General features: G+C 35.7%; 6 protein-coding genes, 1 non-coding gene and 2 pseudogenes across 11 annotated transcripts; 5 read left to right on the top strand and 4 right to left on the bottom strand.

The window, feature by feature from the left end:
- Positions 1-1,180: 1,180 nt before the first annotated feature.
- Positions 1,181-3,326, bottom strand: LOC146901149 (uncharacterized protein At2g23090). Its single transcript, XM_085734108.1, has 3 exons — positions 3,172-3,326; positions 2,976-3,016; positions 1,181-1,559 (listed from the first exon to the last, which is right to left on the bottom strand). The coding sequence occupies exons 1-3, from the start codon at positions 3,245-3,247 to the stop codon at positions 1,434-1,436; spliced, it is 243 nt and encodes an 80-aa protein (XP_085590234.1). The 5' UTR covers positions 3,248-3,326; the 3' UTR covers positions 1,181-1,433.
- A 1,434-nt stretch (positions 3,327-4,760) lies between these two features.
- Positions 4,761-10,510, bottom strand: LOC146901148 (putative prolyl 4-hydroxylase 9). The gene is made up of 8 exons (XM_085734106.1): positions 10,263-10,510; positions 9,910-10,032; positions 8,874-9,031; positions 8,339-8,441; positions 6,520-6,615; positions 6,107-6,172; positions 5,285-5,404; positions 4,761-5,071 (listed from the first exon to the last, which is right to left on the bottom strand). The coding sequence occupies exons 1-8, from the start codon at positions 10,395-10,397 to the stop codon at positions 4,979-4,981; spliced, it is 894 nt and encodes a 297-aa protein (XP_085590232.1). The 5' UTR covers positions 10,398-10,510; the 3' UTR covers positions 4,761-4,978.
- Positions 10,511-10,522: 12 nt separating this feature from the next.
- On the top strand, positions 10,523-13,936 carry LOC146901147 (zinc finger BED domain-containing protein DAYSLEEPER-like). Of its 4 annotated transcripts, none has more exons than XM_085734104.1 (10): positions 10,523-11,086; positions 11,185-11,217; positions 11,354-11,396; positions 11,862-11,954; positions 12,175-12,825; positions 12,915-13,005; positions 13,094-13,266; positions 13,359-13,448; positions 13,549-13,629; positions 13,732-13,936. In XM_085734104.1, the coding sequence occupies exons 3-6, from the start codon at positions 11,354-11,356 to the stop codon at positions 12,992-12,994; spliced, it is 867 nt and encodes a 288-aa protein (XP_085590230.1). In that variant the 5' UTR covers positions 10,523-11,086; positions 11,185-11,217; the 3' UTR covers positions 12,995-13,005; positions 13,094-13,266; positions 13,359-13,448; positions 13,549-13,629; positions 13,732-13,936. The 4 variants fall into 4 exon arrangements, with proteins under 4 accessions (XP_085590230.1, XP_085590231.1, XP_085590229.1 ...); XM_085734105.1 differs by having other exon boundaries at positions 10,954-11,086; positions 11,169-11,217; XM_085734103.1 differs by lacking the exons at positions 10,523-11,086; positions 11,185-11,217 and having other exon boundaries at positions 11,224-11,396; positions 13,363-13,448.
- Positions 13,937-22,481: 8,545 nt separating this feature from the next.
- Positions 22,482-26,358, top strand: LOC146901146 (uncharacterized). The gene is made up of 10 exons (XM_085734098.1): positions 22,482-22,546; positions 23,810-23,969; positions 24,044-24,778; positions 24,886-25,092; positions 25,175-25,255; positions 25,355-25,441; positions 25,517-25,657; positions 25,738-25,859; positions 25,941-26,019; positions 26,102-26,358. The coding sequence occupies exons 2-10, from the start codon at positions 23,901-23,903 to the stop codon at positions 26,246-26,248; spliced, it is 1,668 nt and encodes a 555-aa protein (XP_085590224.1). The 5' UTR covers positions 22,482-22,546; positions 23,810-23,900; the 3' UTR covers positions 26,249-26,358.
- A 6,207-nt stretch (positions 26,359-32,565) lies between these two features.
- On the bottom strand, positions 32,566-35,190 carry LOC146901145 (protein FAR1-RELATED SEQUENCE 5-like). Its single transcript, XM_085737027.1, has 3 exons — positions 35,092-35,190; positions 32,670-34,964; positions 32,566-32,580 (listed from the first exon to the last, which is right to left on the bottom strand). Exons 1-3 carry the CDS (start codon positions 35,179-35,181, stop codon positions 32,566-32,568), a joined length of 2,400 nt encoding a protein of 799 aa, XP_085593153.1. The 5' UTR covers positions 35,182-35,190.
- Positions 35,191-38,548: 3,358 nt separating this feature from the next.
- Positions 38,549-42,758, top strand: LOC146901144 (uncharacterized; annotated as a pseudogene). Its single transcript, XR_015022193.1, has 5 exons — positions 38,549-38,815; positions 40,468-40,517; positions 41,668-41,823; positions 41,899-42,010; positions 42,086-42,758. The product of XR_015022193.1 is annotated as an uncharacterized LOC146901144 (transcript).
- A 4,393-nt stretch (positions 42,759-47,151) lies between these two features.
- ARA12 (Subtilase family protein) lies at positions 47,152-50,146 on the top strand. Its single transcript, XM_085734096.1, has one exon. The coding sequence runs from the start codon at positions 47,714-47,716 to the stop codon at positions 49,985-49,987; it is 2,274 nt and encodes a 757-aa protein (XP_085590222.1). The 5' UTR covers positions 47,152-47,713; the 3' UTR covers positions 49,988-50,146.
- Positions 50,147-53,899: 3,753 nt separating this feature from the next.
- LOC146901141 (uncharacterized) lies at positions 53,900-67,571 on the top strand (annotated as a pseudogene).
- LOC146901142 (small nucleolar RNA R71) lies at positions 57,065-57,171 on the bottom strand. The gene has a single exon (XR_015024308.1). It is a non-coding gene; the product is annotated as a small nucleolar RNA R71 (small nucleolar RNA).
- Positions 67,572-71,249: the final 3,678 nt, after the last annotated feature.

Raw genomic sequence — 71,249 nt, 5'->3', positions numbered from 1 at the left:
AAATCCTTATGCACCGTGCATAAATCCCAACATAATTGCTTCCTACACCCCAAAAGGAACCAACCAAAACAAAACAAAACAAAACGAACCAAACGCGGAAACAAACTGAATCATCACCGTCGTTCATCATCATCACTACTGGAATCTTCAATCTCATCATCAACACTGTCGTTCATCATCATCACCGTACCGGAATGCCAAAACCATTTTACTGTGGAAATGGTTTCTGCGAGTTGTACTCCAAAACCATTTTGCTGTGGAAATGGTTTCCAGAATCTTCAATCTCATCATCAACACCGTCATTCATCATCATCACTGTACCGGAATGCCAAAACCATTTTGCTGTGGAAATGGTTTCTGCGAGTTGTACTCCAAAACCATTTTGCTGTGGAAATGGTTTCTGTGAGTTGTACTCCAAAACCACCAAAATCAAACCGAAATCAAACAACACAGAACCGAAATAGTAAATTCCAATGGTGAAATCAAACCGAAATTGAATAGTAAATTCATTTTCCAGCAATTCTCAACGGAAATCAAACCGAAATCAAGAGGAACAAGGTTTTCAGCAACAAACAACACAGAACTGGATCGTTCAAGCAAGAAGAAGAAGCTGAGGCCAGATCGTAGTTTCTTTTTCGTCTCTTTGTTTGTTAGATCTAGAACTTGTGAAGCTTTGTTTTGAAAAACTAAGGCCGGATCTGTAATCTACATGAAAAAGGATATCTAAATATGGGAAAAAAATTGGATTCAGAGTTGTTTTGAAACTCCGGCACGGTGGTGCACCACCGGCCACCGTGCCGGAATCGTTTTGCTCGCCGGAGAAGGAGTGGCCAGCGCTGTGTTTTAGTGAGAGAAATGGTGAGAGAAGCAAATGAAGTTTAATTGTGGGGTGTGAGCTTAGAAGGCTAGGATTATTACAAGTGTCCAATAAATCTAATGGTTGTGAAGTCCTTATGCATGGTGCATAAGCAAATGGCTTATGCACCATAACTTTTGCCGTCTTCCCAGACACCAATCATAGTTGTTTCATAGGCATACAATGTCTTCAGCAACTAACAAAAATGAAGCTGAGAAGATAAGTACTCTGCAGAAGGTGGGAGCATGGGACGAAGACAATTTCAACCACCACCAATGAATAATTTACCAGTTTTAGGTTGATTGCGGAGTTACATTATCTATATAAGCTCTGATATAGTCAAGCACTTTATTTAATACCAAGATTTTTAACACAATATTAACACTAATGACCATTAAACAGTTACACTTTGACTAGAGAAAATTAACAGTTTCTCACACTTCAGCAAGGGAAAAACATATACTAATTATCCCCTTCTGTCCTTCCCTAGCCACCAAGAAAAACACATAGGAATTCTTTGATATAAAAGAAACTCATGATCCATATAATATGATATAATGTATCAACATGCTTCCCTTCATGCTTCTGGTTTAAGATGAGGAAAACAAGTGAAGAGATCAGATTTTGGGTGTCTGGCCTCAGCATGCTCCTTGCACTTAACTTCTGATGTGGTGCAGATAAATGTTTGCATGCACACCTTGCACTGCAATCATCAATCACAACATTATAATCAGTAAAGGGCTCCATTCCATACTACAGCAATGCAGTGACAGATTGACTCCTTAAAACCGTTGTAATGATAAATTTTATAATGAAGTCTTCCTATGTGCATATTCAATGACTACATAATACATTTCCAAGACATATTGAATGAAACTTTTTGGGTTATGATGTACTATGCAGTTTACACAGTGGATCAATTGAAACATTTTGACAGTTCTGACTACAAAATACAATTATAAACATATTGAAGAAAACTTTTTGGGTTAACATTATGCATTATGCAGTTTACACGATGGATCAATAGAAACAATCTGACCTCAAAACAGAACTTGTCAAACCAACTACAGTCTGTATGTTGCTAAATGAATATACATTTGATGTCAAATAAAGAGCCAATACTCGTAATGAACTTACAAACTCAGTCAAATAAAGAGCCAGTCACCGAAATGAACTTACATACTGTGTAAAATACACAGATTAATTTCAAAAAATTACCAAGTGCCAAATATCAATATGTTTGGGAAAAAAAACAATAATGAATACTAATGTAAGGATAAAATACATCAATGTGAACTATGTTTTATAAATTTTTAAGGGAAAAAGTTATTTTCAGACGCTGTCCAAAATACGCCAACCAAAGAAGTCAGAATTTCTTAAAAAAAGAATATCTATCCACACAAAATTATCCATTTTTGGGTTTAATATTCAAGTCTCTATTGTTAAGTTTCTACAGAGGCTTTTGGATGAGAAACTATATATCCAAATTAAGTACCATTGATATTATTCAATTTCATAATAGCACTTCATTAGATGTTAGCAAAAGATCAAACTGCAAAAATGTATGGTTAGTCAATCATATTTCTGCTCAACCCTCAAATTCTTTAACTTGTTCGTTTAAAATACAACATAACCCCTTAGATTCCTTTCCCTTTATATTTTCTCCCAACCCAACTCCCTAACATAATGAATTTCAAGTATTTTACATATATGCGACACACACGTGTAATACCTCCGTTAAAATGCTCATAAGCCAAACATCATGGAATCAAAATAACATTAAATAATTTTCCCAAAATGTTTAACCAATGAAAATTTACTTTTCAAGGGTTTAAATTTACACCATCCTTGAAACTTCTGTTAATCTCTATATCAGAGCTCCAATTTTACAATCAAAGTTCTGAACAGAGGAATTGTAAATGCAGTATAAATAACACAGATAATAAAAATAAAACTGAGCCCCAAATTAAGGGGATCCAAACAGAGAACCCTTTGAAACAAAAAAAAAAAAAACAAACAAATTGATGAAATTATTGGTTCAATCTCAGTTAGAACGAAAAAATTATTAGATAATTTTAACCACATATACTTCAGATCTATAAAGCAATCTTGATTATACCTGAATTGACATAGCTTTTTTGTTTTTTTCAAGCTGGCTTCCTGCATGTACAAAACAAAAATTGTTGAAATCAACCAGATCTAACACGTATAATTAAGATTTTTTATTTAATCCCAATTTTTCAACGAAAAAATCAAACCCTAATTTCTAATTTCCATTTTGAAATTGTCGGGAACAGAGAGAGAATGGATTTTACCTTTGCCAGCATTCTTCTGCTTCTCGAGGTTCCTCTCGCGAGCCATCTTAGCTTTTTGACCGTTACCTCCACCCATGGCTGAGAGAGACCCTCAAAACCCTAATTTCTTTATCGGAAGAAGACTGTGTTGTGTGCGCAAAACGAAAATAATGGATGAAAGATAGAAGAAAGATACATCAATTTATATATTCGGAATTTTCTTTATTAGTAATTCTCATTAATTAATAAGACACTAATACTATTTTCATTTTTAGTCAAAAATAAAAAACACTATTCTCTTAAGTCAATCAAATTTATTGCTCTCTTTATATCCTCAACTAACTACTCCAATTTATTGCTGACGTGGATAAGTGGCCACGTAATAGTTACGCGGCAATGTTAGTATTTTGCAGCTGGATACCATTGCCCAATATTCATTATCTTCCTCAAAAAAGAGAAAAATACATTGATTGATATGAGAGCATTATGTAGAGCTCACTAAATGGGTCGGCAATCGAGTTTGATTAGAACTGCCAAAATGGATTAATCTATATAAGTTGATCTACCAAGCTCAATCAAACACAAGACTTAGATCTTTCAATTTCAGCTCGAATTTTGTTAAGAATTTTTAGTTTGGCTTGAAAAAACCAGTGTAAAATATAAGATAGTTCGTATGGACCACGGATAGACTGTAGCACATATATACTAAAATAAACCCCTAAAAATGTTTGTTACGACTTTTTAAAAAAAAAAATCAGAATCTAAAAACAGGTTCAAATGAGAAGTTGTTAAGAGCAGCTTCTCAAAAAATAGATTTTTTTAGAGGAGAGAAAAAATAAGGGTTAAAAGATTGAACTAATTTTGTAACAAAAAAAATCTCTTTTATATAGTTGTATCCAAACAAACTAAATTATTTTAAAAAAAAAAACGTGATTTTTATTGCGGTAAACAAACACAAATAGATTATGATTTTTCATAAAATCTCTAAAAATTAATCTCTAAATTATTTTATGTCAAAATCACTTTTATTTTAATCTGTAACAAACGGGTCATATCTCACATCACAAGTTACATGGTTTAAATATCATGGGTCTATAGTACAAAACGAAAGAGATAAAAAGAAATGTAAATCGATGAATCTTGGATGGTTGAAATTGAGGAGTATCTCAAGTGTTTTACGTGATGCAACAATACCGTTCAAGTTGAAGGAAAATTTTTATCGAACAACGGTAAGATTTGTACGGACAGGGTGTTGGACGGTAAAGAACCACCACTAACGTAAGCTAAACATAACAGAGATGAGGATGTTGTGTTAGATGTTTGGTAAAACTAGACCTGATAAGATTAAAAATGTCAACATTAATGAAATGTCAACATTAATGAGAGCTCCCATTATAATGAAAATACACAAATCTCAAGATAAAATTTAAGTACATTTTAAATTTCTTATCAAGTGTCTTTGTTAGCATTTTTCAATGAGAATGAGTCTTACTAACAAGTGTCATAAGGTTACTTGTTAAGGATTTAAAAATGAAAACAATTGATAACTTTCATGTAGAAAAGGTTACTTATCGATGTTTCAATGTGTTAAATACACAATAAAATTTCCATTTTAAGTCGAAAAGAACAGACCAATGGGGCCGCTCAATTTAATTATCACCCATTAGTACATGCATTCAACAAAAATTTACACTCCTGTTATACATTTTGAACACATCTGATTTGATCAAAATTTCCCTTGATTATTCATCTCATCTGACCATAAATTACACCATGGGAAGATAATAACCCTGTATAAGACAGAATATGAATTCCAGGGGCCAATTATCTAATCATCCTCTTCTTGATCTAGATTCCTTATCCACTTCGTTGCCACCCACTTCTCCCCTTTTATCACAGGGCAGCTCCCATGCAATGATGTCTGCCAAAGAAAGAATACATACAAATAAGTCATAAGTCATAACATAGAACCAGAAGTGCGTTTGCACTTACATGAGTCTATCGCAGCACGCGACTCAACATAATATAATGGTTGAGATTTTAACTTCTGTGCATATATTATATCATAATCTCTGTCGTTGAATCAACGATTATTACTCAGGAATTTAGAAGAAAAACAACACTAACGGCTAACCTGATCGATTGTCCCGTTGGGGAGCAGTGAATAAAACAGAAGTCCATCCCCCTGTCTTGGCTTTACTCTTAAACCAACGCAGTCTTCGTAGCCATAGCTACCATCCATGTTCGAGCCATTCTGCAGAACAATTTTGTGCTAACTATGAAGCCCAAATACTCTTACGGCGAAGTATGAGGATACAGGAAATTCAGATAAAAACCACATATATGACGAGGCCTAAAAATGCTAACACAAATTTACAAAATGAATATATTTTACATAAATACATAATATAAAGATACATTACATTTATCATTAGTATATAACCATATATTACAATTTACAAAAATATACTTGTGATCATAACAAAAGAAACATTAACAGATACAATACTCCTAGCTATTCTACTTCAAATATACTCTTTTCCATGTAAACTATAACATTTTTCATCAATGTTCGAAACAGGCAGCTCGGTTGAAAAACTGAAAAATTCTGAAAAGCTCTAACCAGGAGGTCTAAGGTTCAAATACTGAAAACCAATCTAATCCAATAATTTAGTAGCTTTTGCTAACATACTAAAAAAAATACACTAATAATGGCCTATCAAAACATTATTTACATCAGTGTATTTTTTTTTTCTTTGACCAATGGCAAAATATTGGAGGATAATCCTTGTATATGTACATCGGAGTATCAAATCATGTTTAGTATCAGATACAAATACAAAAATAATACTTGAGCAATTTGAAGTATCTAGCCTTTATAGTGCTCTAACTGCGCAGGAAATCAATGAAATTGAGGAGTGGGTCAAACAAGATGCAGCAACAAACTTGATATTACCTCAAATGGAAACATAGTCTCGCCGCCTTCCTCAACATCAGTTAAATACAGCAAAAATGAAGCCACCTGCATTCTCAATCAAAATCTGTAAGTTAAGAAACGAGCTCATTAACATGTGTTTGGTGTAAGTGATTTTTTGCTTGTATTGTATGGAACCCTACAGTATAATGATACAAGTTTACATCATCTGCAACAAAATCCAACAACTTTTAAGTATAACAATAAAAAAAATGGTCTGCTTCACTCAACAATTGCTTTTATTTCATCCAAGCCCTATCATGTAGTCTCTCGATGAATATCAACTTGTAAAATAAAAAGCCCTCGACGCTATACTCCATCTTAATTACAAATAATCGTAAATTTCATCACTAAAATGACTTAAAAAACAGAACGTGAGTTTAGTTCACACATACCCTTTGGCTTTTTTGGGGCCCATATTCGTCAGGATTGAATGCATCATAATGTGAATTATATCTTTGACCGACTTCATAGCGTAGGATATTAAATGCCTGAAACATGGTAATTCTTCAGACAATTTAAAATCACCCCAAAAATGAGAGGATTACAAATTCAACAAAATCATAAAGCACCTCAGTTGCGGTTAACAAAGTTCAAGGAACCTATATTTCAAATTCAATAGTTTAAGCTTACAAAACAACGGTCTTAGATGCGATTAGAATTGTTTCCCCTTATGTTTAAAAGAACATGACTACAGCTTTTTAAAGATGAGGACAACAGCTCCAAATAATACTTTTAGCCTAGATAAAAGTACGATTTCCTTAAAGGAAAACTTGGTGCCTAAAACTCCTTCCGTAACAGTGTCCAAAGAAGGGTCGTATCCATTGTAGATAATGGAATGCTGATAACAGAAACACAGTGAGACTATTAATGAGATTACAAAAAGTGAGAGCCTAGGCTTTTGCAATGGCCACAACCAGAGCCTCAGTTCCTCTAAGAAAAGTAATTCTCTGCAAAAAAATGACCCAAGTGGCTGAATACCTCACTCAATTCCATCTCCCAATAACTACCCTGCTTCCTCTAACAAAGTTGCCAACTCAATTCTCAAAAAGACGAAAATTAATTCTTCAGACCTTGAGGCTGATATCTGATCCACCTCACTTATTACACGAGGTACTTTCCTTTTGAAACGTTACATGAAGCTCTTTCTCGAGTACTCTACCACTTCCTACACCTGGAAGACCAGCCTTGCCCTCAAAGCTGAGATGAGGAAAATGGCTGAACAAATGCAGTTCATCATCCAAAGTAGCATCCTCAACAGTCAAGCCTTTCTATTGTACTAAATACTTTCGTTTTTCGCCACCAGCGTTACGATCTCCATGCTAGCCAAAACTGTTTCTGATTTAATAATGTCATCAGTTTTGGTCCCCAATTCTGTTGGTGATTCAGCTTCAGCAGTATAATTTCCGCTGTTTTTTTTAGCTTGAATACACGGAATACCGGGTGAAGAATCGAAGTAGGAGGTAACTCTAATAATTCTGTTCTTGAACATTTTATCATTTTTTAAGAGATTATTTTCTATGCACTGACGGCGTAAACTTTTTTACGCATGCATCCAATCAAATCACAACACGATGCCACTTTATCATTTTAGTTCCTAAAATATCTCCACAAATATCTATTTGGTGAAATTTGATTAAATGCATGTGGTAAAAAATTACACTGACGGTTTGAACAAATTTAAGCTTTTTTTAATCAATCAACAAACAAATATTCTTGTAAGGAATTATGTGACTTTGATTCCCATAAGGATGCATAAGACCATTAGCTAAAATTAAAGTCTTGTATGTTTTTCACTTTTTAGAAAAAAGTGCAAGTATTTAAGGTTGCTTATTTTGCATAACTACCAGTAACGGCTTGTGTGTATAATAGGAATGCTATAGGATTAAGTTCATGCCCTGGTGTGAGGATAATTAATCTCTTGAATCTGGTCGAATTTTTCGTTGATAATGTTTTTGTTTTTAAATTTTCTTAGGTTAAATAAAATTTGATGATAACTCTAACTTTTATTTTAACAAGTCACAAGTCGAGATGTGATCCCACCAATTTTGCTAAACAGAGAAAACAATGAGATCATAACAGCCTTTATCATAGCTAGAAATGCAAACAGCAAACAAGTAAAACATAAGAGAAATATCTTTAGCACATTAGATTGTCAAGGTCATACAGGATGCCTTTTCTGCGGAGAGAGGGCGAGCTGAAAAGGGATGTTACCTCTCCATGACTCCTAGGAATCATTGTTGCTCTCGCAATTTTCTCCTCAATGGCCTCTAAAGTCTTTGTTTTATCCCCAGAAGCACTAATAAACACACCAGAGCTGTTTAAACAAAAGATAATACAAAAGTTAATATGAAATTAAAGAAATGTAACATAATGTCGATTTTAGGCAAACTGTACAGAGGAATCAAATTGACTGCACTTTAATTTCTGAAATGCCGAAAATCTCTGTCAGATTCATTATAATATCAACAGAAATATATCATGAACTTTAGACAAGCTAAGAATCTTTCAACTAGTTAGCCTATAATGATACCTCACGTTTTATATAAACTTGCTACTTTGTCCTTCCAAATTCTAATAATATATTCTTTCTAGGAACTTTTAACTTGAACAAACCGTACATACTTTTTTTGTGAAGTTTACGATATAGAGATAAAGTTAACCATTTGATTTTGTCGGGTCTGTGATGAAACCACGCAGTTAACCATTCTTGCATAGTCCAGTTCATAATAACTCACCCACACAATACCTTGTTCTAATTCCCTTGGTATTCTCCGCAGTTTCTCCCTTACGCAAAGCCAATGATGATGGTTTGAGTCCTGCCTTTGCCACAGAAACTATGTTTTCACATTGTTCAGCAGTTGCAAAATTTGGAAAATACAGAGCTCGTGGCTTCCAGCTCAAAACCTAAAAAACACAGACAACATATATTGTTTTATTGAAAGTCAAAAACACAATAGCCAATTTCAAATTTTCGCTCATTAATATCAACATATGTTTCAACCACTTCATCATTCGCCAGAGTTAATTTGAAGCAAACCTCCATTAGAATATACGCTTAACACTGATCTTTAATCAATTAACACAGGTAAATGTTAACAAGCTCCCAAGAACCAAATATAGAAATATTCTTTTGAAAGTGTTGTATTCAATTCCTGAAAGTTTAAAAATAGTTATTTTTAACACAAAACTTCTAATTTTTTTCTTACTTAACAAGTGACTTAAAAGGCACGTATTAGCAAGACCTAATGACAAATTCCGAATTTCATTCACATCAAAATCTACTAAATCAAAATCGTTCTTTTAACACAACTTCTAATTTTTTCTTCCTTAATAAGTAACTTAAAAGGAAAATGTGTTTTTTTTTGTTTGGTAGATGACTTAAAGGCAAATGTTAGCAAGACCAAATAAAAAACTCCAAATTTCCACTAATTCACATTAAAGTCTACTAAATAAATTTTTACCTAAACTCCAAAACAATAATTATACAGGCTAACTTCATAAATATTACAATATTTCAAACATAAAATATGATAAGAAAGATAACACACATAAAATACAGCAATAACATCAATCAATAAAACTCTTCTTTCAAAAAAGTTAGAATTGCTAAATATGGAAGAAAAAAAAATCACCTATTCAGCTAAATACTTAAGTAAACTCTATCTTAAACACAAATCTAAACACAAAATGAATTAATCCAATTTCAACTAAGCCAACAACATTCACAACCAAAACAACATTCAGCAAAAGACTCGAATGTTGGAAGAAACAAAACCACGCACCTGAAAAGGAATCGATGTAATGGAATCATCACCAAACTCTCCAGCAGTCATCAAATTATACTTTGTCTCCTTCGTCGAATCAAGCAGCCTCGTTCTCGGTCTCAATCCATATCCATCACCATCCTGTAAAAACATAACAATCACCCATGAGTTACTTCCTATGAAACACCGACACAGAACACCAAACACGACACTGACACATTAACATATGATCTAGTTGAATCTAATCACATGTGTAGCATACATGTGACATGTCTTGGATCATGTACGTGATACAAGTTAACTTCTATATTTTGAAGCAAAAAATAAATTAAAAATTGCTAAAAATTTAAAGAAAAAAAACTATATTAGACCTGAGAGTGAGAGAAAAGAGATGAACCGAAGAAACCAGCAAGGAAGAAGAAGATGCATATGAGGAAAACGTAAGGGAAAGTGAGCTTGTTCGTTCTTAAGCTCCAATTTGATGATTTAACTGTTTTGATTCTCATTTGGGTTTTGAAGAGTTTTTTTGTGTTTGTTGTTGATGTTTTTCAGTTCCAGATTTCAAAGTCCACGTGTGGTTAATTGAAACAAAACTGTAACTCAACTCAGTCTTCCTTCTAACATTAGTAGCAGTAGCGCTGGACAGAATTCGCCAAACCGACCCAAACCGGCCGAACCGGATGGGCCGAAGTGTGCCGGGTCGGGTCCGTCGGTTAAGCGGTTTGGTCGGTCCATTTCAAATGGGTTGCTGTGACTAAGAGTGGTCGGTTACGGGTTGCAGTTTCCCACCCACCGAAAACCGTAACCGACCGAACCTACTGCCATTCTACTTGACACTTGTGGTTCCCTGCATACTGATACTAGTCCAGCCCAAAATTGTAAGCCCATTTTTAGCAAAGGCCTACATATATATGGTTCACAATAGAAAAAACCCTAAAATTCATTCTACTTACTCCCAGCCGCTGCTCTTCCCAAACGAAACCCTAACTGTTCTCCATTTTCTATCATCCTGTTCATCCTTAACCCTCATCCATTTCCTGAAATCATGAATCCAGATCATCCCTAACCTTCATCCATTTCCGTAAACCATCCGTAACCCTTAAACATTTCCATAAATCATCCATTAAAATTCACTAAACATAACCCATTTCGTCCAAAACCTGCTTTCAACTGTTTCTTTGTAGAAATTTGAAAGGTTTGTCTTCCCTAGTCATGTTTCTTAGCTCATTGAAGTTAAAGGGTTTATATTCAACTTGTGTTTTTGTTGCTAATAACAGTTTCATTCTGGTTCAGGATTTTTTCAAGGATTTTGGCTAAAGATCGACGGTGAGGATTTATTTATGACTATGTTGTTAGTGTTCATTTACTCTGAATGTTATATATATATTTTTTTACTAATTTTTTATTTTTCTTTCACTTGTGTCTGTCTATGTATGTTTGCTTTGACCTAAAAATACTAAAGATGGAGGTTGAGGCAATTAATGATGCAGTAGCTGTGGAAAATTGTGAGTATTTTTGTTTCTCTAACTATGTGTTTATTTTTATTTGAGTTTGCATTTGTCAATAATGATTATATGTATTAGTTTTATTGCTAAACACTTATTATTTGTTAAAACTAGCTTGTGACCTTGTGTGTATCAGTTTGTTTAATACTTTTATTTTGAGTAATCCTTTTATTTTTATTTAGAGTTTATGCATCAGTTTGTTTTTATTGAGTAATACTTTTATTTTTATTGAGTAATACTAGCTTATATGTATGTTACATTTTGCATAACTCTGAATGTTAATACTTTTATTTTGAGTAATGCTTGTATGTATTAGTTTGTTTAATACTAGCTTAGTATTTGATTCTTGATAATTATATGTATGAATCATTATTTTTTATTTGATTCTTATATGTATGAATCATATATTATGATGTAATTGTTCTTCTCCTAAAATCATATATTGTTATGCTTATGCCTTTGAAGCTGCACCTATGGAAGGGATGGCTGGAGCTGCAATAGTGGAGGAGGTTAATGGAGCTGCAGCTGTGAATGTGGTAAATGGAGCTGGTGTCAATCGTAAGTTACAATTTGAGTATTTGAGTATATGTATGATTGTGTGTATTGTAAGCTAAAGTGTATTTCACAAACATATATGCTTATTTGCATTTTGAGTTATGTTCACATGCTTATATGCTTATCTGCATGAGTTGAGTTATGTTCATATGTTAATATCAATATCTGCCTTAGTTGTTTATAGTTGTGTTAAATATGTATGCTGAATATGATTATGGTGCAGCTGCTGTCCACTTGCCAAATGATGCTTGTAGGAAGGCAATCGCTAGATTTGTTATCCTTTCTAAGCTGCCCTTTAGTGTAGTCGACTCTGACAGCTTCAACCGCTTGTGTAAGCATTTGCAGCCCCTATGGATTATACCGTCTAAAAGGACCGTGGCTAGGGATTGTTTTAGAATTTATCGAGATGAAAAATTGAAGCTCAAAGCTTATTTTAAATCCGACTGTAGTAGGCTAGCACTTACTCCCGAAGTATGGACTTCTAGACAAAACTTTAGCTACATTTCCGTGACTGCCCATTTCATTGATAATGAATTGAAATACCAAAAAAGGCTCCTTAGCTTTAGTTTGGTTCCAAACCTCACAAGTGAGACAATAGGTCGGAATGTTGAAGAGTCATTGAGGGGTTGGGGTCTTAGAAATGTGTCTGCAGTCACCATTGACAATGCATCATCCAATGATGTGGCTACAATGGTTAAAGATATTTTGGCCATTCCAACTGCAATATCTTTAGATAACATTTTCAGCAAGAGAGTTAGGATGTTAGACACTTATAGAAGTTCCTTGAGTCCGAGAATTGCAGAAGCTTTGATATGCTCCCATAACTGGTTGAAGCCAACAGAAGAGTTTGAGGTCAATGAGGGTGTTGTTGCAGGTGCCTTAAATTTCCTTTTCTATCATTTTTTACTTAATATTTATGTTGATTGGTATATTAATATTTTTTTATATTTGATTTGATAACAGAAGTTAATCAAGGATTGACGATTTGGTGTTGGGAGGCAGTTGTAGGTGGAGCACCGCCTGCAACTATGCCGGCTGTCTAATTGCTTTTATGGTACAGATTTGAATAATTTATTTGCATATCTCATTTTGTTTAATTATTTTAATATACACTGATTTAGTTTTATTTAATTTGCATGCAGCATTCAAGGTTTTTTGGAGTCACATATGACTCGAACTACACAACACAACATATATGTTTGAAGACATTTTGAAATGTAGATGCTTGCTTGCTTGGCTCCATGGTCTCTCACATTGCTGCTTGATTGCTAGCCTATACACTGCTGTTTAAACTATGTTTAATGCTTATGCTAAGGTATGTTAGGCTTACTAAGTGCTGCTTGATAGTGCCTATAGTTATTGTGGTTTTAAATCCCTTATTGTTTGTTTTATTCTTCTTTTTTCAAGTCAGGGATGCAGTTATAAATCTGGAGGTCAGCTCTAGTGATAGTAATGTAGAAGAGTTCACTGTTTTTATCCCCAAAATGTTGCACAAAGGTACAATAATGTAGGATGCATAATATGTTTATTGTTGATGATTTTACTGTGATGAAAAGTGTTGGTAACACATTGCTTTTGATTTCCATTATTCAAGCAGATTATTGATGTTAATTTGGGTGTTGCTACTCTTGTACTTACTGAAATGATGGGCTGTGATATTAATTTGAACTCAATCAAGGTTAGTTTTAGTTTATTTATTGAATTTAGTCTTGATTTGAACTTAATCTATAAAAAATACAAAATTTATATCTTATGTTAGATTGTCTCTCTTGTTGTGCAGCTACTATATTTGTGTGACCATGTTGCAGCATCAGCAACTGCAAGCATCTCCTGCCAATTTATATTATGTACAATTATGGATGATTGTAATTATGGCATTGTAAAGTTTAAGTTGCTGGTTGTGTTGTGCTAGTCTATATGCCTTGCCTAGTGCAATGACAATTATGTTTATGATTTCTATTTGTAAACTACTAAACTTAATTATGCCCATTATGGTTACGAATTACACTAAATGGTGGCCTAAATATTGGCCATTCATCAAGTGTATACAAAAATATTGCATCATTGGCCTTGCTTGAGTCCAAAATGTTTCTTAGATTTTACTATGAACAGCCATGGATGAAAGGCCTAAAGTCAAAAATTATATCAGATTTTTTTTACTTTATCAAAATATGCCAATATCAATTTTGTTTGGAAAATTTAATCGATGAAAATAGTAAAGGCAGTAATTAAATCAAACCAGTTAAACCGATATAACCCGCCCGATCAACCGCCTAATCCGACTAAACCGAAACCGACTAAACCGATCACTAAATTGGTCGGAAATGGGCCTGGCTTTCCCAACCGTGGGTTGCTTTGGTTTCACATATTGGGACCGATTTCCGACCGAAACCGACCGATGTCCACCCCTACCTAGCAGTAGTTAAACTACCTAAATATTCATTCAACTATACAGTTTCTTTTTTTGTTATAAAAGAAACACAGTACGGTTTCTCTTTTCACTTTTTTTTAATGTAAAATTTAATGTATTTTTTATTGTATAAACTAGAAATTTATTTTTTTTAATATTTTTGTCCGTTGAACTAAGATTTATGGACAACCAAATCAATCTTTATTAGTGATTAATTTTATTGTATTAATTATCAAATAAGAATTTTTAAAGGCAATCAAATACTCTAAGAAATATACTACTTACTATGAAGGTGGCATTTAGCCTGGACAAGTCTTAGAGTTTCCCACCATGGGAATGGCCTCTCTAAACAGCCACGTGCCTGTTTTGCCAGTTTTTTATTTTTGATTAAAAAAAACATTAAAATGTGATAATATATATTTTATCTTTGGTATTTTCTGTTTCACCCCCCTTTCATATAACACTGTTAAACACACCTCCATCATATTAGACGATTTGTTTACTAAATTACCCCTCGTTATGATGTGAACTTGAAAAAAATTGGAAGTGTAGAATAAGTTCTGCAGAACCTCATACTCCACTGGTAGAAAACATATAAAACAAACTCTAACATTGAAGAAAGCTATCATTGAAAACAACCATTAAAGCTCGCTGAATCGGTGCATTCTTCCAGATCTGGAACTTGTTTTTTCTTCTTTGTTGTTTGCAACTTGGTGGTTCATCCTTTTTCAGCTGAAGCAAGGTAAGATATTCCATAGATCTGTAATGAATATTTCTTGGAAATTAATTTTGAAAACGAAAGTTGTTGCACTCTAGCTGGATTTCTTCCAACGGATCTATCAGTGGATATAGAGGTTAAATTGCTGCTGGATTTTTAATGAAATTTATAATATCAATTTTTAAAGTTTATATAAGATGTAATTAGTATGAGTTATTTACTTTGGTGTTTTTTTTACCTTTTTTTCTAATTCTAATTGGATGAATTTCAACTTGCAGAATGGATCGGGAAGAATCTATTGGGATTTTCAACTGTCATGGACACCCTGATGGCTGCAATTTTCGGACACTTGCAAAGCATGTTCCATATTTAATCCATGAACCTCGTGAACTACTGGTGCTTGAAGAAGACATCTCGAACCTAACTTCAACCAAAATGAAAAGATGAAGGAGAAGAGATGGTTGTTGATTATGGGTTTGTGAATTGGTATCTAAATGGATTGAATAATTCTAACACACTCATGTTTCTGGTACACGTGTTTAGAAACAAAATAATAGACCTTCAAACATTGTTAATAGAAAATAAAATTGGGCATTGTTAACGAGTGCCCCGGACACTTAAGCATTCCTTATGAAGAAATTATATTTAAAAAAAAAAGAAGTAAAAACTTTAATTTTCAATGCAATAAATGCACAAACTTTCGTAAAAACTTACTGCTTATTTATTTATGTAACCTATTTTGCATAAGCTAAAAATATGCTTAATCCAAATAGCTCCTAAAACCATAATCCAATCATTAAATAAGGGGAAATTATACCCCATACCCCAACACTTTTACCTCTACCCCTACAAACCATTGAATATACCAATTTTGCCCTTTCCTAAATCATCCCCACTCACCCCTCATTCAACTTTTCCAGAACTGACTCTCACGGCTTGATATCTTTCCTCCTTAATCCAAACTCACTTCCCTCATTCAAACGTTTACCTTCACTTCACTCCAGCTTCTATGGGCAATCCGGCACCAAATTATTTTTCAACACATCTCCGGCTTCTGATTAACATAATACCCCAAATAGAATCGTAAATCACATAACACAAAAAATCCAAATCAAGTTTTGAAGGTTAATGATAAACTATCAAATTTTAGCATGGATCACCACCAAGAAAAATTAAGATCAAGTGATGACAGTTCCAGAATTGTTGCCAACGGAAGAACAGTCAATTGAAATGGATTCTTGTTTTTATTTTATTTTTTATTAAAAAATTTGTGCTCTTGATTTTTGAACACAAAAGTTGTGGTTGTTGTTTCATTTAAAACAATTGTGATTTTGTCGCCATCCATTTCTCTGTACGTGATAAAAAAAATTGTAGTTACTTGCCAATTTTTAAAAAACTTTATTCAAGGATAATGGTGTATGAGTAAAATCTGGAAAATTTGAGGGGGTGAGTGGGTGAGAGTCTAGAAAGGGTTAAAATTGGTATTTTACATGATTTGTAAGGGTAGAGGTAGAAGTGTTGGGGTATGAGGTATAATTTCCTAAATAAGGTGATACAAAAGTAAAATAATTTGGGCTTAAAATCAAACTCCAAGATCTTGTAGCTCACGGTCCACACAGGCCCAAACACAATCATTAAAATATTGATATAAGAATAACGTTTGTTTATTATTTGTGTGGGGTCACAATTATTTTCCAAATGTATCACCAATAAGTCACTAAACATTAACCAATAAAGCATCTCTGCCATTGAAATATAAAAGTAATATATCTATGGTGTTAAACTCACTTGGCCATCATGGGAAAGTCTAACACTTTCCCATTCTAAATGCCACCTACTATGAAAGCTGGCATTAAAAAGAAAACCTTTTTGAAAGTAAAAGAATCTTAATGTTCATAAAGGTACTAATTATTGGGGCCAGTTTAGAATGCACAAATACATGTTTTTGTGCACAAAACACAACTTGTGCAGGGGTGCCTGACAGCCATTATGAGCCATTGATATATTAGTATTATATTCCAACGGTTGAGATCTGGAGAGAGAAAGCAACTTGTGACCTGCTGAACCCATTACACGCGGGTCCCACGCGGTCCCACCTGCAGAATATAATGGAATACTTTAATTGCTTTTTTTTGAAAACGTGGGTCCCACCTGCCCAAATGTTTGTATTGGGCTTTAACATGCAAACGCGGGTCCCACCTGTATTGGGCTATTATTGCAAATGAGGCCCATAGGAAAAACGTTTTCTACACTCCACACATCTAGTAATTCAGTTTTTAAGAAAATGTTTTTAAATGAAAACACTTAATATATTTTAAATGAAAATATAATACACTTAATTAACAAAACGTTTTTAAGAATTCAGCACAGCTAGAAGCATGTTTAAAACAGCATTTTAAATGAAAACACTTAATTAACAAAATCTAAAAAAGTTGCAAAACAAAATCTCACAAGTATTGCATTTGTCCATTAAAAAATGCAAAAACTTAAACTTGCTAATGAATAAATGTTTTGCGTATTTTAATGTCCATTTATTGTTTTGCGTATTTTTAATGTTTTGCGTATTTTATTGTTGAATGGGTAAAGGTAAATGGACATTAAAATACGCAAAACATTTATTCATTAGCAAGTTTGAGTTTTTGTATTTTTAAGAATTTGTTCTTGCATTTTTTATTCTTGAGTTTATTTAACTAATGTATTATTGTGTTATTTTCATTTCAATTTGTTTAAAAAATAGTTGTAATTTGTTATGTATATTGAATTTATAAATTAGTTTTATAACAATAACGATAAAATTAATTAAACACAAACCACGTAATGAATATATTGATTAATCAATCAACATTTATCCAAGTACTTTCCGTATAAGATTCTTGTTGTTAGGGTAAGAGTTGTGGGTTTGAATAGTCGTTGTGACCTCTTGATCTAACTATTAGAGCAGTTTAGGTCGAAGACTATTAGTCAGCGAACGCTCATCCAAGTACTTTGACTCCAAGATTCTTTCGGTTAGGGTAAGAGTTGTGAGTTTGATCATTCGTCATGAAACCTTTGTATAAGTTTAGGTCCAAGAATGTTGTCAATAGGGTTATAGTTGCCATTAGGGTTAGAGTTGTAAGTTTGGTTAGTCGATAACATGAGTTTGATTAGTCAGTTAACGTTCATCGAAGTACTTTGACTCAAAAATTCTTTCAGTTAGGGTAGGAGGTGTGAGTTTGATCAGTAGTTTTGAAATCTTTGAAGTAGGTTAGGTCAAAGAATCTTGTCATTGGGGTGAGAGTTGTGAGCTTAATCAGTCAATAAAGAGTTTGAATAATAAGTGAACGTTCATTCAAGTACTTAAGATTCTTTTAGTTAGGGCAAGAGTTGTGAGTTTGATCATTCGAAAGGGGAATATTTGTATTAGGTTAGGTTGAAGAATGTTGTCACTAGGGTTGTGGTTGTAAGCTTGTTTAGTCGATAAAAGAGTTTGATTACTCAGGGAACGTCCATTCAAGTGCTTTGACCCCAAGATTCTTTCAGTTGGGGCAAGAGTTGTGAGTTTGATCAGTCGTGATGAGATTTTTGTATTAGTTTAGTTCAAAGAATGTTGTCATTAGGTTTATAGTCGTCATTAGGGTTGTAGTTTTAAGGTTGTTTAGTCGATAAAAGGGTTTGATTACTCAGGGAACGTCCATTCAAGTGCTTTGACCCCAAGATTCTTTCAGTTAGGGCAAGAGTTGTGAGTTTGATCAGTCGTGATGAGATTTTTGTATTAGTTTAGTTCAAAGAATGTTGTCATTAGGTTTATAGTCGTCATTAGGGTTGTAGTTTTAAGGTTGTTTAGTCGATAAAAGGGTTTGATTACTCAGGGAACGTCCATTCAAGTGCTTTGACCCCAAGATTCTTTCAGTTAGGGCAAGAGTTGTGAATTTGATCAGTCGTGATGAGATTTTTGTATTAGTTTAGTTCAAAGAATGTTGTCATTAGGTTTATAGTCGTCATTAGGGTTGTAGTTTTAAGGTTGTTTAGTCGATAAAAGGGTTTGATTACTCAGGGAACGTCCATTCAAGTGCTTTGACCCCAAGATTCTTTCAGTTAGGGCAAGAGTTGTGAATTTGATCAGTCGTGATGAGATTTTTGTATTAGTTTAGTTCAAAGAATGTTGTCATTAGGTTTATAGTCGTCATTAGGGTTGTAGTTTTAAGGTTGTTTAGTCGATAAAAGGGTTTGATTACTCAGGGAACGTCCATTCAAGTGCTTTGACCCCAAGATTCTTTCAGTTAGGGCAAGAGTTGTGAATTTGATCAGTCGTGATGAGATTTTTGTATTAGTTTAGTTCAAAGAATGTTGTCATTAGGTTTATAGTCGTCATTAGGGTTGTAGTTTTAAGGTTGTTTAGTCGATAAAAGGGTTTGATTACTCAGGGAACGTCCATTCAAGTGCTTTGACCCCAAGATTCTTTCAGTTAGGGCAAGAGTTGTGAATTTGATCAGTCGTGATGAGATTTTTGTATTAGTTTAGTTCAAAGAATGTTGTCATTAGGTTTATAGTCGTCATTAGGGTTGTAGTTTTAAGGTTGTTTAGTCGATAAAAGGGTTTGATTACTCAGGGAACGTCCATTCAAGTGCTTTGACCCCAAGATTCTTTCAGTTAGGGCAAGAGTTGTGAATTTGATCAGTCGTGATGAGATTTTTGTATTAGTTTAGTTCAAAGAATGTTGTCATTAGGTTTATAGTCGTCATTAGGGTTGTAGTTTTAAGGTTGTTTAGTCGATAAAAGGGTTTGATTAGTGGGAATATTAATATTTTTAGTATATAAATATAATTACTTCTATCCAATTTCTATTCAACCAAACAATTTTTATAAACAAACATACCATATAAATCTTATTTCCATCTAACTTTAGGTACTACCAAACAAGTATTTAATGATTTTGTTTCACTCTTTTAGAGAAATTTCTTTCCATTCCTAATGACTTTCCAATCCAAACAGATGAGAAGGGTTGTCATTAGTGGTTGATATAAGAATTGCAGATCTCTCAATCCTTCCATTTCAGTTACGTTTTTGAGCTACCATCTTCCATAAAATTCATCTGGCACGCGAGCTTCACCATCTTCCACGCGAGGTTCACCATCTTCCACGCGAGCTTCACAATTTTCTTCTCTTCATCCAAACTTTTGCTTCACATCGGTATGTTTCCTTATAATTTCGATTTTGATTATGGTCCCTTTGATTAGGATTTTCCCTTTAATTTCCTTTCAATTCCTTTAGGATTTTCAATTCCTTTGATTATGGTTTTGTAATTGGGATTTTCAAACTCTTCGAACTTCTTCTTCACTGTTTCTATCTTCTTCTTCAATTTGTATGTTCTTGTTTTATAATTTGGATTTTGAATTGGGATTTTGACTATTGTGTTGTTTTGTAATGAAGGTGGGGTTTGGGGTCGGTTTGGTCATGAAGTTCTTTAATTTAATTATTTTTTTGAAATTGAATTATTTTTTTGAAATTGTGTTGTTTTATAATTTGTGAAATTGAATTATTTTTTGAGTTGGTAATTAATTTAAGTTGTTTTGAAACCTAAAATTTGGTCATGGGGTTTTGTAATTAATTTAAGTTGTTTTGAAACCTATAAGTTGAAATTGAGTTGGTTTGTTATGCTGATAAGTGATAATGTGATTTTATCAGTGAACCATGAATGTATCAAAGGCCTCATCAAGCAAAAAAGGAGGTTGGATCAGATATGCTAAGAAGTATTGCTTCTGTCACAATGTAGCTGCGATTAAGGTCGCAATGACTGTGGAGAATCCTAATCGGTTGTTTTACCGTTGCAAGCACGAGGAGCCAGAAAAAAGATGTGGATATTGGCAATGGTGTGAACCCATTGGATGTGAAACAGAAACTACACAGCAGTTGGACATTAACATGATGGATTTTGATGATGAATTAGATGGTGCACTAGTTGATCAAGCTTTGAAGTTTGATGCTATGAAGAAAGAGCTTGAAGGTAAGTTGGCTGAGATGAAAAAAGTAATGGAGGAAGAGATAGAGACTGTGAAGAATGAATCTGAGATGGAGATATCAAAGTTGAAAAAAATGATAGAAGCTCAAGTGCAGTTGGTCCAGGAAGGAAACAAAGAAGATGTGGTTGAAGTGAAAAAACATGTGGAAGTGGAAATTTATAATTTTAAGAAGATGGTCATGGAGGAGATGGTTTCAGAAAAAAAAAAGTCGATACGATGAGGTATCTTTGCTGAAGGGAGAGCTAGGAAGGTCAAAAAGCTCATTGTGCAAGGTGAAATGGGTTGTGGTTATGATGATGGTCATGGTTGTTTGGCTGGGTTTCTTGAAGAATTGAGCATTGGCACGGTCGTGCACCATATTCACACGGTCGTGCAATGGAAATAAGAAGAAGATAGGGATGACACCAGTGAAGTTTCACACGGTCGTGTGAAAATGTTACACGATCGTGCGTTCTGATAGAACAAAAAATGCTTGCGTCCAGTGCAGATGTACGCGGTCGTGTCTATAGGATGCACGGTCGTGTTTGATGTTCAGGTCACTATCTTGAATTTTATTTAGAATTTCTTTTAGGCTGTGAGTTAATTAAGTGATTTGCTAATTATTAGTTTAGTATTTGTAGACTGGTAATTGTAAATTAATTATGGAATTAATGAAATATTTTGGTTATGAAATTAATTACATATATTTGATTTTTCCACTGGTTATTGTTTGATTTGGTTATTTGGACTTGTGAAAATTTAAAATGGAAGTGGGAGGGAAGGGTCAAAAATTTCAACAGCTTAAAATTTTTTAGGATTTCAAAATCAAAATTGTAGAGGGAATGGAACAAAATTTCTAGTGGTCAAACATTTATAAGTACAGGAGGAAGTGTTATATCTGCTGGATAATAGCCTTGCATGTGATACTTTGACAGCAACATAGTAGGTAGCTGTGATGTGTCTCAGATTTAGGGAATCAAATGTACTTTTGGTTGGTATTTTGGGCAAATATGACAGAACTTGAGTTTTGGAGGTACATTTTTTTATCAGAAATTGAGATAAAAGCTGTTCAAAAATCTGTAAAAGGAGATAGTGCTGTATAGTTGGGCAAAGGAAAAGCTGTTTTTTTTTTTTGCTTTTCTTATAACATTAAATTTATAACATTAAATTTGACAGATTTTTTGGATAAGAACACAATAATTAATATTTATCAGAATTTGTTGGTTACATATTAATTACTCATTTATGTTACACACCAATAATTTTTTGTAACATTATATATACAAGCACAATCTCACAATTTTGCCTAATGTAAGTCTGAAAAATAGAATTTGCATAACATAATTTCTTGTCAATTCATTTATTTTTTAAAAAAATTAATGTTCTTATCATGATTTGGGTTCAAGGGTTGCTGAAGCTATTGGATATGATCAATAAAAGGAAGCATGGATTTTGAATAATAGGAGTTTGTCATCAACTTGAACAAATGGTATGAAAACTAAATCTTATTTTTTGGATTTCCTATATTAGTTGTTTTTTAGTTATTTATTTGTAATTTATTTAATTCCTTATCTTAGTTTTTTTTTTAGTTTTGAAGATTTATATAAATTTTCGAGCATAATATATTTATTTGAATTCATGAACACACGACATATTTTTTCAAAACACGATAAATTGAAAATAGAGTAATATAACATTAAACGGACGATTACATGAAGTTAAAATTACAATTGCTAAAATTAATTAAAAATACGAAACATTAAGATAGATGACAAGAATCGATAAAAGCTACTAGTCGGATATCTGACTTGTAACATACAAGTACAACGGGTCTCCTCCGTTTGTCCTCCATCGAAACATGTCTTGAACATCAGAGTCGCTTTCAAGACTATCAAAATGATAACTTAATTTTCCATAACATCTACTTTTTGAGTAGCAAAGAGGTTACTACCCAACACAGTCAAGAAACTCAAAAAACTCAAAAACTTGAACCTCCCTACAATGGAAGAAAGTAATCCTGATGTCAACCCTCAACAACCTGAACCTCCTTCTGCATTGAAGTGAGTTACCCTCTTTAGGTTTAATCTTTTGTGCATTCATGAAGTTTCATGTTTCTTGATGATACCCTCTCTACAATAGTTTTTCATTCATCCTATTTAGTTTTTTTTTATGAAGTGGTAGATATTTGAAAAAAAGGAATAAACTTTCATGTCTTGAGTTTTTGGTTGATGTTACCATGTATGAAGTTTGATATAGATTGATTTTTTTTCAACTTTTTAGTATATTGATGAAGTTGAAATAATTTTTCAAGTTTTGAGAGTTTGTTTGATGATGTCATGTATGAAGTTTCATGTTTCTTGATGATTTTTTTCTTTAACTTTTTAGTATTTTTATGAAATGATATATATTTAAAAAAAAGAAATAAACTTTCATGTATTGAGCTAATGGTTGATGTTACCATGTATGAAGTTTGATATAGATTGATTTTTTTTCAACTTTTTAGTATATTGATGAAGTTGAAATAATTTTTCAAGTTTTGAGAGTTTGTTTGATGATGTCATGTATGAAGTTTCATGTTTCTTGATGATTTTTTTCTTTAACTTTTTAGTATTTTTATGAAATGATATATATTTAAAAAAAAGAAATAAACTTTCATGTATTGAGCTAATGGTTGATGTTACCATGTATGAAGTTTGATATAGATTGATTTTTTTTCAACTTTTTAAAATGACAACTATTTCATATTATGTAGTCATGTGCCAATAGAAGTAGATGATGCCACTTCTGGATGTATTGCCAACAAGGAAGTTGTTGGTGATAAAGTACTTAGTCTACAAGATGTAATGCAAGAGATAATCTCCTTGAAAGTCTTGCTCACCGAAGTGTCGAAGAAGCAAGAAACTCTTGAAACGGTATAACATTTTGTTCTTGTAAGTTCCTTTCTTGCGACTGTTACTATAGTCATAACGTATTTACGGTATAACAGGCATTAACCAATGAAGTACACTTATTGCGGAGTAACGTTGCGGCGATTCAAACCTCTATTGAGGTTTTTGAAGTGTTAGCAAATTCTAAATGTGTTTGTAATGGTCACGGTTCATCAACAAGTTCTGACAAGGAAGAATTTAAGGAACCACCTGAGCCAACCGAACAAGACCGTTTTGAGAAGGAGCTAGCTGAGTTAGGGCTGAGTCATGAATCTGATAAAGTTGATGATTCTTTTGGCAAATTTATTCATCAAGGTTTCGTCCGAGAAGATTTTTCCGAGGGAACATCTAAACACAAAGTGTTTAAAGTGTTTAATGGTGGGACTAGTAGTGCTTTTGGTGGACTGGATACATTTGACAATTATGATGTTGATGTCAACGTTGGAAAGACTAATTTTTCAAAAAGTGTTGGAAAAGCTTTCGTACCGAACCATTGGATGGAGGAAGAGTCACCGGCCAAAGGCAGGACGAGTGCTAAACAAAGTACTCTCATGCCAAATAGCGACTACAAAAGAAAGTCTCAACATTGTAGCCAAACTGCACTGAACACGGTCCCTCAGAGTGGTGTGAACAAGAGATTGAAATTTCACACCCCTTCGCCTACACTGAAGCCAACAGAAAGTCGTTCTTCGAAAAAGAGCGCCAAATCTAAGAGATCGCCGAAGAATTTCAAAGGACAGTTGGAAGAAGCTACTCCAAGGACTGTGAGGAAGAAAGGTGGAGTTACAACTAAGGTAAAAATAAATAATATTGAACTAAAGCTTTTGTTGATTATGTAATATGATAACTATATATGACTGGTGTTTCGCATGCATATAACAATCCGAGGTTTACACTGCAGGGAAAGGAAATTGTTGTTGACACGAACAATGTTGCTCTTGACGAAAGAACAAAACAAGCTCTTAGGAATGCCAATGTATGCGCCTTCCTTTTCGACAAATCACCTGAAGTTAATTTGACTAACGAGACACTTGTGTTGACCATGGGTCTAACAGCTAGAAGGTCTGAACTTCAATGTCTCCTCCCTGCTGTACATGTAACTGAATTGGTAAGAACACGGATGACCTTGAATTTGAATTTGGGTTATTTTGGCAAGATTTGGTCAACTTATAAAATGTATACATTGCAAGGTCATTGCATTGGCAGCGGCAAGGGTAACAGGTAGACACACCTTGAGGCAGTCTGTTTGGTGCCTCCCTCCATCATTTGCGGTTTGCATATACTTTCTCTGCTACAATGTTAAATTTTGTATAAGTTATTTAAAAATCAAAGTAGTAGCATAACAGGGGAATTATTTTGTTTATCAATAGTTTGATTTCGAGGAGGGATTAAAGTTACCAGAAATAAGAGCCAAGTACTGTGCAGACTGGATGGTACCTTTCGCTAAAGTGCAGTTTGTAAGTATACAAATCAAAGCTTATAAAAGATTACTCGTTGTGAATCTAATACTTTTGCATCATTTTGTATTACAGATATATATCCCATTGAGGGGTGCGGATGGTCATTGGTTTTTGATGGTGGTACATGTTCCAAGCCGAATCACGTATCACCTTGATTCTAACTGTCCAGCTGGATTAACCGAGCACCAACGACATTACAAGATTAAAAGAATGGTAAATAACATATAAACTATTTTAAATAGATACTTACTATTACTTCTAAAACATTGACATTATAGTCCACTTTATATTAGGGATTGTTGTTACATCGCCTTGTGGATTGTGATGAATACTCCACGCCCTTCCCCAAGAAGTTTAATGAGTTTGAAAAGTTTGAAATTGTGCGGCCTACTGTAATGTCTAATGCCTGTAGTAGGTAAGACATTGTAATTTCCAAAATTAATGAATCAATTATTTTATTTAGCTATGTGATATAATATAGTTGTTATCACTACAGCACCGAAAACTCTGGAGCATGGGTGTTGCACTGGCTAAGTATGGAACATTACTATAGGCCGGAAAATTTTCTTACTACCGTAAGTTTGCTAAAATATAAAAATTAGATATCATTCTTAGGTATAAACTATATAAAAATTATTATTTTTTTTTTAAATGTAGATGAACGAGAAATCTGTGCGGCTGAACACTGCGGCTGAACTGTTGATTGGGGATCAAAATGGCCTCCGATTCGAAGTTGAGAGGAAGACCGATGAATTTCTGAAAGCTAAGAAGGACAAGAAACCCATTGAGCTGGATACCGATTAATGGTTGTGCAGTTAATTTATCTCATCTTCAATCAAACCTTATTTTTTGGAGTCAATTGTGGTTTGATACGAAGATGAGACATGTTAAGAAACAAGATTTTTTTGTTATGGGTGCCATCAATTACTTGTTTAGGCTAAAGGGCCCATAAATTTTGATGTTCTGTATTGTTGTTCAATCAAAACTATGTAATGTGATTGACGAACAAAAATCATGTCACTCATGAATTCAGTTTTACAATGGAAAAATTATTTTCTATTTCATATTTTTATGTCATAGTACTCGCCTCACGTTTAATACACATTTGATTGAAAAATGAAAAAATCAAAACGATCGAACGAAATAGAAGGACATTGGTGCTTAGAGTCGGGCAAAAATGGTATTAGTTGGCTACATTGGACGCACGACCTTGAAAAAATGGTATTTTTAAAATTTTTGACACGACCGTGTGTTTGTTCAGGGCATAGTTTGAGGTTGGTTACAGGGGGTTCGCACACGACCATGTCAACAAATAACACGATCGCGCATATGCATCAGTACATGAAGTAAAATTTCCTGATAACTGAACACGACCGTGTCAATATAAACACACGATCGTGTGTGATTCCTTGCCATTTTTTGTGATAAGTTCCAGGGACTTCACACACGACCGCGTCAAACAAACACACGGTCGTGTGTATGCTTCAGTAAAAATTCTAGTTCCTGATAAATGAACACGACGTGTCAATATAAGCACACGATCGTGTGTGATTACTTGCCATGTTTTGTGATAAGTTCCAGGGACTTCGCACACGACCGCGTCAAACAAACACACGGTCGTGTGTATGCTTCAGTAAAAATTCAAGTTATAAGGCCAGTAGGATTTCACACGACCATGGGAAAATCCACACGACCGTGACTAACTTAAAGCCACAAAATATTAATTCTAACCCACCCATTCACTCATTTTCCATCGGTTACATCTCAAACTTCTCTCAACTTCTCTCAACTTCTCAACTTCTCTCTCAACTTCTCTCAACTTCTCAACTTCTCTTCATCAAAACCACCCAAATCTTTCAAACAAATTAACACCAAATCAATCTAATACAAAAACATAACATTATTGAACCCATCTTCTCTCTTCTTCTCAGGCGTTAACATCGGTCATCACCCTCACCAACTGGAAATCCGGCGAACTCAAGTAAGTTTTCTGTAAACCCTAGTGTGTCTATGACTCTGATTCTTCAAATTAGTTTGTAATGATAGTGCTACCAACTGCAATTGTATTTGTATAGTGTCTATTTCCTATGAATTTGATTTTTATTGTTAATGAAGTAAGTTTTCTACAAACCCTAGTGTGTCTATGACACTGATTCTTCAAATTAGTTTGTAATGATAGTGCTACCAACTGCAATTGTGTTTGTATAGTGCCTCAAATTCATATTGTTTGTATACGAATTAGTTATTTTATTTGGTTTTTAATTAGGACAATAAGGTATAAGGGTGTGTGTTTGTGTAAGCTTTCATGTGAGTATACATTTAAAACATAAGTTATGATAGTGCCTCAAATTGCAATTGTGTTTGTATATGAATTAGTTATTTTATTTGGTTTTCAATTAGGACAATTTACCCATAACCCTAATCAAAAGAGAAAAAAAGAGAAGATGATTTTTTATTTTTGTTACTAATATTGCTATTGTGTTTGTATATGAATTTGTGGGAGTGGTTTGTCTTTATTTGCATAAAATGATTTTTCAATTAGGATAATAAGGTATAAGGGTGTGTGTTTGTGTAAGGTTTCATGTGAGTATACAATTAAGATTGATTAATAACATTTTTTTTTTGTTTGCGATAGAAAATCACAATTTGAAATATGGCTTCCAAGAGAAAGGCAACTGATGTTGGTGGCAGCTCCAACGGCAAGAAGAAGAAGGGTAGCGCTAATGAGCTGGGAATTATCCTGAGCAACAAATCTGAAAGGACGAGGTTTAACAAGCTTGCACACAGAGAAATACTACCAAATAGGTATCTCGATCCAGATGCTTTAAATGCATTAGGTATAGAAGCCGATGTTAGGACACTAATTAATAACATAGGCTGGAATGAATTCGTAGGAGAAACACACTATACCTATGAAACCATCACTCGTGAATTCCTGAGTACCTTAAGTTTTGATCAGGACAGAGACAATGTGACAGACCCGAAACACAAGGTCTCATTTAGTCTGGTTAACGTTGAGTTCAGCATGTCACTAAATGAATTCTGTGACAAAATGGGTTTCGCTGGTGCGGGGCTCATTCATGGTTCTCACAATGAGGCTACTAAGCCTCATAATTATGACCAACGGTCGTTTTGGTTACAGATAAGTGGCCAGGAGAATTATGAATCTAGAAGTGCAAAGGCTAGTATGATACACAACCCCGTTTTTCGCTACGTGCACAGAATTATGTCCTGTAGCATTTTCGGTAGGGCTGAAACGGGAACGGTGAGGGCTGATGAGCTTTTTCTCTTATGGGCTATGGTTAACAAGTGTGCTGTTAACACTGGCTACTATCTTTTGAGCCATATGGCATCTGTGGCGGGGGCACATAAAGGTAAGATAGTGGTCGGGGGGGTGATTAGTTTCATTGCTTACAAATTGGGGTTGCTTTTACCAGATGAAGAAGCATACACTGCGAACTATGAAATTGATATTGATTTTTGTAAGAATATACATATGGTTAGGGATCTAGGGAATAAAGTGAATTTTCAGTTGTTGATATTCGGCAAAGATTCAATTGTACTGCCAGATCCATCGAGAACTGACATCACAAACGTAGAAAATTGGCTTTATCATGATGTAGCACCACAGGTAACACAAGAGCAGCATGCGCAAGATGAACCTGATGAGCATCATGCGCAAGATGAACCTCAAGAGCAGCATCATCAAGATGAAGAAATGGGTGTTGACCACGAAGTACACCAACCGGTCGGAGGCATGGAAGATGAAGCGGATTGGCGTCGAAGGGTGGAGGCAAAGATTGACAACCAAGGAGAAATGCTTCTTGCAATAATGCAACACTTGAACATCAAATCTCCTCAACCTGGTCCAGAATGAACACGTTGTAGCACTTGGTTACTTTAATGTTTTTTATTTTTATTTTTATTTTGAAAATGCTCCTTTTCAGACTTGCGACCCTTGTTGCAATATTATGTGAACAATGAATCCAAGTTCTATTTTGTTGTAATTTATTTAGCTCTAAACTTGTTTGCTAAATTTGTTCCATATTGAAAATTAATTTGTTCTTGGTCTGTACAAGGAATGCATGCACTATTTTATGATGAATGACATTAGTTAATGCATGAAGGAACAAAAATCCTACAGAGGCTAAGATATATAAGCTCAATTGATATTTCATAACCAAGATATATAAGCTCAATTGATATTTCATAACCAAGTGTCTTTCCACACGACCGTGTTATGTATACACACGACCGTGCATATTAAACTACAGAGGCTATTCAGGACAAGTACATTCCCACACGACCGTGTTCGTCATACACACGACCGTGTGTATTAAACTAATATAAAATGGCAGAGTCTTCATACACGACCGTGTTCTAAGTACACACGACCGTGTGCTTTAAATTGACATAAATATTCCATTTAAGCCCCACCATTCACTCATTCTCAACAGTTTCAAAAAACTTCACTCATTCCATTAAAGCAAACACTATTCACGACCTTCTTCTCCAAAAATTCATCATAACCACTTGAATCTTTCAAGACAAAAGCACCAAATCAATCCAAGTCTTCCTTCTTCTCTCATACTTCCTTATCTCTCCAGATCTTACTTGTAAGTGACTATTAGTCTTATTCTTCATCTTTATTTCTACAAATCTTCCATGTTATTTCTACAAATCTTCCTTGTTAAAAAAATAACATGACTCTCAATTCTCATTATTTATATATTTATTTAACTATTGAATGATATGGGTGTATTTGAAAGTTTGGGCAATATAATTGGAATTTATTCTTTTACTCACAAAAGAAAATGATTTGATTTTATACATGCATTTGGTTAAATACTACTATTTGGTGGTTGTATTTGGTTATGAATCTTGTGTTTGTGTTTCTATATAAATTTAATCATAACCCTAACCCTAATCAAAATATAAGGACCCTTTTGATTGTTGTTACTAAATGTGGTAGTGGTAATGTGGTAGTGGTTTCTCTTTAAGATTGATTTATAACTGGTTTTTTACTTTGCGACAGGAACAAAAGTGTTGAAAAATGGCTTCTAAGGGAAAGGGAAAGGGAGTTGATGTTGGTGGCACTTCTTACGGCACCAAGAAAAAGGGTATACGTAATGAGAGAGGAATTATTCTGACCTCCGAATCTGAAAGGGAAAGGTACAACATGCTTTCCAACAGAGAAATCTGTGTGAATAGGTATCCCGATCCACGTGCTTTAGAGGCATTCGGGATAAAATCCAATGTTATGACACTCCTTAATAACATAGGTTGGACTGATTTTGTAGGAGAACCGCATTACACCTTTGTAACATCTACACTTGAATTTATGAGTACCCTCTGTTTTGTTCCGGATAGAGAAAATTCCAAAGTTTCATTTAGCCTCGGTAACGTAGAGTACAACATGTCACTTTCTCAGTTTTGTGACAAAATGGGTTTCGCAAGCGCGGGGCTCATTCATGTCTCTCGTAACCGCGTTAATAGGCCTCAAAATTATGACCAACACGAGTTTTGGTCACAAATAACTGGGCGGGGCCATTTTGAATCTAGAACTGCCAAGGCTAGTATGATCCAAAACCCTGTTTTCCGCTATTTACATAGAGTTATGGCCTGCACCATATTCGGTAGGCCAGAAACGGCAACAGTGAGGGCTGATGAGCTATTCATTCTATGGGCTATGGTTAACAACCGTGCTGTAAACACTGGCTACTACCTTCTTAACCATTTGGCATATGTGGCGGCTCAATCCAAAGGTAAGATGATGGCGGGGGGATTGATTAGTTTCATCGGTTGGAAGTTGGGAGCGAAATTGGCAACTGATGAAATTGGCATTGAGGGGAAATACACCATTGATATTGATTTTTGTAAAACTATACATATGGTTAGGGACATAGATGGTGAAGGCAGGAATTTTAGATTGTTGGTATCCGACGAAGATTCAATTTTGTTGCCGGATCCATTGAGAACTGACACAACAAATCTTGCAAACTGGCTTTATAATGATGTAGATCAACAGGTACCTCCAGGGCAGCCTGCACAAGATGAAGAAATGGGTGAGGGGCAACAACCTATGGAAGGAAGGGAAAATGACGATGATTGGCGTCGAAGGATGGAGGATAAGGCTGACAGGACTTATGAGGAGGTTATACTCATCAGACAAATGCTTGCATCACAAATGCGATATCCTCCAGCCGGTCCACAATAATCGACTTGCACCTATTGTACCTTATTTAGCTCTGAACTTCTTTGAAAAATTATCATGTTGTTGTAATTTGTTGTAACTTATTTAGCTCTTAACTTATTTACCTCGTACACATCCATGATGGATACTCTCGTATGTTGTCTAAATATTTAATTTTAATCATGGTTGGTTCAATTGGATGGATATGTGCACTTGCTAGTCCAAAAAAAGTTCAATACAGACATGCTCAAATACCAGATTGTCACACACGACCGTGCCAAATTCACACACGGTCGTGTGTTTAATGCAGGCACACTACATACTATCAGACTGTCACACACGATCGTGTCAAATGTGTGCGCGGTCGTGCGCACCTGCCATTACATAATTAATGAAACAACCAGTGAGTGTATGCACGACCGTGCCAACTACACACACGGTCGTGTGGGTCCCCATATTAAAAAAAACCCTTTTTTACTTTCTTTTTATGCACCTTTTTCAATTTTTTCCGCACATTTTCCCGATTTTGTTATGCAGATTCTGGTACTGCTTAATTATTATAAGATGATGTTTCATATTTGTAGATTTATAATGCTTAAAAACATCGACATAATATTGACATCGAAGTAATCGTAAAACAAACATTTAATTCAAATTGTTAAGTTTTGGTCTCAGTACATACCAAGCCACATACAGAATATTCATAACTTCAAGATAACTACTTTTGAGTTTCAGGGAACTCAAACAACAAAACACACAACGCATAACTTTAAATTTAATACAAATTCTAAACCTGAAGTCTCAGCACACACAAACCTACAAACACGGTTTTAACAAACTACATAAAACAACCAAATTCTTCGATCCACGAACATCTCCACTTTAACAACATTCTTCAAAGTTCAATCTCCTCCATCACTTATCACACTTAATTCAAGTCCTCCTATATTGTCAAAATATATTTAATTAGTTTAAAACTTTGATAAGAATATGGACATTTCTAAGATAATACAATAACAACTTCATACATACCATAGGAACGTTCCACTCGTCATTGTCATCATAAAATTCCTGTTCATGATCAGTTTCTGAGTCTATAGTTGCTCCGTGACGGAACCGACATGACACGCGGTTGTGACCCTTTCCTCCACATACTCCACATTTAGGCGTGTTCCGTTTTTTGTTCGCATTTGCATTTCGAGTTGAAGAATCGGCTGCTGCTCCGCCTCTTTTCCTACGCCGCTGCGGATTACCTAAACTTCTCCCCGTCGCTGGACCCACACCAAACACCTCATCAACTTGACCCATGTTGAATGATTCCAATGTCTCAGTGTGTTTTTCAACCATTTCAATGGTTTTGTGTATATAATCTGGATTGCCACACTTTAACACGGCGTTTGCCATCCTCTTGCAACGCTCCACAAACATAACATACGTAGTTACAAAAGCAGGATCCCGGTGACTTGAACTATTGGCATTTTGTGCATTGATTGCATCTTTAGCACTTTTGGTCCATCGTTCCATCACAACAGTTTCCGGCAATTTTCTTATGTTCATATGCACTAAAACACCTACGACATGTTCACAAGGAATACCAAATGTCTCCAATCTCTTGCACGAGCATTCAAATTTTAATTGTTCTTGACAATATGAAACTGTCCAATGAATGTCATGTCTCGGGTATTTGAAAACATTATAATTATAAATCGAACCATTGCACACAGTTTCTTCGATCTTACAACGACAAGCTCTCTCCAATACAGGCCTAAAAATCTTGAAAACTGACCTTGTGTAGATTTTTGCAGCCGACTTCTCTAAACATTTAAGTTGAGTTTGCAAAACGATTTCACCAAAGGAAGATGCATAATCCGCCTCTATTTCTCTGTATCTCACATAATTAAGCCACCGGATAAAATGATTTAAAAAATCCACCAGATTTGACAACACACTAACATATTTTCCAAATTCAGAATGAAGACCTTCACATCTTGAGGTTGTTCTAAACCCAGCATAGAATGTACCCCGAATGTGGGCAGTTGACCATTGATTCCGCTTCTCATACAGCTCATGAATCCACTTGTTATTTTCTAACCCAAATTCACCGACCAAATTCTCCCACCTACTTTCAAACTCTTCGATATCAATATCACCGAACATACATCGTTTGAACTTCGGGACAAATTGTGGATTTTTGATATTGCTTGCAGCATTTCTTGCCAAGTGCCAGGCACACAAACGATGACGAGCATTTGGAAATACTGTTCTAATAGCATTTCTCATGGATAAATCTCCGTCAGTTATAACCGACACAGGTGCCTTTCCGTCCATTGCCTCAAGAAATTGTTGCAAGAGCCACACGTAAGTTTCCTCGGTTTCATCACTAACAATTGCACTGCCGAATATTACACTTTGATTGTGATGATTTACTCCAGAAAAAATAACCAACGGTGTGTTATATTTAATTTTTTTATAAGTAGCATCAAAAGCCAAAACATCTCCAAACACTGTGTAGTCCATTCGGCTAACACCATCGCACCAAAATAAATGTTGAAGTGATCCATCTTCCTTAACAGTGTGCTTCCAGTACATCATATCGTCCGTACTAGACAACCCCTTCAGAAATTCAATTGCTTCCTCTGCATCAGAACTCTTCGTCTCCCTATCCTTGAATTGCTCATTGTACATGGTCCTTCTTGAATATCCTAGATGTCTGAATCCACCAGCTTGTGAAGCAAAAAAACCATAGATACGTGACGTAGGAATGCCAGCTTTCCTCATTGCTTTCATTTGGTATTTGTCATAATCACTCATCTTTCTATGTGCAGGTAGCATCCCCTCATACTTATTATCCAAAAATGAGTGATTATGAACATCGTCAAACATTTTTATGTACCACCGTTCACTACCGTAGTCAACGTGAACTTGAATTCTTGCCATACACCCACACCTACTAGCTGGCTTCTGCTCTCTTTTTCTAGACGGATTATTGTCATTCCTTGCATCCCGGAAACCTTCTCTATGACAAACAAAGGTTTGTTGAATGGCATCGCCATGCTTGTTCTTAACAACACGGGATCTTCTACCGGCAAATCCGTGCACACAACCGTACCTATTGTAAAACTTGAATGCAACTAGACGATCCGAAAAATGGTACATCATAAAGTCATCATAACTTAATTCCTTGAAATTAATTTTCTCAAGGTCAGTCATGCAATCAACCGCAAATTCATCATCAAAACTGCACCCATACGTCGAATTGTACGTGTCTTCCATATCATCATCCGAGGAACGCACGACACTTTCCGAAGAAGAGCCACTGTCCAAGTCCTGTAGAATATAACATGCTAAATAGCTCAGTAATTGCAAAACCTACAAGCATAATTACCGTACAGTTTTCGCTAATATATGCAACTTCTATAATATTTTAGACAACAATGTAATCACTTGAACATACCTCTGAACCTTCCACACCTACGATGCCTTCCCCGGTTATGTTGCTCACATTTGAAACTTGAAAAATTTCAAGAATTTCACTCATATCCATTTTGATGTTCCTAATGCATACATAAATTGAATTAGACACAATCACTTTTATAGCCAACGGCAGGAAAACTAGGTTGGGTATAGCAGTAGAAGAAAAAAAAAACTTATTCAATGACATTAACTCACACACGACCGTGCCACAAATCTACACGGTCGTGTGTTTGCTTCAGTACAGATCCTACTAGTTTCCAGTGAGTTTACACACGACCGTGTGTTTAATCCGCACGACCGTGCATTACTGCATAAAAGTAAATCTACAATTCGAAAATGAAGAACACACAAGAACAACAACTTCAATGGTGACCATCTTGTTCAAAATGCATTTCTGGTATAAAAACTAGTACTAGTATACAACAAACATACTTCATCATATCTACCAAGCTTATACATACCTTCAAGTTTAAAGATTTCAAAATTCTACCAACACCTTCAATGAATCCAGATCTACAAACCAAACATATATCCAATCTCCAAACTTCAATGGAAAAATGAACTGATATTGAACAATATTGTTGATGGGTAGGTTGGTTGATGGTGAGTGAAAATTTTATGTTAATGGGTAGGTTGAAGAAATGATGGATACTATGAAGAAATGAAGAACAAGATGAAGGACAAGAGAATCAAGGAACCGTAAAAAAAAACAAATAACAAATGTGAGAAACTAATTTGCTATGTGTTGGTGTGAAATTACTACTCTCAATGTTCAAGTTTTGGGGGTGTATACAGAAAAAACAATAAAACCAATATTTCCTAATATAATATGTTTTTTTTTATTAATTATTTATTTTTAGCAGGTCACCTGATCCCACCAAAACCTGCTGCTGCAGGTAAATGCACAACTTGTGTTGTGTGCACAAGTATTGCATTTGTCCATTCTAAATGGGACCTAATTATTGAAGTAAGGTTACAATAAATAAATTTAAATTTAAATTTTGCAAATAGAAAAGCAAACACAAAAGACATTGATACCGTGGAAGTAACTTTTAGCATAAAGTGAAAATATTCCCTAAACAACATAAGTGAAAAAGAAAAAAAAAATCACGGAAGTGAAAATAATACTCCTTCCGTCCCAGAATATCTGATCTAATTTGGTTTTTCATACAGATTAAGAAAAATGTATAAATAAAGGGAAAAGTGAAATATATTATATTGGGAATGATGAAAATAATATTAATTAGAGTTATATTGTATTGGGAATGATGAAAGTTGTATTGAAAATTGAAATGAGTCAGTTATTTTGGGACACTTTTTTTTTGTAAATGAATCAGATATTCCGGGACGGAGGGAGTATTTGATTTGATACATTTACAAAATATCATGATTGCATTAAAAAAATATTAACTTTTAACTTTAATTTTTGAGAAATGATATTTTGACAACCACTTTTTGACAACTTTTGGACAACTTTCTCTCTCATACTCACATGATGTTGTTATCCCCTCTCTTCGTTTTTCTCTCTCCATTGTTTTTGACCAATAAGAAGTGAGAAAAACAAGGTTGTCAACAAAGTTGTCATCAAATGGATGTCAAAATATCATTCCTCTTATTTTTTTTCCACAAGTGAAAGGTCATAGGTGTAAGGTGCGACTTCCAAACTGCATATTTTATTTTAACAAATATTGTTTTTCTTTTTGAGGTGGGAGGGGCTTTTTTAACAAATATTGTTTAACAAAAAATTATTCACATGAATAATTCTCCAAATTTTATTTGACATATGGTATATGACATTGTACATCTATACAACTATATTTTAATGATAAAATGTTAATAATTAATTGTTAAATTTTCTTCAAAAAAATAATAATTAATTGTTAAATTAATTTTTTTTTTATCAGAATGTAAATCTAAAACCTTTAAATTCGTATCCTTTTAAGTTTAGTTGTCCAACCCCGTATTTTTTAATGTTGTTGTACTGCACCGTCATTGGAGCTAAATCAGTTTGGTTACAACTTGTTGTTTTGGTTACAACGATGTTGAAGCAGCAATAAGACACCTCTCACCTATTGAGTGGAATGTGTTTCTTTTATGAGCAAATTTTCTACTAATGGGAGTACAATGTGTAATTTAACCCATATAGAACAAGATTACAAACCACAAATTTAAATTATGTAATATTAAGTACCCCATATTCTATTTATTAACCACCCTAAGCGAGAATCTTGATTTGAGTTATTAGTTTGATTCGGTCAGCTAATTCACCTTAAAAAAATATTTTCTTTCTCATATCCCACAAAGAACAAGCTATTGTTAACCGTGTTAAGTAATTCGTCTTCTTTGAATTCTTCCCTTTGATAGGGGTCTAAATCTAAATTGTAAAAACTTTGTTGTATGTCATTGGAGGTAGGGGATCCCACTTTGATCCCATCAATGACATTGCTCAACCATAACGCATAGACTTATTGTTTTCTTCTTTCTCTTTCAAAAGATCTTTTTGTTTTATTTTAAAATGAGAAACTCACGTATCACATCGTGGTTTGACAATGTCGTGTGACACTCTCAGAGATCCCACTTGTGTGACATTGTGGCTGGAAATGTCACATAACATTTCTCCACTACAATGTCAATTTAGGGGGCTTTACAAATTTGAGTCTGAACTCGCATCTCAAAGGAGCTTAAAATACTCAAAAGATAATGAGCTCCCTTGGGGAAACCCCCTTTTTCATAAGCTCTAAAGTTGTAAGTTCTACGGATGAAATGAAGGGGGCCTAAAATTGGCCTTCTTTTCCATTATTTTGTTCTTTAATTTTTTTCTCAACAAACACTACTAGAAAAAGCTGAGATACCGACGGAATTTAGAGACGGAATTATTTTTGTCTCTAACAGAGACCGAATTAGAGACGGAAAAAAGCTATGGGAGACGAAAATGATAGGTTATGAATTTGTGACGGATTTAGAGACGGAAAATTCCGTTTCAAATAGTTTCCGTCTCTGTGTCCGTCTCTACATAACTAGCTTTATAATCATTGATAAAAAAAGACATTTAGAGACGGAATTTGAAGACGATTTTTTCCCGTGTCTAAAGTATTCCGTCGATATTTCCGTCTCTAAATGGTCAAGTAGTTATTAAAATAGTCAAACTTTTTGTAGAGACGGAATTTATCCGTCTCTGACTATTTCCGTCTCTATATTCCGTGACTAATGAAATTTTTTTATTTTACAGCCATTCACTTTCATTGCCCGCCCAGATTTGTTTTAAAGAGGCCGCCTAGCTTTTGGTTTACACTTTTCCTTTTTTTCTTTAATAATAATATTTAATATAATATAATTAATTATTTTTTGGTGGTGATATATAATATAATAATATAATAAGAATAACTCCCTAAAAAAAAATTAATATAATAAGAATAATAAGAATAACAAAGCCTTTTGCTCTTTCATTCTCACGTTCTCATCACACAGTCACTTTTTCTTTCACCCGGTTCTGCGTTTTGCTCTTTAATGGTTCTCACCACCATCTTACCTCAATTTACTTCCAACAATCTTATTTCTTCAAAGCCCCAATTCATCATTCTCTTCTGTTACCAACACCACACCTCTATATCTTTTCCTCTAATTCTCAATTCCAAACCCTAATTTCAATTATGGGTTACATTACAAAGACAAATCACTTGGAGATTCTTTGGAAAATTTCTTAGGTAATTTCATGTTTATCAATTTCAATTTCTTTTTCATGTACTTTGTTGCTTAATTTCTTATGTGAAGTTTGTAATTTAGATTTTTTTTTCACCTCCCCAATTTATAAATTAGTAAATACGGGTATGTAAATTAGAGTTAAGAAACCCAATTGATAAATTGGAATTGTGAAAAAAAAGGGTTTTTTTTTGTTACAAAAAAAAAAGGATTTATACATGTTCATGATTTCAGAAGCACAGTTAAACATTCAAAACAACAACAGAGTGAGTAATAACACAAATACACGAACACACAAGGTTTTGTTCTTGTTCCTGCGATTCGTAAAATTCACCTTTGTTTCTCGTGATTCTTAATTTCTCTTCTCAACAAGGTACTCTCTGTCAAAAAAAAAAAAAAAAACAAGGTACTCCTCATTGTTTCTTCAAAACGTTTGATCTAAATGGGATTTCCTCAATATTCATTTAGATGTGTGAAAATTGTTTATTTTTATGTTTCTAAATAAAGAAAATAAGCTTGAGCTTTTTCATGTTTCTTCAACTCAAGCTTTTTTTATTTCAATTAATAATAATTAATTAAATCTTATGTTCATTCATGGATCTGGTTCCTTCAATTAATTAATGCTTTTGATTCTCTTAATACCAACTTTAATTTGTTTACTCGCTTAATTACTATATTTTTTTTGTAGTAACTTGCTTCTACTTAATGTGTATCTCTATTTTTTTATGCTAAGTTTTGTATTTACTCACCTGAAGAAATATTAATTGGATTTATATTGTTTAGTTCATTAGATTCGGTGAGATTCTTCAACATTTTCTTTACCAATTTGATATTTATCTTTTGCAGTTGTTTGTACAAAAGTATAATGTATGTACAAAATCTCAGAATGTTTACATTCAATTGTGTCGTTTTCTCAAACTATTATCGGTGTCAACGTGTTAGTGTTGTATCGTGTCCGTGCTTCACATGGTAATGGTGTTATGGGATCAAGGCTTTTCCCTGTTTCAATGCATGTGTATTATGTCATTTTAGTTTCTTAGATACTCTTTTCTATTTTTTTTTTGTAATGTTTTTTCGATGTGAACTTCAGGTTCTTCATCATTCCTTTACTTTGTGGTAATTTTTACATTAGTAAAGGTCTGTGCTTGCCAGTTTTAATGTGTCTCAGGTTACTCAATATAAGTTTTGAAGCACTAACACAAACATTGAAAACGGACATGGCACCCACACTGAAAATGAATTATTTGAACTTAATGAAATGTATTAGTGTCGTGTTGGTGCGTTGAGTTTGTCTACATCAGTAAAGGTTAGTGCGTTGAGTTCAATAGATACAGTGAGATTCTTCAACATTTTCTTTACCAAATTGATATTTATATTTAGTAGTTGTCTGTACAAAATATCAGAACGATTTCATTCAATTGTGTCATTTTCTCAAATTATTATGGATGTCAACGTGTTTTCTCAAATTATTATCGGTGTCAACGTGTTAGTGTTGTATCATGTCGGTGCTTTACAGGGTAATGGTGTTATGGGACGAAGGCTTCTCCATGTTTCATGTGTTTTGTGTCATTTTAGCTTCTTAGATACTCTTATTTTTTTTTTATGTTTTTCCTATATGAACTTCAGTTTCTTCATCATTTCTTTACTATGTTTTCAGGTGTTTCTGCCGGTGTTCAATCTTTTAGGAGTGATTTCGTAAACCTCTAGGTAATTTCAATTGAATATTATTACATTTCTAAATATTTATCTATATGTATGTGTGTCTATCGTGCATTCTGTTCCTATTATTCGTTAATTATGCATTGTTCTATCTAAGTTTAGTCTAGTTTCATTGCTAAGGTTATTTGACTATAATTTTACTACTTACTTGCTTAGTTATAGTATATGGTCTAACTGTACTATCTCTATGCAAAGCGGCAGTGATTTTTTAATATGACCCAAAGGTGAAAAAGTGTTAAATTTAGCCTGTTCAGCATATTCCCCAAGTGAAAAAGCGTTTAACTTAGTCTTTTTGTGTGCTTGTATTCAAACCTTTTAACTATTTCCATTTAAACCCATGAGAATTCCATTGAATATATGTACTATCAAGTATTGGCCATGAAAATACATTATTTTGTTTTTTATGTGTGATAAATATTTTTATTTGGTCCTGACACTTGGAAGTGGTGATAATACATCTTAACCTTAGACATAACTATTGTTTTATGAAAGCTGGAAATTATTCGGTTCCTATTTACTACTTTTGTTACAGTTTTATGTTTTTGATTTTTGTTATTTACCCATTAATCAAGAAGAAGATCATTGATGGTTATTTGCTACCTATATGTATTATGATTGAATGAATTCAATGTTAGTTAGGGTATCCATATGGTACTGAAATTTCTGGTTGTATCTAACCTTTGGTGATTGGTGGAAAATGATTGCTAGTTAGTTATTTTCAGGTGTCATATTTTGAGATTAGACTCTAGCTATTTACGCAATATCATATTCTAGCTAGTAATATAAACTTGAAATGAGATCCATAACACAAAATAATTCTAGTTTGGGTGCTTAATGTCATATTCAAATAGCGTTTTCAAGATACAAAACAGTCATATAAAAAACAGTCATGGAATTCTGTAATTAGCCTTTTTTTCTAATATACAAAAAAGTTAGATACAGACATTGCATCTGTTGCAATGAATATTGTGTCCTTGTGATGTGGATTTATTTTTAATTCGTACCAATTATTATAATTCATTGCCTATCTTAAAAATCAAACATCTATTTTCCCACAAAAATCTCATATATATTCATATGTTAATGTTGCATTAGGAGTTGAGTTGTTGAACATGATTAATTTTCGGCATTTTTGAAGGATTGGTGTAGACAACTTGAAACAGTTGGAGGTTAAATGGGAAGAAGAGAAATGACAAAAAAATTCTATGACTAATAAACAAAATAGGCAGTCTAAAGTTGGACACAATGTGCATAGTGGAGGATCCATATCTGCTAGAGTGCATAGAAAAAAATGGTTAGTGATTCTTTTTGTTTGAATTACAATGTAAATATGTTCATACTAACTTGTTGTTTGCTGGTTATGTTTTAGAGAGTGGAATTGGATAGGGAACCAACATGGTTTGAGATTTACGATAAACTTCATAGACCAAAAGGGAAACCAGATGGGTGGTTTAATGAAACACAAGCTAAGATAGCTGCATGTATGCACGCGTTTTTTATTTTATTTTTTCTCATATATCTAAATTATATTACTAATAGTAACTCTTTTTTGCAAGAAATATACCAAACTCAAACGTTTGAGAAACACTCTCAAAGTGGTGATATTAGTAGTCAACAACCTACTGAAGAAATTGACAATGATATTTATATGGAAATTGTTGGAGGCATTAACAAGAAGGGGCGCATATTTGGATTAGGATCTCAAGCTGTTGTTGTCAAAGAATCTTTGAGACCATCGCCTTCAATTTCTACCGATGTAGCTTCTTCGAAAAAAGTTGCTTCTATGGAGGCTAAGATTGAAGCATTAACTGCTGAACTTGAAAAGAAAAATCTTGAACAAGAAACGCTAAAACTGAAGATGGAGCGCTTGGAGCAAATGATTGGGAATATTGTGCCTAATATGAACACTTCAATTCAGCCGGAAGGAGAAGGTGATAATGGTAACAACGAGATAGATGACCTTTAGCTTGGTAGCTTTTATTTTGGTATCTTTTGTTAGATCAAACATATCATGGTCTTTTATATTTTAGACAACTCTATGTTGGTAACTACTAAGTAGATTGATGGTAAACTTATCTTGGTAACTACTAGGTGGATTGATGATAATATTTAGTTTGGTTACCTTTAATATTTTGTTTTTATGAGTGTACTTTGTCCCATCTCCTAACTTGATGGGTATCAAAATTATTGACATTCTTGAGTTAGAGTTAAATGTAGCAATATTTTAAACATTGTTTTAGCACTAAACAGGGAGAATATTGAGGCAAATATATTATAAAAAAAATAATACATTTTAGAGACGGAATTTCAGTTGTCTCTGTTGAGACGGAATATTAATTAATAGAGACGGAAATTTTAACCTTTGTGACAACATTTTAGAGACGGATTTTGTATATTGGAGACGGTATTTTCCGTCTCTGCAGAGACGGATTTTTCTTAACGTTCAGCAAAGTTTGGGTGACGGATTCTATTTGTTAGAGACGGTTTTATTCCGTCTCTGATCAGAGACGGAAAATGAAAGTTCGTCTTTAAAGGGTTTAGAGACCACAAAAACAACGACAGACCTAGTTCCGTCTCTGATTCCGTCTCTAACACGTATAGAGACAGATTTTTTTCATTTTAGAGACGGATTTTGCCCGTCTCTATTCTCAATTTTTTTAGTAGTGAAAAAAAATTTAAAAATTTCCAACAAATTTTTTTTCTAAAAAAATTATAGAGTGGGGCCATGAGTTGGCCCTCAATATGATCCATCAATAAACAACAAAAGTGGGTCTAGGGCTAATACAAATTCATTCAAGAGAGGGCAAAAAATATGGAACTTCATACGGCGCCTAATAAAAGTGACTTTTCTAGGACATTTTTTGAGATAATAGATTCCCTCAAATGAAATTTTCTCCATTTTTTAAATTTTTTACATCTACACTAATAAACATGAGATAGAAAAAGAGATATAATATTAAGATATTAAATATGTGATTGAGATGTAACAATTTTTTTTGGTGGTGGCCGGGGTTTGAACCCCGGATTTTTTGGTGGTGGTCGGGGTTTGAACCCCGGACCTTACATATACTATGCATTGTCCATACCAACTGAGCTAAGCCCACGAGGAGATTGAGATGTAACAATTGAAAAAAATGGAAAGAATTCCACTTGGGAGAATTTATTCCCCTTTTTTTACTGCTATAATTGTAGGGAACCATCTCAATCCCCAATCACTGGCCTGGTAAATGTCACAACATACCAAATGAGAAAAAGGGCAGGTTAAAAATAAGTGGTTTATTTCCTCCTCTTCTCCAAAGCAAAACACACATGAAGTTCCAAGATTGGGATTGATAATATCTCTATGTTTCACACCTTTAGACGAGTTGGAAGGCCTCCCATGAACATTCTCCATGCTAAAATCTGCAACTTAAAGGAAACACATGACTTCCACTGCTTCTTAGAAATTTGACTTGGTAGTTGGTACCAAGGGTGCATTAATAGAATCTAACATCACCACCAACCGAATATATTCACCTCATTAGATTATATTTTTCATTCTCTGTCGTGTATCAATATCCACTTATATGTTCTATATGAAAATAGTAACCTGAACCTCCCACAGCAACAACAAAGTTCTTTCATGATCGTATTATCCCATTCAAACATATGTTGCCTTCAATCTAGCGAAATGTTTAAATATGATCCCTCTCATACATGATCACATTAGCAACAACCGTTTCTTTCGCCGTGAATAGATTCTACGTCCATGGGAAAGGTCCTTGAAGGCCTGAGGACCACACCAAGTTTTTTTTTTTTTTTTTGTTAAAACAAGATATATACACCAATTATGTCAATCTTATGTGATAACGAACCAGTAAACCAAAGGGGGGGTGATTATCTCAATTACAATACCGAATCTCGTCACCAAATCATGCAACTATAATTACCGCCCATTTTACTTTGGGAATTGATGGATGCAGCGAAAATAGTAGCAACTATAATCCGCACAATTTTACCAAAGCTTGAAATTGGAAAGAAAGAAAAAAATATGTATCTCTACGTCTCAAATTCTTTTTGTTTTTTTTTAATCTTAAATTCATTTATTAACCAAGTAATTGAGATTATGAATAATACATTAATGAAAGGAGTAATTATTTGTTTTTTTTGGTACAGTTATTTGAGTTTTTTTTAGATAGACGAAATGACAAAGTCATTGTCCTCGTGAGCTTAGCTCAGTTGGTATGGACAATGCATAAAATATGCAAGGTCCGGGGTTCGAACCTCGGCCACCACCAAAAAAAAAAGACAAAGTCATTATAAACTCATACACGTAAGTTGAGATGTCAATTCAAACTGTAATCATAGTGTCAAGTCTAGCAATTTCGGTATTTTTTGCCAGTTGAGCTAGGATTAGTAGACCAAGGTTCGAACCGCAATCATAGTGTCAAGTCTAGCAATTTCGGTATTTTTTGTGAGTTGAGCTAGGATTAGTAGACATCATTTGATTTTTTTTATATGACCAACATTGAAAATTTGCCATGGTCAAAACAATTAAGATTTGTTAGAACATCTCCAATTAAAAATTCTTTATTTAACAAAGACCTCAACCTATCAATGACCCCATTGAAGGAAGAAAAAAAAATAGGGTGCATATTAGCCATTGGCAATTACCTACAATCAAAATAAAAAAGAAAAAATAGATAAAATTTGGTCCCACTATCTCAAATTCCTGTGATTTTTGCCCTCTTTAATTTTTTTTTAATACACACATTAAAATACATATTAGTGGGACATATTTAATGACTCTTTTTTTTTTTTTGAGTCTTTAACATTGGTGTCATTGAGTCTTTAACAAATAATTTCATTAAAAAATTATAAATAAGTGATAAGTACATGTGTGACCCGTATAAAGACTCTTTTTAATTTAATCGGCACTCTAACATTTTATGTTAAAGTTTGAATTTTGGTATTTAGTTGCAATTATATTAAATTTATTGATTATATAGCCAACATTAAGCTTCAATTTATGAATAAAAGTTTGTTTCATTTTTATTATTAATACATTATGTGTTAAAATCATTTTTGTGATTGCACTCTGAGGTGATTTCAAAGAGTTAAGACACGGTTTGTGTGTGTTTAGTTTCGAGGTAACAAATTGATCTTAAATGAATAAATTTTGGTTAAAAAGTGAGTTGAATGTAAAATAATTTATGTTTGGAGTATTATATATTTATGACAAAGTGGATGAACAATAAATTACAACATATATCAAATTAATCGCAGAAGCCAAAAATTACAAAATTTAATTCCAATTACAATCAAACCAACATCATCAGACTAACTTAAGTGGATTTCATTTTTTATTTAAAAGATCAAAACATGTCAAAATCAATTTTACAACTTTACAATCAATTTTAACCCTTCAAATACTATCTCCGTCTCTATTTATAATTGTTATAACACTTTTTACAAAGATTTAGAAATGTTTACAGTTTAAGTGATGTGAATAATTTTTCTATAAATTTTACTAAATCATCATTTATGTAGGGCAAATCAAGAGCCATGTAGCCCTAGTTCCGGATTATATTTTATTTTGAATAAATAATATTAAATGTAGGTAGAAATTTGTTGAGTCTTCTATATATGGATAAACATATGCTTATCTAAAAAAAAATGGATAAATAAATCTTTGAAAAGAGCCTTATAACAGTGACAAATGAAATGCTATGGACCGGACTTTTAAGGCTTGTCTAAACTCAATATCACATCACCGCCTCTCATATTATGATTCATTTTAAACCTAATCTCACCTCAAAAAAATACTAACTTGAACGTCAAAATATTTATAGATACATTCACATTATACATATCAATGATGTGGATTCCGACCAAACAACACTATTCAAGAATGAGTGCGAAATCATTCTAGTCCGTGATTGTATTTTTGCTATAATTAGCATTTCTCTATGATTAGATGTCCCTTGTTTTGAGGCTTGAACTTGCTTACTTCTAACTTTAACTTCTTGAATCTAATCTAAACTTTTGTATTGGCAACAATGACACTCAATGGCGTAATTAGCCATTGATAAAGTTTTTTTATTTCCAAAAATTGAGAGCCGTGGATATGCACTAATACTATGCAGTGTCTTGGATACGCACTGAAGTTAAAATAACTTGTACGCGTAATCTATCGTCAAAGATATGCTACTGATTAAAGGTGAGTATATTTCCAAATTCACATTTCAGTTTCACAACACAAATAAAGTCTGTGTATTTATATAAAAAAGGAAAGTAATAAAGCCCGTGAACATGAATTCTTCATTTTCGTACAATACCAATGACCGTCAGTTTCATATCATAGCTAAATAAGCATAAAAGTTGAAGAAAAAATAGACTCAGTTGGTTGGCATGTACTGAAAAACAAGTAGCTCCAAAATTAAAATCTTTCTCATTTAATAAGGTTAAGAGAGGATTGTCTAATGTCCACTACATATAAATACCCGTGAATCGCAATGCGTATTTTACAATTTTTTTTGCGGCTTCAACCTTATCTCTTTAATTTCTTTAACACGTACACTAAGCATGCACCATTGATAATTTTTAAAATAAAATATCAACAAACAAAGAGACACAGTTGAGACTTGAGAGTTCAACTTTATTCATTCAAGAAAGTAGGTAAAAAATTGGTGTATGAAATAACGTTTGGGGAACGTGATTATGTGACACAACGCCTGTACTAATGTACTATTGTCGTGTTAAAAAGCCTAAAATAACTTATGTTTTTTCAGTAAAATCAGAAAAAGAAACATAGAAAGAAAATAAGTCACGCACTTGTTACAAGTTACAACGGATATATACGTACACTCTTCACATGTGAAATGAAGTGAAGCAATCAAAATCAAAAATATATATTGAATTAAATCAACAAAGTTAGATGGTGCCATCGTTACTTCCACTTTCTCCACTCTCTCTCTTTCTTCATCTTTTGTCTTAACGCAATTATTTCTAAGAATCAAACAACCACCCACCGCTATTACCTTACCTTTTTTCACACTTTGGTGGGAACAAAAGTTACAAAAACTCTGCATTAAAATACTGCTTTCACTAAAGTAGTAGTGTTATATTATCCATTAATCCATTCTCTACCCTCATCCAATCTCATTCTAAAATCAAGAGGGTGAGAAGAAAAAAATATCCTAACCATGAAGTTCTCATTTCACAGATCTTTCCCTGTAGCAATCTTGGTTTTGTTTATGGGTCTATGTGATGCATCTTCTTCATTGAAGAGCACTTACATAGTCCACATGGCAAAATCTGAAATGCCAGAGAGTTTTGAGCACCATACTTTGTGGTATGAATCATCTTTACAATCTGTATCTGATTCAGCTGAAATGATGTATACTTATGAAAACGCGATCCATGGATTCTCCACCAGGTTAACACCAGAAGAAGCCCGTTTGCTTGAGAGTCAAACGGGGATTCTTGCGGTGTTACCTGAAGTGAAGTACGAGCTTCACACAACAAGAACTCCTCAGTTCCTTGGTCTTGACAAAAATGCAGAAATGTTTCCTGAGTCAAGCTCAGGAAACGAGGTTGTCGTCGGTGTTTTAGACACTGGTGTTTGGCCTGAAAGCAAGAGCTTCAATGATGCTGGATTTGGACCTATACCCACAACATGGAAAGGCGCGTGTGAAACAGGTACAAATTTCACAGCTTCAAATTGCAACAAAAAGTTGATAGGAGCAAGGTTCTTTTCAAAGGGAGTTGAAGCCATGTTAGGTCCTATTGATGAAACCACAGAATCCAAATCTCCTCGAGACGACGATGGCCACGGCACTCACACCTCATCAACAGCAGCAGGCTCAGTCGTTCCCGACGCAAGCTTATTCGGTTACGCATCGGGAACGGCGCGTGGGATGGCCACACGCGCTAGGGTTGCTGTTTATAAAGTTTGTTGGAAAGGTGGTTGTTTTAGTTCCGACATTTTGGCCGCTATTGACAAAGCTATTTCGGACAACGTTAATGTTCTGTCACTTTCTCTTGGTGGTGGAATGTCTGATTATTTCAGAGACAGTGTAGCTATTGGTGCTTTTTCTGCAATGGAGAAAGGAATTCTAGTTTCTTGTTCAGCTGGAAATGCTGGTCCAAGTGCTTATAGTCTCTCTAATGTTGCTCCATGGATTACTACAGTGGGTGCCGGTACTCTTGATCGTGATTTCCCCGCTTCTGTTAGTCTCGGTAACGGACTTAACTACTCCGGTGTGTCGCTTTATCGAGGCAACGCTCTACCGGAGTCTCAGTTACCGTTGATCTACGCGGGGAATGCTACTAATGCTACCAATGGGAATTTGTGTATGACGGGAACTTTATCACCGGAGTTGGTTGCCGGGAAGATTGTATTATGTGACCGTGGGATGAATGCTAGGGTTCAGAAAGGAGCTGTGGTGAAAGCAGCCGGAGGATTGGGTATGGTTCTGAGCAACACAGCTGCGAACGGCGAGGAGCTTGTGGCGGATACTCATCTTTTACCGGCCACTGCGGTCGGTGAAAGAGAAGGCAATGCAATCAAGAAGTACTTATTTTCCGAGGCAAAACCAACTGTGAAGATTGTGTTTCAAGGAACTAAGGTTGGAGTTGAGCCTTCACCGGTTGTCGCGGCGTTTAGCTCTCGTGGACCTAATTCGATCACTCCGCAGATCTTGAAGCCTGATCTAATAGCACCAGGTGTCAACATCTTAGCGGGGTGGTCGAAGGCGGTAGGTCCCACTGGCTTAGCCGTTGATGAGAGACGTGTAGATTTTAACATTATCTCTGGTACATCCATGTCCTGCCCTCATGTGAGTGGTTTAGCTGCTTTGATTAAATCGGCTCATCCTGAATGGAGCCCAGCTGCTGTTAGATCAGCTCTCATGACAACAGCTTACACAGCTTACAAAAACGGCAACAAATTGCAAGACAGCGCAACTGGAAAACCTTCTACACCGTTTGATCATGGATCAGGACACGTGGACCCTGTTGCAGCCCTTAATCCTGGTTTGATTTATGATTTAACAGCGGATGATTATCTAGGTTTTCTATGTGCTTTAAACTACACAGCAACACAAATCACATCTTTGGCAAGAAGAAAATTCCAGTGTGACGCGGGTAAAAAATACAGTGTGTCTGATCTTAATTACCCTTCTTTTGCGGTTGTTTTTGATACCATGGGTGGGGCCAACGTAGTCAAACACACGAGAATCCTCACAAACGTGGGACCCGCAGGTACATACAAGGCTTCTGTAACATCGGATTCAAAGAATGTGAAAATAACGGTTGAGCCTGAAGAGTTAAGTTTCAAAGAAAATGAGAAGAAAAGTTTTACTGTAACGTTTACTTCTTCGGGTTCGACCCCTCAGAAGTTGAATGGGTTTGGAAGGTTGGAATGGACTAATGGAAAGAACGTGGTTGGAAGCCCAATTTCGATTAGTTGGGATTAATTTAATTATTATTATTATTATTATTATGAAACATTAATAAAACCATTTTAGTATAGGTTGATCAAAGGTTCATCACTTGCTCGAAGAGGGGTGTGTCTTGATTGGCTATTTATTATGTATTTTTATTTTGTTATATAGTATTTGAATTTGCAAAGAAAATGTGTTTATTCAGCTTGAGATTGATTAATGATAGCTGAGAATGGGACCATGTGTTTGGTTGGGTGGGTGGATCTGTTTGTTCCCTAGGGAAACAGTGAGGGAAATGAACTTTCCTTTTATGTGTCTTCAAGTGTATATCATTGAACAACATGACCGTTATGTGCTATTGGCTAATTTAATTTAACTATTATTCCCTCCGTGTCATATATACCTAAACACCTTTTTATTAGAGACAAATGGTGTTTACATATAGGCACGGAGGGAGTATGTTAGACTTTCCATTTCTTTTTTTGAAGAAACTAAACTAGCCCACCTAAATTGGCACCGAATGGAATCGAACCTGAGACCCTTAAGGAGAAACACACTCCCAGATCCCAAATTAATACCACCAGGCCAACCGAAGTGGGTTAAGACTTTCCATTTCTTTTTGTGAGTTGTGTGGCTAAAATTCATCTTAAAGTAAATAAGTGAAAAAATTGGGAGTTTAAATTAGCATGTACATATACTCCCTCCGTTTCAAAATGAGTGTCGCTTTAGCCAAAAAAAATTGTTTCAAAATGAATGTCACTTTCAGTTTCCAATGCAATAATAACTTTTTCTTTTCAATTGTACCATCCAATTAATACTCTGCACACTACTTATAAAATATTACTTTTAAAACTAACCAATAGTTAATAAGGATAATTTGGTAAAATAACCATTCTCTTTCTTTTAATCATTGCATTTCTTAATATGTGTGTAAACACCTAAAACGACACTCATTTTGAAACGGAGGGAGTATAATGCAATATCCTATCAACTGATATATGTTGACGGCTATGAAGCACGAACACTGGACATAACATGGACACCGACACGGATAATAATTTGAGAAAATTACATAATTCAGTGTAATTATAAATGTTGTGTCGGACAACGACGCATGTCCGACATCAGGACACCCCTAATCCGAGGAATGCCCGTGTTTCATAGGTTGAATGCCACGAGGAAAGTTTTCATTTATTTGGAGGTTTTATTTTGTTTGCCTCCTACTCTTGTGGTATTAATTGCAAGATGTAGCCCGTAATAATTGCCCTGAACAATAAATGCATACAAGCACACATGAATTCCATAGATGAACTTTATTTCTCACTCCTTTGGTGTAATGTATGTTTGGTTTACAGTTTTACTATCATCAATAAGAATGTAAAATGTAGATGTGAATTCAATTGAACATTTGCAACTAGTATGTATGTTATTTAATATTTTGCCAGTGTTGAACCAATACAAGGTACTGATCTTGTATCCACCATCCAATATAAATGCGCAACATGGACATCTCAAAGTTTTGCAGATTGCATATAAGACGTGTTTGTATTTTTATGGACAAATATTGACGGTTAATTTATTAGTAGGAGAATTTGCTGAAAGAAGTTAGTCCTCCCTCCTTCTTGTTGGAGTTGGTTGAAATACTTTGAAAAAAATGTTAATTCAGCAGTGTACAGTGCACAAGTGAAATGAATCTCAAACATTGTTTTCACCATTGAATCAAATAAGCCTTAGATTAAATATGATAGTATGATGTGATTTATTTATCCAATTGTAGAAAATAAACTTGTGCATAGTGATACGCTAATTTACTTATGTGCATTAGACAAAACCATGAGTATAAATTGTTTAGTATTATAATGAAAGAGGAAATCCATGACTATATTTATGAGTTCTAATTCTTCGTTACAAGAATGAGAAACTCTTTAATTTTGCATATGATTTTTTTTTCTCTTATACTCTTATTTTACAGTATTCTAAGATGCACTTAAGTATTTACTTTAGAGAGTGTGAATGTAATGGTTTTGTGTGCTATTTGAAAGAAGCCCGTGTATTGTAGCAATTTTTACACAATTATTATCTAGTTGTTATTAGATAACAATCATGATTTTTCTCTGGTTTTAAAGTTTTTATATTATGTGTTTCTTTAATTTCTCTCTGTGGTTTTTTATTCCAAAATTGATATAAGAGTTTTTAGTTCAATCCAAGATATATGAATTCATAATATCTTGGTGGAGTTTCACATGGGACATGAGAATCCTTTCCCACCATGGGAAAGGTTTTTTTAGCCGCTAGATTGTTGATTTTATCATGGTCACACCACACTATATTATTTTCTCTTTCTCCTTCTCTTTCACCATTCTCTTCAACCTCCCCATCCACCATGAACCCACCACCACCAATGACTACAACCTCCATGAGTATTGATATGTTCAGATCTGAAATTTTACATTACAATATTTTCCACCCTCATGTCCTCCTTTAAACGCACACACCACTTCTACCACCATATCTTCCCTTCTCCGTCTCTTCCTCTCCCCACTCCCTCCGCAAAACCACCCTCTCCGTCGTCTGAACAGTAAAGATACACGGTTTCTACTTTAATTAGCACTCAAAACAAGAATTAACTTAAACTTCATAACTTTTTACTAATTATCCTCTTTCTCTCTCAAACCTAAGCAATTAATTCATGCAAAAGGCTGACAAACACTTTCAGAAATCGTTTCAAAAAAAAAAAAAACTTTCAAAAATTTTCCTTTTTATATGACCTTTTGATAATTAGTCAAAATTTTCTTTTATTATTATGATGATTTTGATTTTTTTTTGTCACAATGGAATTTCCACCAAGTAGTTTGGCAGAAATATGAAGTGATTGTGTTTGGGGTTTATGAGAAAAGGTAGAGAAGTGGGGGAGAATAGCGATGGAGGTTTGATGACACTCTGTCATTACTAGTTTTGTAGTCATTTTCTCTTGTATTTGTGAGGTTATTCATCAAGATTTTGAAGCTGAAAGCACTAGAAAAGGAAGAATTCAGGTTGCCAGCAAAAGTGAAAATCGGGCCCCGATTTATTGAGTTCGGGCGCCGATTTTCAAGCAGCAGAAAGGCATGCAGCTACGGGAAAAATCGGGCCCCGACCCCTCTGGTTCGGGCGCCGATTTCGCTGTTCCAGGATGCGATTTTTCGGCCTTCGGGGGCCGATTTTAGGCACTCGGGGGCCGATTTTAAGCTTCTTATAAATAGAAAAGAGGTGTTTCTCATTAAGTTGACGTTTTTGGAGATCAAAAGGCATAGAAACACATAAGGAGAGATCTACAGCAACACTGGAGGAGATTTTGAGCAAGAATCATTCATGAATTGTTCTTGTAATCTTTCTTTTATCCCTTTCTCTTGTTTAATTGCTATGTGTAACTAAACCCTCCATTGTTGGGGATGAGTAACCTAGATGAACATGATTGTCATATGACCTAGTTTTTATTATTGATGAAATTCATTGAATTGCTTCTCTTATCTCTGTTCTTAATGCTTTTATTGATTGATCACCTTTAAATTGATTTACGGTTTATTTTGTGAAACGGAAGTGGAATTTATAAACGCTTTGAGATAAGAAATCCTTGCCTTTGTAATCTAGGAATAGATGCAAACCCTTGGAACCGTTTGAGAATCCTTGCTCGTTCATGCTTAATTTTAATCTTAAAACTCACTAAGGAATTAGGTGTTTATTTTAGAATTAACGTTTCTGTCACTAAGGAATTAGGGCACGAATTTTATAGAGGATTCGGTAGCAATTAGATGAGTCGATTCAATAGTGATAATTAGGTTGTTAACATGAAATAGTCATCCAGCAAAACTCATCCCCAACACTTTTCTCTTATTAATTTGAACCACTTTACTTTGTTTAATTTTCATCATTGCGATAAAACCAACTTCGTAACTTTTTGTTCAATTAAGTCTCAAATACGATTCAATAGTATAACGCGATCCTCGAGTTCGACACTCGGTCTTACCGATTTAAATTTACTACTTGAACGATTTCGTACACTTGCGAAAATCGCCATCAAGTTTTTGGCGCCGTTGCCGGGGATTGCCAAATCACTATTGAATTTTATTTTCTTAATTGAAATTTTTTGCTCTGCAACAAAATTTTTACTTGCTTTTTATTTTAATTATTGTTCAATCTCCTATTACTTACTATCTGTCTAATCTTGTATGCGAGGCCAGGCCTCAGCTGAACTTCTCTTTGTTCCAGAGATTGAAAAAACTTGCCGAGCCAATCGGAAAGAAGCAAAACTCAGGAAACTCAGAGAAAAGGAAGAAGCGAGTAAAGTGGAGATTGACACGGACGAAGAGGTAGTCGAAGTAAGTGTAGAGATGGAGGGACAGCAACCGCCACCGCCACCACCTGCAGAAAGACTTCTCGGTGACTATGAGACTCGTGACAGAAACCGAAACAGGTTGACCATTACTAATCAGCCTGTGACGGTGAACAAGTTCGAAATCAATCCTGGATTGTTACGGGAGCTGAAGGAGAATCAGTATGCTGGAAAGTACAATGAAGATGCTAACAAGCACTTGAAGAGTTTCTTGATACTCTGTGAGACAGCAAAAGTGCAAGGGCACTCTGAAGAAGCCAAACGGTTGAGACTTTTTCCGTTTACTTTGACTGATGACGCTTATGAATGGTTTGATTCCTTACCTGCTGGTAGCATAACAACTTGGAATGAGATGGAAGACAAGTTCTTGGAGCAATTCTTTCCTACAGCCCTGTTTGTGAGAAGGCGGCAAGACATTTCCAGTTTCCAACAGAAAGAGGGAGAGTCCTTGGGAGAAGCTTATAAAAGATACAAGAAGCTACTATCAGCATGTCCCGAGCATAACTTTGATACTACTGTTCAGATGCAGATGTTCTGTAATGGTCTACGTCTGGCTACTAGACAAGTTCTTGATACAGCTTCTGGTGGTTCCATAAATTTCAAAACCGCCTCTCAAATAATCAAGGTCATTGAAGCTGTTGCACTTAACGAACAAATGGAGTTGTATGATAGAACTGGTGGTACAAGAGGAGGACTCATAGATCTGAATCAACTTGAGATAAAAAATGCTCAAGCCATACTCACTAGTAAGCAGATTCAAGATGCAGTATCCGCTGAAGTGACAAAGAGAATGGCAGCCCTTAATTTAACTCAACCAAGGTTGCCCCGGTGAATCAAATGAACACTGTCAAATGTGATTGGTGCACTGGCCCTCATTTCACTATGCATTGTGATGTGCCCATGGATGCAACCCAAGTGGAGATGGTGAACTACCTCAGCAATCAAGGGAACCAGCTTAGAAATAACCCTTTTGCAAATATGATGAGTCATAGATAGTCTTATTTATTGCCTTATTTAGTTTAGTTTTATTTTAGATTTGATTTTATTTTATTGCATTTTATTTTAGTTTAGAATATTTTACTTCAAATTATGTTTTATTTTATTTTTTGAATAAATATATGGTGGAAGGTGCCTTGGAGCAAAAGAAAGAGGACTGGAACAAATACAACGCAAGAATACGAAGATACGAGACAAAAATATGCCCCCCCAAAGTCTCTCCAGGACCTGTTTTGCTGCTTTTCTTCAAGCCCAAGTTACCCTGTTGCGGTTTTCCGTTTTATCCTTTTAGTTGCTTAGTTTCTAACTCAGATGTAAAGCTATAAATAGAGTAGCTCTCCACCATAAACAATCATGCTTTACTTTGTTTATTTCAATTGCTATTTTAATAAAAGTCTTTATTTTCCCTTTTACATTCTCTGCAATTTACTTTACTCTCTTCTTCCCCCATGTCTACGATGAACATGAGTGAGTAGACTTCTTCGTCTTGGGATTATTGGGGAGTCTAATGACTCAATCCTAAACAAAACATGTCTAAACCCTAATTTCTATGTAACCCTAATTTCTAATCTAGATTCACCGTCTTAACGTGGATTAACAATTATCAAACTGTGGAAGCGAAAGCGGAGGGTTTGATAATCGTTAATCCATCATCTCAAACATCAATTCATAAAGCGAGAGCGGAGTCTTGATGTTGGAACAAGTGAATCTAGACAATAGTTGCAAAACAGTGAAATAGTCTTTGCAACTATTGAGACAAAGAGTAGTTTCAATCCTCTATGCATCTTCTAGTAATTATGTCAGTGAAATAGGCTTGGTTGCTAGAAGTAAACTCTCATCGGACTTTCATCGGAAAGGTGAGGGGCTAAGGGAAACCGGTCTTTAGAAATTAGTGTGTAAATCATGAAATTAGATGTTTAGGTTTTGTCTAGTGAAGGATTAGTCATTATGATGAACCAATGATCCTAAGGCCCTTTATTATTATTGTTTTTACCTTCAGCAATCAAACTCTCTTTCATTAACTTTCTCTCCTCTAATCATTCACTAAAAGTTAATTAAGTTGAACAACTCCCTAGAGGAACGATAACTCTACTTACTACTATTACTTCGATAGGCCGTGCACTTGCAGTTTGGCCCTATCAAGTTTTTGGCGCCGTTGCCGGGGAGTTAACTAATTTAATTAGCTTTTTCTTAGTGATTAGAATTCTCTCTTCTTCTCTTTCTTTTTCTGTTTTTATTTTTATTTTTATTTTTCTGTTATCACTAACTTCTTGGGTTCTCAATTTTTTATGCGAAAAACCAGAAATCGAGTTGTAATAATCAACGAGATCGAAAGGTATTTGCATAGATGAAAGAGAGACGCACGAAATAACACCGCCATGGCTAATGGCACTCTCAAAGAGTATGCAACGCCGTCTACGGCTGAGCCACAAGCTGTTATTGTGTACCCAACGGTTGAGGATGACAATTTTGAAATTAAGCCTGCCCTACTTAACTTGGTGCAGCAAAACCAATTCTCGGGATCCCCCACTGAGGATCCCAATCTTCACATCTCTGTTTTCCTACGAATTAGTGGAACCATGAAGGAGAACCAAGAAGCCGTAAGACTTCATCTCTTTCCCTTTTCCTTAAGGGATAGAGCTAGCGCTTGGTTCCATTCCCTCGAAGTCGGTTCCATTACTTCATGGGATCAGATGAGGCAAGCATTCCTTGCCCGTTTCTTTCCACCATCTAAAACTGCTAAACTTAGAGACCAAATCACGCGGTTCAACCAAAAAGATGGGGAATCTCTCTATGAGGCGTGGGAGCGTTTCAAAGAAATGCTAAGACTTTGTCCCCACCATGGCCTAGAGAAGTGGCTTATAGTCCACACTTTTTATAATGGCTTGTCTTATACCACTAAGATGTCTGTTGATGCAGCTGCAGGTGGAGCACTTATGAACAAGAACTACACGGAGGCGTATGCCTTGATTGAAGACATGGCTCAAAATCATTACAAATGGACCGACGAGAGAGCCATCACTAGTTCTTCATCCTCCAAAAAGGAGGCAGGTATACACGAAGTCTCTAACTATGACCACCTTGCTTCTAAAATTGATACACTAACTGAAAAACTTGAAAAACTCAATGTTAGTGCTATCAATTCTGCTTCTACTCCTTCTTGTGAAATATGTGGTATAACTGGTCATGCTGGTGTTGATTGCCAACTAGGTAGTGCTATTAACGGTGTTGAGCAAATGAATTATGCTCAATACAACCAAGGGATGAGACAAAATCAAAATTTTTATAAAAACCAAAATCCCTATGGACAAGTAGCACCACCCGGTTATGCAAACAACCAAAGATTCACTCAGAAATCCAATTTGGAAATTTTGTTGGAAAATTCTATTGCCAACCAGAACAAACAACTTCAAGAACTTAAAAACCAAATTGGATTTCTGAATGATTCTCTTTCCAAGCTCAATACCAAGGTTGATTCTATTGCTACTCACTCTAAAATGCTTGAAACTCAAATCGCTCAAATAGCCCAACAAGTGGTTACCTCTTCCCAAACACCGGGAGTCTTTCCTGGTCAAACCGAAGCCAATCCCAAAGCCCAAGTTAATGTCATATCTTTTGGGGGTAGTAAGTTAGGCGAAACTTTTGCTAAGGTTAAAAACATTGGGAAAGAAAATGTCAAGCCCTTAGGTGATAAAGTTGTGATAGAAGAAGCAAAACCACTTGAAGAAAACAAAACTCCCTCCCCCTTAAATCTTGAAAAGCTTAAACTAGAGGGTAAGTTTGAAAAATTTGTTAACATACTTAGGAAAATTTGCATTAAACTTCCCTTTGCTGAAGCTTTGTCTAGGATGCCTCTATATGCCAAGTTTTTAAAGGAAGTTTTTTCAAAGAAAAGGGCTATAGAGCATAATGAGACAATAGCCTTGGCTAAGGAAACTAGTGCAATCATCCAAGAAGCACCCCCTAAGCTTAGAGATCCAGGTAGCTTTGCCATACCGTGTGAAATTGGGAATGAAACCATAAACAAAGCCTTATGTGACTTAGGAGCTAGTGTTAGTTTGCTGCCTTTGTCTCTTCTTAAAAGGATAGGGATAGGAGAGTTGAAACCTACCGAAATGGAATTAAAGTTAGCTGATCGTTCTACCATGAAACTTGTAGGATTTGTCGAGGACATACCTATTAAGATAGAGGGGATATACATCCCCACTGATTTTGTAGTCGTTGACATTGAAGAGGACGATGACGTCCCTATAATCCTAGGTAGACCTTTCCTCGCAACTGCAGGAGCTCTCATTGATGTTAAACTTGGTAGGATAGTCTTTCAAGTGAGTGATCAAATGGTAGGATACGAGTTGGAAAATGTTATGAAGGGTCCCGCTCTTTACTCTTGTTGCATGCTTAACGATCATGTTGTGAAAGAACGTTTTATAGCGTCATCTACACAATATGATATCTTTGATCCATTCTAAGGACTCTTTCTAACCGTCAAGCTAATGACATTAAAAGAGCGCTTCGTGGGAGGCAACCCACGCATTTTACTGCTTTTGTTTTGTTTTTCTTTGTTTTAAGATGTTTTGTAGGTAATTGTCCAAGTTGATTCGAAAAAATGGAAAAATTTTGAAGCCCCAGGACCAGAAAGGTGGCACGGCCCGTGCTAGGTATGGCACGGCCGTGCCAAGTTTTTAAAAGAAAAATTGAAGATTGAAGTCAGAAAGATGGCACGGCCCGTGCCATGGGTGGCACGGCCGTGCCCGTGTTCTTGTTGCCTATATACACAATTTTTTTCTTTCTTCTTCCTCATTCACAAACAACAACCCTCATTCATCTTTCAAACTTCTCTCTAAACCTCCATAACCTTCAAACCTTCAAACCTTCAAACCCTCATATCTCCCTCAATTCTTAACCAAATCACTCAATTCTTTCACCAATCAACCACAAACTTCATCCAAAACAAAAACCACCAATCAAAAACATCCTTCACCCATTCAAACCCATAATTCACCAAAACCCTAATCTTTCAAAACCTAACCCAAACACCACAAAACCTTAACCAATCTCCACATCCAAACCAACAAACCTTCCTTAAACATCAACCCCAACCCTAAACCAATCCTTTCCACCACAAATCCTCCCAAACCCTAAACCTTCAAAACCAATTCCAACAAGGGTCAATGGCTTCAAGAAGAAGTGGTAAAGAACCAGCAAGCTCTCAAGGAGGACCTCCCCCAAAGAAGCAAACACAAGTGAAGAATCATGGAATAAACTTCAAAAACAACAAGCAACGGGACAGGTATAAAATTCTAATCTCTAAACACTTGCATCCTTCTCGTTATCCTGATCCCAATACTTTAGATGTGCTAGAGCTGTTTGATGATGTTTCTAGGATGATAGGAAAGTTAGGTTGGACTGATTTGCTGAAACCTATGCGGGGTTATGAAAACTTCACTTATGAATTTTTAAGCTCAATTGTTTTCACTAAAGATAAGTTGAATTTTGATAACCCTAACCATAGAGTTGTTTTTCGGTTGATGAATATTGATTATGACATGTCACTTCAGCACTTTTGTGAGGCCTTAGGTTTTGCAAATGAAGGATATATTCATGATCATTGGGATCCTAGCCTAAAATCGGACAACTATGACCCAGCTGCCTTTTGGACACGTATCACCGGCGTTTCCAACTATGTTCCTAGAGCCAACAAAGCTAGCAACATCCACAACCCCGTACTTAGGTACCTCCAAAGGGTAATGGCTTGCACTATTTGGGGTAGAACCGAGCTAGGAAACACTAGAACCGATGAATTGTTCATGCTATGGGCAATGCTCCACAACCACCCCGTCAATACTTGTTTTTATTTGATTGATTACCTAGACTTTGTCGGTACTAGACCGGCCGGTAGAGGAGACATAGTGGTGGGTGGCATCATTACAAATATAGCTAGGTGTTTTGGAGTAGGTGAAGATGAGGGGATCAAACCAATTGAGGGAAACAATAGGCTTAACATAGAAACCCTTATTGCTATGAATTTCATCAAACATCGTCCACCGCTCCATTCCCAACTTAAGCTAAATGTGCCAATCGTGTTTTTATTGCCTAACCCATCTCGGACTACCACCGAGGTGGAAGAAAATTGGTTGTATGTTAATGATGTGCAGGTTCTTGGTGAGCAAGATGATGAAGAGGGAGAAGGTGCTAACTTGCACCATGATGAGGGAGAAGGTGCTAACTTGCACCAAGAGGGGCACCATGGCCATGAAGCCGGCGAGCTTAATGAAAATCAAAGATGGACATGGATTCATAATGAGATCGAGAGGATGAGCACCGAGCAACAAAGGCAAGGTGTTGAGATATCCGGCCTTCGCAATGAAGTTCAAAGGGGCAACCGTGTCAATGATGAAAATAATGAGATGCTCCGTCGGATGATGCAACACCTCCAACTTCAAGGTCCTCCTTACGGACCTCAATAAACAAATGTGAGCTTTCCTCTTCCTCTCTTCTTCTTCTTCCTATCTCTCTCATTCTTCTTCTTCTACTCCTTCTTTCTTCTTCTTCTTCTCTTTTAATTTCTTTTTCTTTGAATCATTGAGGACAATGCTTCCCCTAAGTGTGGGGGGGGGGGGGGGGCTAATAAAGTGTCTAGAGTCGTAGTGTTCCCAAACTCCCTTGAACTTTATTTTTTTGTTTTGTTTTTATAGCAAGAGGCATGACCAGTAGCTTGTTTTTAATGTAAAAAAATGGCATGAAAATTTTTGTTTTGTCTCTTTCTTAAAGGTTGCCTCTTGTACATAAAAGTAGTTTCTTGTGTTTCTTATGTTCTTGCTATGCCCATGTCATGTTTTATTGTGAAATTCTCCAATGAGAAAAGCACCCGGTTGCAATCCTTGAGTAAATGTATGAATAGGTATTTTAAGGAACACGTTCTATCTTTAGTGTTAACGTAGACCCTTTAAAGTCTTAAGAGTAAAAGTAGTATAAGTTTGTGTGGGAAAATTAATCAAATTGTTCTTAATTGTTATATTCTTATTAATTTGTTAATGTTAAATGGGGCGGGAGAATGGCACCAACATATGGGGGAAAGGACAATTACATCCTAACTTCCTAATTGTGGTGGTGATTCCTTAATTTGAACTTAAAGTGAAACAAATTCATCAATGCTAGGGGGAAAGGACAATTACATCCAAAAAGACTTCCTACGCGGAGATGAAACAAATAAATAATTTTGCAGCACTGCTTAGGGTGATTTTGAATCTAGGGGGAAAGGACAATTACATCCGAGAAGACTTCCTACGAGGATAGATAGCCCCTAAGCATCTGCAGCCCCTTGTGCTTAATTGTTAAATTAATTCAATCTTAACTTAAATTCCCATCACTCTTATATGAAATGAAGAAAGGACTTTTCTCGGTTACTTTAGCATTAAGGATAGAACCTATTCCTCATAATATCTGTCTTATACAGGAGCAAGAAAAGGGTTGGACGGCACACACACACTCACTTGAGACTTGATGTTGGGTAGAATAGGTTCATGAGAAGTGTTTGAAGTTGTAATTAGTGTACTTGAAGCAAAGCCTTTCTTTTGAGACATTTGTTCTTAATATTGCCATAATCAAATCTTTTGTTGCTGCTATGTCTGTTGCCTTTTGCTTGAGGACAAGCAAAGATTCAAGTGTGGGGGAGTTTGATGAGTCATAGATAGTCTTATTTATTGCCTTATTTAGTTTAGTTTTATTTTAGATTTGATTTTATTTTATTGCATTTTATTTTAGTTTAGAATATTTTACTTCAAATTATGTTTTATTTTATTTTAGGAATAAATATATGGTGGAAGGTGCCTTGGAGCAAAAGAAAGAGGACTGGAACAAATACAACGCAAGAATACGAAGATACGGGACAAAAATATGCCCCCCCAAAGTCAGAAGCTTGGCACGGCCCGTGCCAACATGTGGCACGGCCGTGCCCGTCTCCAGGACCTGTTTTGCTGCTTTTCTTCAAGCCCAAGTTACCCTGTTGCAGCTTTACCGTTTTATCCTTTTAGTTGCTTAGTTTCTAAGTCAGATGTAAAGCTATAAATAGAGTAGCTCTCCACCATAAACAATCATGCTTTACTTTGTTTATTTCAATTGCTATTTTAATAAAAGTCTTTATTTTCCCTTTTACTTTCTCTGCAATTTACTTTACTCTCTTCTTCCCCCATGTCTACGATGAACATGAGTGAGTAGACTTCTTCGTCTTGGGATTATTGGGGAGTCTAATGACTCAATCCTAAACAAAACATGTCTAAGTAACCCTAATTTCTAATCTAGATTCACCGTCTTAACGTGGATTAACAATTATCAAACTGTGGAAGCAAAAGCGGAGGGTTTGATAATCGTTAATCCATCATCCCAAACATCAATTCATAAAGCGAGAGCGGAGTCTTGATGTTGGAACAAGTGAATCTAGACAATAGTTGCAAAACAGTGAAATAGTCTTTGCAACTATTGAGACAAAGAGTAGTTTCAATCCTCTATGCATCTTCTAGTAATCATGTTAGTGAAATAGGCTTGGTTGCTAGAAGTAAACTCTCACCGGACTTTCATCGGAAAGGTGAGGGGCTAAGGGAAACCGGTCTTTAGAAATTAGTGTGTAAATCATGAAATTAGATGTTTAGGTTTTGTCTAGTGAAGGATTAGTCATTATGATGAACCAATGATCCTAAGGCCCTTTATTATTATTGTTTTTACCTTCAGCAATCAAACTCTCTTTCATTAACTTTCTCTCCTCTAATCATTCACTAAAAGTTAATTAAGTTGAACAACTCCATAGCGGAACGATAACTCTACTTACTACTATTACTTCGATAGGCCGTGCACTTGCGGTTTGGCCCTATCAAAATACATATAATCCAGGCTGGAGGAACCATCCAAATTTCTCATGGAAAAATCAACAAGGTGGTTCTCAAAATCAACAACAAGGGGGTTATCAAGGAGGTCCATCAAATCAAGCACCAAAGAAGGCGGATTGGGAGTTAGCAATTGAAGCAATGACTACCAACATGAATTCCTTAGCTCAAGAAACAAGAGAGGCTCAAAAGAATACAAGGGCTTCAATCAAAAATCTTGAAACTCAAGTTGGGCAAATTGCTCAACAACTCACCCAAAGAGCTCCAGGGACCCTTCCAAGCAACACTGTCTTCAATCCAAGGGATCATGAAAATGTGAACATGGTCACTACAAGAAGCATGAAGAGGGATGAATCACTATCATCTCAAGCTAAACATGATGAAGGTGACTCATCTCCTGAACTAATTGAAGTGGAGGTTGAGGTGCGTGATGCGTTAACACTCATGTTGTCAAAGAGCCAGAAAAGAAGAAAGATGAGCCTCCAAAGCCACAAATCAAGCTGCCTTATCCTCAAAGGTTGAAGAGAGAAAAAGATGAAAAGTGCTTTGTAAAATTCATCGAGATGTTCAAGAAGCTACAAATCAACATTCCTTTTGCTGAAGCTATCCAACAAATGCCTTCATATGCAAAATTCATGAAGGACATACTTTCAAGGAAGAGAACAATTGATGATGAAGATGTGATGCTCACCGAGCAATGTAGTGCTGTTTTACAAAGAAAAATCCCTAGGAAGCTAAAAGATCCTGGTAGTGTTACAATTCCTTGTACCATTGGAGATAAAACTTTTAAGAAGGCGTTGATTGATCTTGGAGCTAGTGTGAGCTTGATGCCTTTGTCTATTTATAAGAAGTTGGGCATTGGAAGAGTAAGAGACATAAGGATGACTCTACAGTTTGCAGATAAGTCTTACAAATTTCCCTATGGCATAGTTGAAGATGTTCTTGTGAAAGTTGATAAATTCATCTTCCCGGTAGATTTTGTTGTTCTTGAGATGGAAGAAGATGATGATATTCCTTTGATACTAGGAAGACCATTCTTGCAAACCGGAAGGTGTTTAATTGACATGGAAGATGGCACTTTAACTTTGAAATTCTTTGATGAGGTGGTGAAGTTGAATGTTCTTAAAGCTATGAAGCACCCCGAAGAGAAGGAAAAATGCTATAGGGTCGACATGATCAAATCCTTTGTGAAAGAAAAACTCCAAAAATAGATACCAGCCCTACCACTTGAAAGAGTTTTAAGCTTGCCACCGGAAATTGCACAAGAAAGTGAGGATCCTAAAGAATGTGAAGTCTTAGCTATGTTGGAGGCCTCTCCATCCCACAACCGTCGCACCCCTACTAGGTGGGAGGAACTTCATCCTCAAGACGAAGTTGTGGAGAAATCAAAAGAAGCACCGGTAGTTGAACTCAAACAATTACCTTCTCACTTGAAGTATGTGTTCCTTGGTGAGAAAGAGAAGTACCCAGCCATTATTAGTTCTAACTTGAGCAAACTTGAAGAAGAAAAATTGTTAAGGGTGCTTAGAATGTACAAGGGTGCTCTGGGTTGGTCTATTGAGGATTTGACAGGTATTAGCCCTACTTTTTGCATGCACAAAATTCTGATGGAGGATAATTTCAAGCCGGTGGTGCAACCTCAAAGAAGACTAAATCCAGCCATGAAAGAGGTAATCAGAAAGGAGGTTGTCAAGCTACTTGAAGCAGGTATCATTTATCCCATCTCAGACAGTTCGTGGGTTAGTCCTGTCCAAGTGGTTCCTAAAAAGGGCGGGACGACCGTGGTGATGAATGAGAAGAATGAGTTGATCCCAACTCGCACAATCACTGGTTGGAGAGTATGCATAGACTACAGAAGGCTGAACACCGCAACCAGGAAGGACCACTTCCCACTACCTTTTATTGATCAGATGCTTGAAAGGTTGGCGGGTCATGAGTACTACTGCTTCTTGGACGGTTACTCCGGGTATAATCAGATTGCTGTGGCACCAGAAGACCAGGAAAAAACTGCTTTCACATGTCCTTACGGGATATTTGCTTACAGGAGGATGCCATTTGGGCTATGCAATGCCCCTGCCACGTTTCAAAGGTGTGTCATGTCCATATTCTCCGATATGCTTGAAAAACATATCGAAGTTTTTATGGATGATTTTTCTGTCTTTGGCTCTTCTTTTGATAATTGTTTGCATAATTTATCTCTTGTATTGGAAAGATGTCAAAAAGCTAATTTAGTCCTAAACTGGGAAAAATGCCATTTCATGGTGAGAGAGGGAATTGTTTTGGGTCACCGAATCCCCCACAAGGGGATAGAGGTTGACCAAGCTAAAATTGAAGTAATTGAAAAACTCCCTCCTTCCACTAATGAGAAAGGCATTAGAAGCTTTTTAGGCTATGCAGGTTTTTATAGGAGGTTCATTAAAGATTTTTCAAAAATAGCAAAACCCCTCACTAACCTGCTTGTCAAAGACATTTCTTTCCAATTCGATGATGAGTGTTTGAATGCTTTTAATACTTTGAAGCAAAAATTGATCACTGCCCCTATTGTCATTGCACCTGATTGGTCACTACCTTTTGAAATTATGTGTGATGCAAGTGACATAGCTGTTGGGGCAGTACTTGGTCAAAGAAAAGATAAGTTGTTGCATGTTATCTATTATGCCAGCCATGTCTTGAATCCAGCACAACTTAACTATGCCACCACTGAAAAAGAACTTCTGGCTGTTGTTTATGCTTTTGATAAATTTAGATCTTACTTGTTGGGGTCTAAAGTCATTGTTTACACTGACCATGCTGCACTAAGGTATTTGTTTTCTAAGCAGGAATCTAAGCCAAGGCTTCTTAGGTGGATACTATTGTTGCAGGAATTTGATTTAGAGATCCGTGACAAGAAAGGATCGGAGAACACGGTGGCTGATCACCTTTCTCGTCTGGAGAAGGTGGAGGAAACGGAGGAGAAGAGGCCTATCCAGGACCTCTTTGCTGATGAGCACATCTTAGCTGTTACGATGGTGCCGTGGTTCGCGGACTTTGCAAACTACATGGTGGGTAAGATTATTCCTCTTGACTTTAACTCCCAACAACGTAAGAAATTCCTACATGACTGCAAGTCATATGTGTGGGATGAACCATTTTTGTACAAAAGGGGGGTTGATGGTTTGTTAAGAAGGTGTGTCCCCGAAGATGAACAGGAAAAGGTGTTGTGGCACTGCCATGACTCCAGCTATGGGGGACACTTTAGTGGGGATAGGACTGCTGCAAAGGTCCTACAATCAGGCTTGTTTTGGCCTACTTTGTTCAAAGATGCCTTCACCTATGTTAAGAAATGTGACCGCTGCCAACGCACAGGAAATATTTCAAAAAGAAATGAGATGCCACAAAATCCTGTGTTAGAAGTGAAAATCTTTGATGTGTGGGGAATTGATTTCATGGGACCATTCCCATCCTCATGCTCAAAGATGTACATTTTGGTGGCAGTGGATTACGTTTCTAAGTGGGTAGAAGCAATGGCCACGCAAACCAATGATGCTCAAGTAGTGGTTGCCTTTCTTAAGAAAAATATTTTTTCACGCTTTGGGGTACCTAGAGCGTTAATTAGTGATGAAGGCACCCACTTCCTCAATCGAAAGATGGAGACGTTGTTGAAAAAGTACAATGTGCATCATCGGATTGCCACACCTTATCACCCTCAAACGAGTGGCCAGGTAGAAGTGTCAAATAGGCAAATCAAGCAAATACTTGAAAAAACAGTGAACTCGTCCCGAAAGGATTGGTCACTAAAGCTTGATGATGCCTTGTGGGCATACAGAACAGCGTTCAAAACTCCGATAGGTATGTCTCCTTTTCAAATTGTTTATGGAAAATCTTGTCACTTACCTTTGGAACTTGAGCACAAAGCATTATGGGCCACCAAATTCCTGAATTTTGACCTTACTAAAGCAGGTGAATCCAGAATTCTTCAACTTCATGAGTTGGATGAATTCCGGAATTACGCTTATGAAAATGCCAAGATTTTTAAAGAAAAAACAAAGAAATGACATGATAAAAAGATTCAAAATAGGGAATTTTGGGAAGGGCAATTGGTTTTACTTTTTAATTCCAGGTTGAGGTTGTTTCCTGGGAAGCTGAAATCAAGATGGTCCGGTCCTTTTAAAGTGGTAAAAGTTTATCCCTACGGTGCCATTGAGGTGAAGGATCCAGACTCTGATAGAACGTTCAAAGTGAATGGGCAGAGACTCAAACCATACTATGGGGGAGAGTCAGAGCGTCCAACAGAGTCCATCCCGCTGCATTCCACTTGAAGGAAGAGAAGTGGACCGTCAAGCTTAGGACGTTAAACCAGCGCTGAGTGGGAGGCAACCCACTATGTTCAAATTGGTATATTTTTTTATTTTTCTCTTAAAAAAAAAAGTCCAAAATCGGCGCCCGACCCCCACACAGTCGGCGCCCGATTTCGAAGTGCAGGAGGAGGCTTTCGCCTCGAAAAAAATCGGCGCCCGACCCCTATCCAGTCGGCGCCCGATTTCGAACAACCAAGGCCATTAGTTGGCCGAATTTTTGCCCACATATATGCTTGCCTAGCCTTCTTTCCTTCATTCACAACTTCCAAAAGTAGTGTTATGCTGCCCAACTTTTGTTCATCTTCTTCTTCACCATTCTCATCAAACAAAACCACAAATCTTCATCAAAACTCTATACCCACCATCTCTAACTTCACCAATCATCATCCCTAAACTCACAAACACCATTACCCATTATTCCTAACCTTCAAACATATTCACAAACTCACCAATCTTCATCTCCAACTTCACAAACACCATTACCCATTATCCTAAACTTTCATAAACCATTCACAACACCACAAATTCACCACAAAGCATCATCAACATCAAACCCACAAACTTTTTACCAACAAATTAAACCCAAATTCCATCACTTTCATCAAACCCTAACTTTATCCCCAAATTCATATTCCCAAATTCACATACCCATTCCCAATTCTAAAAACAACTATGGCCAAAAATAAAAACCAAGCTCAAGAACCCACCATAAAGAGAACTAGAGGAAAAATATCTACCGGAACTTCTTCTCAACAACCACCTAGCCCACCACAACCTCAACCACCCATCCAACCACCATACCAAAGGTTTGTTTCGGAGATTGTGAGGAAAGGTATAATTTGATTAAGAAGAGGGGTTTCAACAAAGAAAGGGGTATTGCTATGGATAAGTTAACAAAACACCCTGTTTTTGTGTGGCAAATTGAAGCTAGAAAGTGGCAGGGCATTGTGAACATGGTGACCGAGGAGAGTAATTCGAGCATTGCTTTAGAGTTCTTAGCAAATGCTTTTGTTAAGAAAAAGAGTTACACTTATGTGAGAGGGAAGAAGGTTGGCTATACAAAGAGGGATATTAAGCGAGTGCTTGGGTTGAGGGACGTGGAGAAGTGTGATGTTGAGTATCGGAAGCAGGTATATAGTACTTTCCGAAGTCGAAGTGATTGGGATAGTTTGCTCGAAGGGCTTATGAGAGATGGAAAGGGATGGGTAGGAACTTTGGAAAGACCTCAGAGGATTAACACTGTAGATTTGCTGCCAGAGTATAAGGCATGGGCTTCATTTATTTTGACTGTCATTGAGCAAACTTCGTCGACAGCTGAGATGTTAAGAGACCGGGTGATTATTTTGCTGGCGATGATAGCTGATGATGAGATAGATGTTGCTAAGTTGATGACTGATAGTTTGTGGAATCTGATTGGTACTGATAAGAATACTTTGGGCCATTGTTGTTTGATTAACAGGTTGTGTCAGGAGGCTCAGGTTCCGGTCGAACCCACTGATGTTTATGTGAGGTCTTTGAGGTTTCTTTCCGATTCTGTGTTAGAAGGTTTTGAGAGAGAACAGGAAACTTATGAGAGGAAGCTTAGGGAGGCAGAAGAGCATCAGGCTATGGAACAAGATCACATCCCACAGGTGCCTCCACCACAAGTGCCACCACCTCAGATACAGCAGCAGGGTCTTCCACCCTATTTCATGGAGTATACATATGCCATGGCCAACTGGGCTCAGGACATTTCTTCTCGAGATAGGATGCCCCCACCAACATTCCCTCAGCCTTTCTATGAGGCAGCTGAGCTCTACCGTCAGGATGCTAATGCAAGGACTAATGCTTATGACAGGTTTGCTAGTCCACTTGAGATGGAGAACTATTTTGCTGAGGAGAGGCGGCGGGGACTCAGAGCAGAGGAGCGAATTAGAACGAAGTACTTTAGGATTCAAGCTGAGAGGAATCCGGGTGCAGACTCACAGCCTCTCTACTATCCATTTCCACCTTCAGGACCAGGAGGGTCATCCGGAGCACATCAGTGATTTGGGCCCCTTGTCTAGCCCAGATATTTACTATTTTTATCGCTTTCAGTATTTGCTTTTGTTTTGTTTTGTTATTTTCATTAGTATGAACTGTAGTATAGAGTAGAACTTGAGTAGTGTCTTGGTACTTATGGTTTAGTCCCCTATTTTGTGATGCATCTGCATTTGTTTATTATTGATGAACTCACTTTTCTTGAAATGTACCAGTTTAGTAACAAAGATTCTGCCAATGGTTTGTCAAAAGTTCAAAGGAGGTGGTTGCTTGATGGGATCTTTCAATGGGAAGTGTACGGCCGGACGGAATGCTTAGGTAGCCACAACTTCCAGAAACCTCAACTTGTAAGGTCATAGCCAAATTTTATTTTTCAATTTTTACAAATATGAGTGTTTCCATGTGAATGCTATTTCTAGGGCTTGCGATTTTTCTCTGCTATTGATTGGTTATATTATGTGCACACTAAGGCAAATTGCTTGTACCTTGAGCCTTTGAAGCCAACCTGAGTTTATATTGAATTATTCCTTTGTTTAAGCCAAGTTGAGCCATTAGGATTAGACCCCTTGTTTCGGTGACGAACCACATTACAAGCCTAGAGACCATAGGATTGTCCCAATAATTTTGTTGGAGTTAGGCATAATTTGTGTTTCAGTGTTACAAAAATTCAAGTTTGGGGTTGCTCATGGAACTAGCAACATTCTAAGTTTGGGGTAGGGGTACTAGAGAATTGAAGATCATCTTGTGTTGTCCTATATAAAAAAAAAAGAAAAGAAAAGAAAGAAAAGCATGTCAAAAAAAAAAAACTGAAACGTTAAAAATTCAGCTCAAAAGGAAAAAAAAAAGAGAATATGCATAAAGACAACAAGTGATCAGTTTTTTTTTTTTTTGTTATTCAATGTTAATGATCTCTAGTCCCTGAATTTTGTTGTGGTATTGTTTTTAATTTTTAGAACCATAGGATGATGCTTAACTCCAAGTCATTTTTCTTAAGCCTACTTTCCAAATTATCCCACCTCGAACCTAAGCCCCGTTATAACCGAAAAAGACCTTAAAAGTGTGTGCATGATATTGACTTTGATTGATGCTTAAAAACTTTTCAAGTCTTGGTAATATAGTAGTTTGCATGTCGACTGTGTGAACCTTGTTTCAATATTGTTGCGAGAAGTTGTGGATTGGATGTGTTGCCAAGCAAGTTAGCTCATCAATTGCTAACTAAGGAGTGAACTTTTGACATGATCATTGGTGGGGTAAGTGTTACTTCTCTGTCATTTTTCACTTTAAGTTGGTTCCTTGAGGACAAGTAACGATGCAAGTTTGGGGTTGTGATGACACTCTGTGATTACTAGTTTTGTAGTCATTTTCTCTTGTATTTGTGAGGTTATTCATCAAGATTTTGAAGCTGAAAGCACTAGAAAAGGAAGAATTCAGGTTGCCAGCAAAAGTGAAAATCGGGCCCCGATTTATTGAGTTCGGGCGCCGATTTTCAAGCAGCAGAAAGGCATGCAGCTACGGGAAAAATCGGGCCCCGACCCCTCTGGTTCGGGCGCCGATTTCGCTGTTCCAGGATGCGATTTTTCGGCCTTCGGGGGCCGATTTTAAGCTTCTTATAAATAGAAAAGAGGTGTTTCTCATTAAGTTGACGTTTTTGGAGATCAAAAGGCATAGAAACACATAAGGAGAGATCTAGA

The sequence above is a fragment of the Medicago sativa genome, chromosome 8 (assembly GCF_051527215.1).
Source record: "Medicago sativa cultivar Bolivia chromosome 8, Bolivia_mono, whole genome shotgun sequence".
Lineage (NCBI taxonomy): Eukaryota > Viridiplantae > Streptophyta > Magnoliopsida > Fabales > Fabaceae > Medicago > Medicago sativa.
Note: the sequence above shows the minus strand (reverse complement) of the source record. Positions and strands in the feature narration are given on the sequence as shown.

Coding starts and splice junctions, on each gene's coding strand:
- LOC146901149 (XM_085734108.1), bottom strand. CDS start 3,247: ATGGGTGGAGGTAACGGTCAAAAAGCTAAGATGGCTCGCGAGAGGAAC. Junction 3,017..3,171: donor GCAGAAGAATGCTGGCAAAG/GTAAAATCCATT, acceptor TTGTACATGCAG/GAAGCCAGCTTGAAAAAAAC. Junction 1,560..2,975: donor AAAAAGCTATGTCAATTCAG/GTATAATCAAGA, acceptor TGATGATTGCAG/TGCAAGGTGTGCATGCAAAC.
- LOC146901148 (XM_085734106.1), bottom strand. CDS start 10,397: ATGAGAATCAAAACAGTTAAATCATCAAATTGGAGCTTAAGAACGAAC. Junction 10,033..10,262: donor CTCTTTTCTCTCACTCTCAG/GTCTAATATAGT, acceptor ATGTTTTTACAG/GATGGTGATGGATATGGATT. Junction 5,072..5,284: donor CCAACGGGACAATCGATCAG/GTTAGCCGTTAG, acceptor TTTCTTTGGCAG/ACATCATTGCATGGGAGCTG.
- LOC146901147 (XM_085734103.1), top strand. CDS start 11,264: ATGTTATATATATATTTTTTTACTAATTTTTTATTTTTCTTTCACTTG. Junction 11,397..11,861: donor TGCAGTAGCTGTGGAAAATT/GTGAGTATTTTT, acceptor ATGCCTTTGAAG/CTGCACCTATGGAAGGGATG. Junction 12,826..12,914: donor CAATGAGGGTGTTGTTGCAG/GTGCCTTAAATT, acceptor ATTTGATAACAG/AAGTTAATCAAGGATTGACG.
- LOC146901146 (XM_085734098.1), top strand. CDS start 23,901: ATGCAAGAGATAATCTCCTTGAAAGTCTTGCTCACCGAAGTGTCGAAG. Junction 25,860..25,940: donor ATGTCTAATGCCTGTAGTAG/GTAAGACATTGT, acceptor TTATCACTACAG/CACCGAAAACTCTGGAGCAT. Junction 26,020..26,101: donor CGGAAAATTTTCTTACTACC/GTAAGTTTGCTA, acceptor TTTTAAATGTAG/ATGAACGAGAAATCTGTGCG.
- LOC146901145 (XM_085737027.1), bottom strand. CDS start 35,181: ATGGATATGAGTGAAATTCTTGAAATTTTTCAAGTTTCAAATGTGAGC. Junction 34,965..35,091: donor TAGGTGTGGAAGGTTCAGAG/GTATGTTCAAGT, acceptor TATATTCTACAG/GACTTGGACAGTGGCTCTTC.
- ARA12 (XM_085734096.1), top strand. CDS start 47,714: ATGAAGTTCTCATTTCACAGATCTTTCCCTGTAGCAATCTTGGTTTTG.